At 38.4% G+C, this 69908-nt stretch overlaps 7 protein-coding genes across 14 annotated transcripts in view; 4 read left to right on the forward strand and 3 right to left on the reverse strand.

Annotated features, from left to right (window-relative positions):
• LOC103722695 (probable serine/threonine-protein kinase PBL3) overlaps nt 1–5820 on the forward strand; it is a 7135-nt gene extending 1315 nt beyond the window's left edge. Inside the window, exons 2-8 of one of the 3 annotated variants that reach the window (XM_026810611.2) lie at nt 1866–2018; nt 2174–2279; nt 2402–2769; nt 2869–3004; nt 3539–3675; nt 3766–3889; nt 5052–5820. In XM_026810611.2, coding sequence (XP_026666412.1) covers nt 2710–2769; nt 2869–3004; nt 3539–3675; nt 3766–3889; nt 5052–5509 — 915 coding nt within the window. In that variant the 5' untranslated portion in view covers nt 1866–2018; nt 2174–2279; nt 2402–2709 and the 3' untranslated portion in view covers nt 5510–5820. Of the gene's footprint in view, nt 1–1865; nt 2280–2401; nt 2770–2868; nt 3005–3538; nt 3676–3765; nt 3890–5051 lie in introns of all 3 variants that reach the window. The other 2 variants (XM_026810610.2, XM_008813341.4) reach the window with 2 other exon arrangements.
• A 3363-nt stretch (nt 5821–9183) lies between these two features.
• LOC103722710 (pentatricopeptide repeat-containing protein At1g08070, chloroplastic-like) lies at nt 9184–11387 on the forward strand. The gene has a single exon (XM_008813363.4). The coding sequence runs from the start codon at nt 9645–9647 to the stop codon at nt 11199–11201; it is 1557 nt and encodes a 518-aa protein (XP_008811585.1). The 5' UTR covers nt 9184–9644; the 3' UTR covers nt 11202–11387.
• Nucleotides 11265–16339, reverse strand: LOC103722696 (3-dehydroquinate synthase homolog). 4 transcript variants are annotated; one of them, XM_008813342.4, is made up of 10 exons: nt 16224–16339; nt 15684–15872; nt 14901–15070; nt 14124–14222; nt 13915–13983; nt 13042–13182; nt 12843–12932; nt 12172–12339; nt 11651–11726; nt 11265–11560 (listed from the first exon to the last, which is right to left on the reverse strand). In XM_008813342.4, the coding sequence occupies exons 1-10, from the start codon at nt 16291–16293 to the stop codon at nt 11433–11435; spliced, it is 1200 nt and encodes a 399-aa protein (XP_008811564.1). In that variant the 5' UTR covers nt 16294–16339; the 3' UTR covers nt 11265–11432. The 4 variants fall into 4 exon arrangements, with proteins under 4 accessions (XP_008811564.1, XP_008811567.2, XP_008811566.1 ...); XM_008813345.3 differs by having other exon boundaries at nt 15684–15911; nt 16224–16319; XM_008813344.3 differs by having other exon boundaries at nt 15684–15877; nt 16224–16300.
• A 1489-nt stretch (nt 16340–17828) lies between these two features.
• On the reverse strand, nt 17829–20275 carry LOC103722698 (galactose mutarotase-like). Its single transcript, XM_008813347.4, has 5 exons — nt 20013–20275; nt 19878–19927; nt 19211–19334; nt 19016–19120; nt 17829–18661 (listed from the first exon to the last, which is right to left on the reverse strand). The coding sequence occupies exons 1-5, from the start codon at nt 20185–20187 to the stop codon at nt 18039–18041; spliced, it is 1077 nt and encodes a 358-aa protein (XP_008811569.3). The 5' UTR covers nt 20188–20275; the 3' UTR covers nt 17829–18038.
• A 5135-nt stretch (nt 20276–25410) lies between these two features.
• On the forward strand, nt 25411–49492 carry LOC103722699 (tRNA pseudouridine(38/39) synthase). Of its 3 annotated transcripts, none has more exons than XM_026810616.2 (17): nt 25411–25796; nt 25924–25983; nt 26709–26864; nt 26944–27025; nt 28408–28480; nt 28793–28838; nt 28943–29053; nt 29142–29226; nt 29486–29576; nt 30147–30207; nt 30307–30437; nt 32601–32718; nt 33853–33976; nt 36067–36168; nt 36304–36372; nt 36928–37057; nt 49044–49492. In XM_026810616.2, the coding sequence occupies exons 1-16, from the start codon at nt 25677–25679 to the stop codon at nt 37020–37022; spliced, it is 1524 nt and encodes a 507-aa protein (XP_026666417.1). In that variant the 5' UTR covers nt 25411–25676; the 3' UTR covers nt 37023–37057; nt 49044–49492. The 3 variants fall into 3 exon arrangements, with proteins under 3 accessions (XP_026666417.1, XP_026666419.1, XP_026666418.1); XM_026810618.2 differs by having other exon boundaries at nt 26947–27025; XM_026810617.2 differs by lacking the exon at nt 49044–49492 and adding an exon at nt 37219–37523.
• A 1136-nt stretch (nt 49493–50628) lies between these two features.
• LOC103722700 (probable F-actin-capping protein subunit beta) lies at nt 50629–55584 on the forward strand. The gene is made up of 8 exons (XM_008813349.4): nt 50629–51650; nt 52453–52523; nt 52725–52838; nt 53071–53153; nt 53282–53355; nt 53466–53585; nt 54847–54942; nt 55154–55584. The coding sequence occupies exons 1-8, from the start codon at nt 51522–51524 to the stop codon at nt 55235–55237; spliced, it is 771 nt and encodes a 256-aa protein (XP_008811571.1). The 5' UTR covers nt 50629–51521; the 3' UTR covers nt 55238–55584.
• A 1570-nt stretch (nt 55585–57154) lies between these two features.
• LOC103722701 (co-chaperone protein p23-1-like) lies at nt 57155–60109 on the reverse strand. Its single transcript, XM_008813350.2, has 6 exons — nt 59921–60109; nt 58428–58614; nt 58175–58340; nt 58012–58046; nt 57859–57934; nt 57155–57469 (listed from the first exon to the last, which is right to left on the reverse strand). The coding sequence occupies exons 1-6, from the start codon at nt 59923–59925 to the stop codon at nt 57378–57380; spliced, it is 561 nt and encodes a 186-aa protein (XP_008811572.1). The 5' UTR covers nt 59926–60109; the 3' UTR covers nt 57155–57377.
• Nucleotides 60110–69908: the final 9799 nt, after the last annotated feature.

Consider the following 69908-nt stretch of genomic DNA (forward strand, 5'->3'; position numbering starts at 1 on the left):
TTTAACTTATTATGTAGACTCCACTAGCTCAGAAGAGTCTTTGATGGTAAGGGGGATGGTTATAATTGTGCTTATTTAGAGGCTTTAGGTTGCAGAGAATGGATATTCTGTAAGTTTTCCAGGATTTAGATTTTCAAGATGGTTAAACTTACTATGATGGCGTGCTTGTGTATTGCAATGATGGCATAGGTTTCCAATTAGAAGGCATATATGAAAGAAGAACATCGAAGACAACATTTCTTTTAAGGTTTGTTTCACTGCTGGAATGTGAGACTGGGATTCTGAACTGTAATTTTGGTTCTTGACAAAGTGATTAGTCTTATATGTCCTAACTGTTATGGGATAGGAGTGAGAAAATGTATCCGTTTCTGACGAGTGAGTCCTGCCCTGTCGTCGAGCAGTATAGTTAGAAGAAGGTGTGAAGATTTTGATAGGCAAAAAGAAAAGGATCCTCTGATTGATAAATCTTGGTGAATGTTAGAAGGACCATGTTAAGAAAAAAGCAATATGTCATCCCCTTCATGTGCATGGTTTTGGACAGAACTGCTCCCTTGGATGTAGCTAGCCAAAAGAATCTTCTTTATGCACTTCACTAAGATCCTAAACTTAGAAATGTAGAAGCTGAGAAGCAATAACTTTTGTGGGCTTTCAATTTAATGAATTAATAAAGCACACCAAAAACTGTGCATCCATAATGGCCTAGAGAATGCTCTTAAAGGTACCAAAAAAGCTGGGCACTGATCTTTCTCCTTTTTTGAGCACTATATGGAGAGAATGGGTTCTTAGTGTAACCATCTTATGGGATTCCAGGAGGCTTCTTAGTCTCCGGTGACTGTTCGTTTCCCAAGACTAAGTAAACCTACAAAAGTGCTGCTTAAGTGCCAAAAAAATAACTTAAGATTTCCAGGGTAAAGCGAGTCTAATTATTTGTTGACTAGGTCTCTGTAAGCAGGCTTTTATGTAATCTAGATTCAATTTATTTGTCATAAGTTTGTTTATGGCCTTTAATATTCTGAATTTAAATGTTCAGTCTATAATCTATTTGAATAGACCCTAACTGTTGTATTCAAACACAGCTTTAGAGAACCTAGTTTCAATGAATATAAGCAAGTGTTCTTCAAAGTCAAATAACATAAGCCTATGTCCATATATTCTTCAATTAGTTTCTGGTATTGCTTTCAAGTATGAACTTGAGCTTGAGTTCAGAATTATAATGCTTGAACCCTTCCATACTGTGTGAATCAGCCCCTTGTGTTATTTTTATTTGAAGAAAACAAGTTGATCAAGTATTTTTTCATGTTGTGAACCATCTTGAGGTTTTCATGAATTGCCCAGTTTCTTATTTCATCTTGATTTTGAGCTGGACTGGGATATGAAAATATCATGAATTCTGGTTGTCTTTCATTCAGAATCTGGACATGTAACATTGAACTTTGCCAGGATATGATGTAAAATTTGGCTTATTTCTCCTGTGAAATTTTATTTTGGAAAAAGTGGCAATAATGATGCATCGATTTTATCATGCACTAGATCTATATTCCTGCTAAAACTGGCTATTATCAGTTATATTTATTCCAAAAGAATAGACAGGTCCACCATAAGAAGAAACCTTCACCTATGGTTTTCAATGTCTGTCAACACTCCTTCTGAAATTGTCACGTGGATGTCAGTCATGCCAAACTCGAAGACTCTTAGGGTGATTTGGCATCTAATTCCTATGATAAAACTCTGGACCAGACAAAATGACTGAATATCGCAAATGCAATGCCATTTAATTAATGATTTAATCAGTTGCTATATAACTTGTCTTTGATTATCATACTAGACTGATGCTTGCATGTTCTGTTCTCTCCCTTTTCTCCAAGTTGATCTTGAAATCTTTTAAGTAAGGACTGTCCACGAAGATTTGACTAGAGGCTGTCCCATAAGGTGTTGGAAGTCAAGAGCCCTCAAGATTTCATGAGGGGAAGCTAAGTGCTGACAGCACAAAATTCCCTTCAGGAGTTAAAACTTGTAAGGTATTTGAAGATCTCTCTGAAGCAAAGTTTTCGAGGAACAGATTGCATTGCACTCTTGGCTCCAATTCTTTTGAAAATTCAGCAGATTGATAACTTACATTGTAAGCTAGAGCCTCAAATAAGCTCGATGATTGCACTGTAAACTTGTTTTGCAGATGTCCAAGGTCTATTCACAATATTCTGCATCAGGGAGAATTTGTTTTGTAGTGGTATATATTAATCACATTGTGATTGTTCTCATTCTTGTGACAAGATAGTTTGGTATGTTTTTTCCTATGAATATACCTAAATGATTGCTTGAATTCTGACTTTAATCACAGAATGATTCGAGATACTTTCTCACGAGTTCTTTTTCTATTTTGTTTATTTTTTTGGAAAAACAGATCCCTCGAAAGTCACCAGCAAAACAAGTTTATCTTCAGTTCCTTCAACACTGACAACATACTCAACTCGTTCAACCCTGACCGTGCCTTCTTATACTGAGAGGAGTGCTAATGAGAATCTTCTTACACCACGAACTGAAGGTGAGATATTGTCCTCCTCAAATTTGAAGGACTTCACATTCAATGATCTGAGGAATGCCACTAGAAACTTCCGGCCGGATAGTCTTCTTGGGGAAGGAGGATTTGGTTGTGTCTATAAAGGTTGGATCGATGAACAAAGTTTAACTGCTTCAAGGCCTGGTACCGGCATGGTTGTTGCTGTCAAGAAGCTTAAACCGGAGGGTTACCAGGGCCATAAGGAATGGCTGGTGGGTATTTCCAAATATTTTGTTCCTCACTTCCTTTTTTTCTTTTATCTCTTTAATTACTTCTCCGGATGTTTGAGCGTTGTTTGTTAATGGTTGCAGACAGAGGTGGACTATCTTGGTCAGCTTCACCATCGAAATTTAGTTAAGCTCATTGGTTACTGTTCAGAGGGTGACAACCGACTTCTAGTTTATGAATTCATGCCAAGAGGCAGTTTGGAGAATCATCTTTTCAGAAGTACGTCATAACATATATTAAGATATATTATTGTATTACATTTTGATTTTTTGGTCGGTGCAAGGAACTGTAGTGTCATGTTAGGTAGATGATTCCAGTTGCAAGGTTCATAAATGAAACTATGACAATCACCTTCTCAACTCTATTTTGCCTACACCCCTCCCCCCTTCCCCTCCTCTCTCATTCTAAACTCTTGAAGAGAGTTGAACCTGAAAAGCATGGTAGAGATAATATGTATCTGTATTAGTGATGCCATCATTTGCACGTCCAGTATCAGAAGCAGATACATTAGGCCTTTTCATTGGTTTATACTCCCAATCATCGTTCTAGTAATTGTCCTTGAATGCACTAATGGGTAGTAGATCTTCCATCCATCGCTATGTTGTGCTATTTGCTGATGTTCACTCGAGAATTGGATGCCAAAAGGTGGAGTTTGTAGCCATGTTGTTTCGGCATTCTTTGATAGAACTGCCTGCATTTTTCTGTTTGCGGGTGTCTTGTGTTGATATAAGTTTTCTTGGTTGCTCCTTTCAGGAGGTTCACAACCACTGCCTTGGGCAATAAGGATCAAAGTTGCTATTGGAGCTGCTAGGGGGCTCTCTTTTTTGCATGATGCTGAATCACAAGTCATATATCGAGATTTTAAGGCCTCAAACATCCTTCTTGACTCGGTATGCTGTGGAAAGAGAGAACAGCTAGTGACTAAATAAACTACATAAATTGGGTTAAAAAAACTTACAGCCTATTTTGTTCAAATGCAGGAATTCAATGCAAAGCTTTCAGACTTTGGGTTGGCAAAAGCTGGACCAACTGGGGACAGAACTCATGTCTCCACGCAAGTCATGGGCACTCATGGATATGCTGCTCCTGAATATATTGCAACAGGTTTGTAAATTTTGCTTCTCTAATACTGATGGTTGGTTTCTCATTTCCAGATATTGGTAAAGCACATTAAAATAATAATAATCATCAATTATTTCTGTTTGTGATTATTTAAATGATAACAAGATAATTTCTAGAATTTTATAGTATTTGTTCTCGCAAATTATATGGGGACCTTTTATTTTTCTCAGTGACACCCACATGACCATATGCAGCACAGGAAAAACAAGAACGGGAAAGGAAGAACTGTAAAGCCTACGAGAGACCATACTTTCTTACGGTCACCTGGATGCATTAACCTTTAAATAAACGCCCATTTTTTATCATACTATTTCTGCTCACCTTTGCAACTGGAAATCTTCCAGTTCGAAAGATGGCAGGCATTTCTAGCAATGTCACATGAGATGCCATATTTTTGGTGGAAGTCAGCTGCTATTTCCTTTGAGGAATGTGTTTCACAATTTAGTCATAGTGTAAGGCTTCAATCCCCATGCCCAAGATAAAGTTTTTATCTAAAGAGATTTTGCAGAAGGATGATCAAACAATAATTGCTTCGTGGACTCGCAACTATTACTACTTGTCACACAACTCTTACAGTTCTGTAGTCTCTTCACACGCAACAACATCAAGGGGCCTTTACTGTAATAATTAATTATTCTATAATCAAGGTTTCATCTAAAAATATTACTGCATGATATGTCCTAGTGACTTTGAGAAATCTGCAGTTCCTCTGTCAGTAGCTTCTACACTTCTTGGCTTTCTTTATGTTTAAAATTTAGTACTTCTCCATATAAACAGCTAGGCTACCACTAGTACTGTTACCTATAGCCATGGTACACCATGCCAGTCCGTACTAGTGGATGCCGAGCATGCAGTACCATACCAGTACCGAACAGGCATGAGGTATGGGAAGCTTACCAGGTACACTGAACTGACCCCATACTAGGTGTACGGACATTGTACCAGGATGGTACCGGTATGAGATTCGATGTCGAGATTGTGAAGCATGCCTATAACTTTAGTTATAGAAACTATGTTCCGTTTTTCTTGTCTCTTCTTTCTTTCCCTCTTTGTGTCTCTACTTAATAGCAAGGATAAAATTATGAACCGGTCTTATTGGGACCACCACTTCATGAAATAGATCTAACATTTCCATCAATTACAGGCCGGCTCTCTGCAAAGGCCGATGTATACAGCTTTGGGGTTGTGTTGTTGGAGCTGCTGTCTGGACGTCGGGCTGTCGACAAAACAAGAGTAGGCTTAGAGCAGAATCTTGTCGACTGGGCAAAGCCCCATTTGGGTGATAAGCGCAAATTATACCGGATCATGGACACAAGACTAGAGGGCCAATATCCAAAGAAAGGAGCCCATGCGGTTGCCAACCTTGCTCTGCAGTGCATTGGCAGCGAGGCCAAACTCCGGCCTCGTATGTCTGAGGTGTTGGCCACACTGGAGCAACTGCAAGACCCAAAGAACACAGCGGTGACGCAACCCCAAACAGATCGATGGCAAGCCTCTAGCACCATCCCAAGGTCACCTATGAGGCAGTATAAGTCACCACGACGCCGGACACCTGCTGGCTCCCCGTTGCCATCGTATCTACGGTCGCCGCGTGTACATTGAACAAGAGAAGCACATTCAAATGGTACTTTCAGTGTATATTTGATACTATTCGCCTAATTTATTTTTTGTTTGCTTCATGTTTCGTAATTCACATGCTGCAATTTACATCTTCAAGAGAGTAGGGTCCTTGGGAAAATGCACTTTGCATTGCACATTTACAATACAGTGTTAATTTTGTCCATGGAAGAACCTGTATTTTTCAGCGCATTGATGTTTATCGAGCTTTATTTGATGATAGAAATGTTCTTGTCGACCTACAATGGTTGTGTTTCTAGATTTATATAGCAGAGAGAGCTCAAGTTTCTTATTTATCATTTGTTTCTGTTATGTAAGCTCACCTCGTATCTTCTTCAAAGATGGTTCTTGTTCATGCATTGCTTGGATTAGAGATGAGGTTTTTAGAACCTGATAGAAGTTCAAAACCTTGTTTGAATAATGAAATGAGCCTCACTCCACGTCAGCACGAGGAGCCTTTGTGCTATATGTTATGAATTGCTGGTTGGTTACAAGAGCAGTAAATTTGTTACAATAAACAAAATACAAAGTCGAGTCCTGAACAACAGGAGGATTTTGATCTTTATCATGAGGTTTTGTTGGGTGTTGAGATGAGGGAAATATGGTCAAAGAAGTAGCCAAAAAGTTCGACATTCAGAAACAATTCAGCCGGATGTAATGATTCAGAATTCAAAAAAAAAAAATCAGAAAATTCATCAAAAAAAGATTTTCCTAAAATATTTATGAATTTATTTATTTAAACATAAATATAGGAGAGGCAAAAGTAACAAATGTCAGCAAAAACATCACTGCTAGCGATAAATTTGTAACAGAATTCTTTGAAAACTATTAATGGAATTATACATCAATAAATCATAAAATTCATGCGTAATTTGAGAATAATTGAATCATTCTGGATCGAGTTGTTTTTGGAGAATAATTCGGAGATCATTTGATCGAGAGAAAAATCGATTGCAGGAATTTCTCAATAGCGCAGAAAACTTGCAACTGTGGTCAAATGAGGCTGCTGAGATGGCAAGCCTCATGTACCCCTGCAAGTGAAACTTGGTGTAGGTGTCAGCGAAGTTGAGCTCGTCACAGAGAAATTTGAAGAAGACCAAGTGTTATGTGCTTTTTTCGGGCATAGAAGATGGAATTGGCAGAAAGATAAGTCACACCGTTGCATAGGAGAGGGTGGGAGGATAAAAATCAAATTCAAGGAGCAAGCTATGAATTCACATTAATTTAGCTGCAGGATTAGTGAGTGCCTTATACTCGGCTTCAATACTTGATTAAGCAACAGTTAGCTGCTTACGAGAACTCGAAGAGATTAAATTGGGAACTAGAGAAATTGCATAACTACTAATTCAGGAATGCCCAGCTGGGCAGCCGGCCCAATCAACATCGGAAAAGATACTTAGGATATGTTTAGTTGGAGGAGTTTCCTTCCTATTTTCATTCCAAGGGAGAATAGAAATATTGCCTCAATCTTACAAAATCTAATTCGCTCTCCTCCTAATATTTAAATCTTGATCCACCATATTTATTAAAAAAATAATTTTTCAAATATATTTATCTATTTAATTGATTTTTCAAAAATACTTTTCTATTTAATTGATTTCTCCAATTTTGATAATGATATGGTCATTTCGATTCCTATTCTAATCCATTCTGATTTTAGTTGCAAACCAAATGTAGAAGAGTTGACCGGAAACATAGTCGAGCATATATCGACAGGCATGAATGATGGCAAAAAATTGATAACAAGCCATATCAATCTTGAAATATTGGAAAGCTCCAATGATGCTGCTATATTCTGTGAGACTCGTAAGAGGATCACCATAATGCTGTAGAGGTCGTCGTAGGTGTGTAGCTCTAGGTTTGGCTTCAAGCATATGAGTGTGAGACAAAACTACAATATATATGCATTGCGAAAGAGGAAGAATTCCCTTATAGGTCTACGGGCTGTTGGTCTTCAAAAAGAAAAAAAAAATTATAGTGTATGTGAGGCCCAATAGTCCCATATCGGAAAGACTCGTGCCATAAAGAGGCTCGCATAGATTGTTGCAGACATGATGAGGATATTCTGAATGTACATCTTCGAGAGTCTGATGCATATAGACTTTCTCATCCAAAAAATCGTGCAAAAAGGCATTCTAAATATGAATTTGGCCAGCAGTTGTTGGTGTGAGAACGGGGCTGCAGATATCCCCGTACTCGACACCAGATTTTTGGTGAAATACTGAGGCAATTACCTTATATCGATCTATGATCCCATCAGGGATTCGTTTGAGTTTAAAATCCCACTTGCAACCTGCAACATTCATACGCCGGCAAGAAGACACTAAGTTCCAATACCATTACGGAGGAGTGCATCAAATTCCTCATTCATGGCCTGACGCCAAGATGGATTGAGTAACAGCTACATTTTGGCTCTTTTCATCAAGAGAAACATCGAGAGCATGTCGAGCTCGGACATGAAATTCTGCGAATAATCTCTAGTTTAGAGAGAAATTGCTCGATATTCTCCACCCCAATCTGACTGCAAGGAGTCTTCGTGGGTTTCTCAAACAAGTTTTCGACATGGGACTTGAAACGCAGAAAAGAAGAAAATGCGGCATCTTTGCTTGGTTATAAATAAATCCACGTAAATATACTGAAGTCATCCATGAATGAAATATAATATCAAAAATCAGCAGATGATAAAAGAGGTGAAGGACCCCATAAGTCTGCATGTACCAATGCTGAAGGAGATGAATAAATTGGTGTGCTGCAATAAGCGAGATGACCCAAAGGCCGATGCAAGCCACTCTTCCATAGGTGCTCGTCCTCCAATAAACGCAACCTTAGCATGTGAGTCGGCATCAATGAGTGGTATAGCTCACTTACCAACATATCTTGGTATATTATGCTTCTATTTACCTATCTATCTATCTATTTATCTATTTATTTTTATAATTTAGTTATATTTTAGCTCCTACTTATTTTAAGTTATGCTAAAAAATGCATCTTAAAAGTTGGGTGGTTTTTGAGAAAATAAGCTTAGATGAACCTAATCTCTAGATTCGGTGGCATTGCCAGAGCTGAATCTGTTATTTCTGGAGCTCTAAAATGATTTATTTTTCTTCCGAACCACCACCCCCTGATTTTCTGAAAGTTAACTTTGATAGTACTATTTTAAACAACTGTCGGTTGTCAGGTGGAGCAAGTTTTATTACTAAGAGTGCGAATAGTGCAACAATGGCGACAGAAAATGTCAGATTATCTTTGATAGTAGTGTTTTAAACAACAAACGGATAGAGCAAGTTTTGTTACTAGGAGTGCAAGTGGTGCGGCAATAGCGACAGAAAGTGTCGGATTATTTGATACTACGATTCTTACACCTGAACATGCTGAATGAAAAGGCATAGTATATGTAACTAAAATTTCAAGAGCGTCTCGTATTATTCTGAACTGCAAATTGGATGGTGGCATATGTTGATGATCATACAGGATCTACTTTGGAGACGATGGTAAGAGATATATATTTCTTATGATCTGTCAGACATTTTATTTTCAAATGCTTACAAATATATTTACTCTAGATTATTTTAATAATTCCAGTTTATTCCAAAAAAAAAAGTGCAAAATAACTATTATGCTTTTTAATGTTATACAAAAAATTAATGATATATATTATAATCAACAAGCAAGTCGTGTGTCTAAAACATATATCTTTTTCCAACAAAAAATAACTTTATCTGAATAACAAGTAATAAAAACTTGAGGAAAGGCTTGAATTTTTGACTTCATAGGTCTTGAAAATGGGATAATAGGAACAATTATTTACTAAAGTTTGCATTATATATTAGAATAGACTTACAATGTATAGCTTTAGAAATAACAAAATCAACTCAGGCGATATCACCAACCTTGCGAGGCGCCGCGGCACAAATTTTGCCGGCTTTGGCTCAGGTTTTGACGATATCGCCGCAGGCCGGTCTTCGTCCGGCCATGGACAGATGGAACCCGACCCAAACCCAGCAAAATTCCTACCCTACCTGTACCTCCCGGCAAGCTCTAAACCTTGAGGGTAGGAATCAAATGAGGAGATCATTTCTAGCTCTGCCTCTACAAGCAGAGATACGACTCCACTGCTGAAATGGCCAAAAGTCCACTCTCCCACAAGTGTGATCAGCCTGGAAACACAAATTCTTTCAGCCATTTCACCAGAGAGGACGGTGCCTACAAGTGGAACACCATTCTGAGAGGCTTCCTGGAGAGAAATGACCCAAAGAAAGCCATCCTTGGGTTTGCCCATATGAGGAGGAGAGGGATCAAAGCGGACAGCTATGCCCTTCTGTTTGTGATCAAGGCCTGTGGCCTCATCATGCCAGGAGTTTTTGAGGGGAAACAGATGCATGCCCAGGCTCTAAAATTGGGTTTTGGATCAGAGGTTGTGACACAGACTGCTCTTCTCAGGATGTACTGTCTGTTTGGAGATCTCCTGGCTGCGCAGAAAGTCTTCGATGAAACTCCTCAGAGGGACATCATTCAATGGAATGCTCTCATTTCTATATTTGCTCAGAGAGATCACCCCAACATAGCAATTCGAGCAGCCCGTGCTATGGTAAATGAGAATGTGAGACCTGATGAAGTGACGGTAGTCAGCATCGTCTCTGCCTGCACTCGGCTGAAAGCTTTAGAACATGGAAAACAAGTGCATGGCTATGCGACGAAAAACCTTTCGGGATTCGACGCCTTTGTTCGCAATGCTTTGATCAATATGTATGCGCAATGCGGATGCTTATCGAATGCACATCATGTTTTTGAGAAGATGAGCTGCAGAAATGTAGTTTCATGGACTTCGATAATCAATGGTTATGGTGAAAATGGCCGCCCGAGCGAAGCGCTGGCTCTGTTTAAAGAAATGGAGACTGCAGGGGTTAGACCTGATGAAGTAACTGTGTTAGCAGTGGTTTCTATGTGCACAAAATTGGGAAGCTCAGAGATCGGCGAATGGATCGATGAATATGTCAAGAAGAATGGGTTTCAGGAGAACATAAACATTATGAATGCACTCATTGACATGCATAGCAAATGTGGGAACATAGAGAAGGCGTGTCAGATATTTGATCAGATGACAGAGAGGACTCTGATATCATGGACCGCAATAATACAAGGACTGGCGATGCATGGTTATGGTGTGGCTGCCCTTGTTCGGTTCTCTCAGATGCAGAGGGAAGGATTCAAGCCGGATGATATTGTTTTTCTAAGTGTTATGAATGCATGTAGTCATGCTGGTCTAGTGGTGGAGGGGAAGCAGTGTTTTGAGTCCATGGCAGAGGAGCATGGTATGACACCTAGCATAGAACACTGGGGAAGTATGGTGGACTTGCTATGCAGAGCAGGGTTACTAGGTGAGGCGTTTCAGTTTTTAGTAAGCATGCCTGTGAAACCAGATGCTGTGATATGGCGCACATTGATAGGAGCATGTAGAGATCAAGGAAACATAAGTTTAGCAAGACAAGTGATGGATTATGTACTTGATTTGGAACCAGAACATAGTGGAAATTATATATTGAAATCAAATTTGCATGCAGTGGTTGGGGATTGGGACGGCGTCCATGAAGTAAGAAATGACATGGGATTCAGAGAAGTTACTACTAAGAGAGATCCTGCTCATAGTTATATTGAAGCCCAACACAATGTAATATAGTTTGAGTTACTTCATTCCTTCATTCTGTATCAGTGATAATGTTATATGAATCAGTGCAAGTACAAATTAGCACCAATTTTTCCATTTGATAATAGTGACACTAAAACATATTGTATGAAGTATACATATCATTACCTGAATTTATTTGTTCGAAGTATGGTACAACAAAAATTTTCCTTCTTCCCATGCAATACACTCATTCATGGCAGGAACAACCCTGACCCATGTAATTCATTTTTCAAGAATGAATTCTTGGATTTCTATTCCAGTATGACGGGCACCACCTTGTATTCTTAACATGACATTGTCTCCAACTTTTAGCGAGGTTACTGGAATTGCTGTCTTTGTAGTCTTGTCTACTGAAAAAGCAAGGTTCACAGAATGGATTGAAGAAAGGAAAGCAAAAGGAAGTTTGCTATAGGAAAAACCAGAAAGAGAGAGGAAAGAACCTTCATATGGGCACACTAAGCCAACAGTTTCTGCATTCTGTAGAAAGATGCTGTAGGTCTCATGACCTGAGTTCTCCTGCAAATCAATATCAACAGGACTTTAAAAACTAATCTAGCATACGTTCGATTAGCTTTTCTTTAATCTTTCACAGTTTGTACATCACCACCTTCTTGTCGAGATGAACAAGTTATTAATGGTCTGAGGAAGACCCATTTTGTCATATGAACTACTTGCATGTTTTTGGTAACTAACAGAACTTTGGGATTTCTTTTCCTAAAATAACTCATGTTGCAGTTGACAGCAATTCTATATTTTATATGAAAATAACAACATATAGACCAATCTTGTTTTTTCTCCCTTTATATATGATAAAATATAAGCACACTATGAAGTTCATAGATCATAAACTTGCAACATTGGCATGTAATACAAATCCTCAGGATCTCTAATGAACCAAGCATGCTTTCATTTCCAAAGACTAGATATATTCACTTAAAAAATTGGGGGAAGCAGTACAAACCTTTGCCTCTACAAGGATAAGTGGTCTTGATTCTATTTTCACACGCCCCACAATTGCTGTCCGTTGCAAACCACTTTGGTCAACCACTATTACCTCTTTCCCTGCCTGCAACTCTGATAGGTAGCAAGTCTTTCCCCCTGGAACTGCAACATAGGCATGCACTGGCCCCTACAGAAACAGGAAAAAAATTAACATGTGCATGCCAAGAGGACCTAAATATTCAATCTCAAATTCTCAGTAAAGTCTTAAAAAAATTATTATTTAATTTTTCATTTAATTCAGCATTTGCATCACTGGTTTTGTTGATGGTTATGCTGCTCTTCTTTTGCCTTCAGCATGGTGAATTTGCAAATAGTCTTTAGTTCAGGGACATGCAAAAAAAACAAGCTTTTAATAACCTGTAAAGATTTCTAAAATCCAAGATGGCCAGAGCAATTAGTAGTCTAAAAGTGGGGGAAAAGTTGGTTCCATACAATCTTGAAGTGAGTGAACTTTCTTTAGAGAACATTTCACAGAGAGATGAATGGAAGGGAGAAAAATCTCCAAGACAGCTGTTTCTTTTTCTTTCTTTTTTTTTGATGACGAGGGTAGGCAGCCGTTTCCATCTTCACGATACCAGAATTTCCATGAGAGGTTCTAATTGTAACCACCGCCACAATGAAAATACTTACCGCATTCACCCGGAAGGGCCTGCTAGCAATGTAATTTGACTCTAAGCATTCTGAGTGGACCAAGAAAAGTCCTCTAGCAAAAGAACCAACCTACAAAGGGAATCAATGCTACACCAATGAACATTGTAAGGAAATTCAATACGATTTTGTGTCACTTAGCAGGAAGAATTAGTCAAATATGTCAAAATATAACACAGACCAGAAGGCCTTCACCCGGTTGCATAAGACTGCAAAGATCAACACACACCCGATCGCCCATTCCAACTACTTCTACCCGTGTAACAGTGGCTTTGGTCAATGCCAACAGATTCCTTACTTCATTTCTTCTGTCAAAATAATCCTGATATCAACCAAAATATGGGAAAAAAACTAATATCAAATAATTGTGATTAAATTAAAAAGCATGAAGGAAAATGATGGTAGTTTGTAAGCTAGAACATGGTTGAAAGCATATGCTACATGTTTACAGACGGTAGATTATAGAATATCATGTGCTACATAGGAGGAAAAGAGAGAATAATTAAAATGCGTAATCTCTGGGAACAGGCCACAGACACATGGAGAGCTAGAAGCAGTGGATAAACTCGATCACTTCTTGAGGCCAAAATAAATTACTCCATAAATGCAACTTATGTAATCAAATGCTGCAAATTGTCCAAGGAAGCCTTTCATGACATGGCTGCACAAGGGAATCCTGATATGCACTACAAAATCAACTATTTATGATAAACAAAGTAATAGCAAAAGCTTTAAAAGCAAAACCCAGAAATGCATCTGAATGAACAGCAAAAGAAAGGGTTTTTCGGCACCGGGGGTGGGGGGGTGATCATGATATCTGCCAAGTTCAATTTGGCTTTCTCTTGTGTTAGGGTTTTTCATAAGAAAAAAAGAAATAGCAGTAGAAGGTACGGATTATGACATCCAAAATGCTCCTAATTGCAATTCATAATAGAGAAAATAGTTAAGGACAAGAACATTTGAAATTTTCTGCCAATAAGGAAAACAGATTATATAATTACAGCTGTATCTATCACATTAGCAATGGTATAATTAGTAAAATCTAAGAGCATACCTTTAGTTTGAGAATTTCCCCAATTTCTTCAACTTTCAAGACAACACCATCAAGACCTTGCTCTAAGGCCTACAAATAAGTACAATTTAAATGGTTTTAGGAAGATATCTCAAATAACAAAGCCACAAATTTCGCCAAAAAAATAACCGTTTACATTTTGTATGTTATTAAGTTTCCTCTATAGTTTTAAGCAAAATGTTTAGAGTCACCTCAAGAAATACTTGGGCTTCAGATGAAGCCATTGAAACTGCAAGTACAGCCCTCTTACAGCCTTGGAACGCTGCAACCATATTCTCTGCAGGTATAACCTATGAAATGCACAATCATCATTGACTAAAGATAGAAAAGGAAAGCAAATAATTTATATAAAAAACAAAGTATTATTCCTCAAATACCACTTAAAACAGCTTCTTTTAATTCATAAGCTTACATTAATCACGGTGGAAAGAGAGAAACAAACAGAACATGGTTCTGTTTACATACTTAAGGAAATTAAGAATCACAACTGAAATTAGTGGAATGATCTGAAAAACCAATATGGCAAGGACATTTAACCATTGTGGCTAATTCCTACTTTAGAAAATAACGAAGCAAATGAACTAGGGAAAAGAATAATAGATGCAGTATTTTGTTGGCCTGAATTAAGAATAGGTATCACAAAAGATAATATAATGAATATACGGGTGGAAGATGTACCAGCAGTAATATTTTCACCACTAAAGACATTAAGGGATGAGCGACAACTGATATAGAAAATTATTGTCGGGCTGACTGTTTCCAGCTGAGTTGGCTCCTACCCCAATGCCAAGTATCAATTCATTTTCCTTTCTCACTACACACTTCTTGGATGATTCAACAATTCATAACTAAAATGAGATCCAGCCACTCCCAAATGGGGTGCACCAAAAATCGAGGTGAATACCAATTTGTCTAATATGACATTTTATATTATGAGATAGTTAGAAACATGGAGGACGAACTCAAACCTGCCATTCTCCCGGGAAAGTTATAACTGCATTATCTGCCTGCTTGTCATCTGATTGGAGTAGTGCTAGTTCTTGTGGAGAAGAAACATCATAGAATGTGGCAACTCTTCTACCATGCGCATCAGACAGCTCTGAGCCTTCAATAAAGAGAGGATGTATCAACGCAATAGCTGCACAAATACCAATGCCCAAGCATTACAATCAAATATCAAAAATAGAGAGGTATATTAAGCCCAATAAGCTCTATAACATCTGGTTAAGCTACAATTTTTTACACTGCTTTATTATAATTTATTTAACTCTGCAGAGCACACAGACTAAATATTGCATTTTTAAGCACAGAGTTACCACGTCTCCTCAAGCAATCATTAGTAATATCAGACTAAGTAAGAATGGTTTTGAATCATCAAGCTAGTTCTACTTAGAAGAAGAAGAAGGAAGGGAAGGAAAAAAAAAACAACCATGTTCACTCATCTAACAATCAAATAGAATTATTGGGTACATCATAATGAAACTGATGCAACAAAATTTAGAAATTATAATTGAAACGAATGAAATGAAACATAAAACTAGTTTTTTTGAGCTTACAAGACCACTCATTTCCAATCGATCAAGGAATCATAATATAATAAGATGAAAGCACTGCAAGTATGCTTAACAGAAAATTTACTAAATGCAGCTATTTAGCCATGGAGCCATCAACAAGCGCAACATGAAGGCAAATTACATGACAAATTAAAACAAAGGCGAAAAGCCAATCTTCTAACTTCCTTATTAGCTTACATGACCACTCATTTGCGAGTTCTTTGGATCGGGGTTCCGAGCCAAAGATGAAAGTGCTCCATCCTCTCTCGACTGCTGCCGTCATCACCTGCCTGCTCTCAGTCCACACCCACACAAGCTTCGATCGCTCATGTCGATCCAAAACGACGGAAGATGACATCGAGACGCGAGAATTCACGGGAAGCACGGCTGAACTAGTGCCAACATGGATTAAAGAACAGAAACACCCTAAAATTATAATAAATGCTCGTGCAATGGATTAGATTATCAAACTTAAAATGCAACCAAAAATCCGAACTTTAATGGAATCCGTACTCAAAAAACAATTTTTACGGGTTCTCCGGGAAAATCAATGAGGAAAAATTACATTGCTAGCCTTTATATCAAAAAAAAATGGAGAACGAAAGGGAGATTGATTTATAAATAAAAAAGAAAGAGCCGTAAGCGTATGAACAAATTTGCAATCCAGACAGAGGGGGGGGGGGGGAGAGAGAGAGAGAGAGAGAGAGAGAGAGAGAGAGAGAGAGGAGGGAGGAGAACCTCGTCGGAGAGAAGGGAGCGGCGCCGGTGGGCTGGGGATTTTGGCCGGGACGAAGGATAGGAGGGCCATGGAATTCTTTATCAAGGAGGATTGTTAAGGAGACCCAGGGTCGTATTAGCCCACAGAGAAACCTCGGCTGTCCGAGTTCCATTAAGGTGGGCCCAAAGTGGCGGTGGGGCCCTAATCTCTGGGTGTGGACACTGGAGAGATACCTCACGCGCTAGATTGTTTGTTTTTTAAGGCTCTTTTTCTTATTTCAATTTATAGCTAAACTTATTCTGTGTATACAAAATAATCTTTTGGACTCCAAATTTGATAGCTTTGTTTTTCCCCCTTATTTCTTCTTCTTCTTCTTCCTTTTTTCTTTTTTCTTTTTTCTTTTTTTTTCTTTCTTTTTTTTTTTTTTTTTTTTTTTTTTTTACCGGCCCCTCACACCAACGTAGACGAGTACAATCAAAAAAAATCATAAAACAAGAGTTGGCTAAGCGAGTAGGGCACGTCCGCCTGGTTCAACCAAAAGAAATTCTTTTGAATGTTGCGCTACGTAAGAGGCTACCTAATCAGCAGCTGTGTTAGCCTTCCGATATACATGCGTGGTCCTGAAGGAGCCACAGTCCCATGCCATCTTCTATGTCATGCAGCAAGGAGTGCCCATCCAACTCAGAGAGTCGTCCGTAGATTTTCTCGGCCTCGTGAAGAAGAGTCCCTCCCATGCCGCCTGTAGCTCCACTCCAATAATAGAGGTGTCGAAGATCTGTCGATTGCTAGCTACCACAAATCTGAAGTGGTGATCATAGCTGTGTCCCCTTCTTTTCCCCCTAATATAAGCAATTTCAGCGGTTGGTTTTAATTCAAAAAAGAAAAGGCCGTTGGTCACTGAAATCAAGGAACTTTTGTGGGCTTAAGACCATCTGGCTATGCTTTTTGTTGGTTCAAAACCATGTTGTAAACGTCGCAAGCTTCACCATGTTGCATAAGTAATGTCACACCACCTTATAAATATCAGGGGCCACCCTTGTCAAATGGCCCACTACTAACTTCTGTAAATACTTTTAAATCACCAAAAAAAGAAGAAGAAGAAAGAACATCTTGTAAGCCTTCATAGTCAACTTTAATCATATTAGATGCTAATCTATTGTAGTATTAAGCTTAAAACAACTCTTGCTGTTGGTGAAGCTCCACTTAGGATATCATCCGTCTCCACAATGCATGTAAACTTGGTGTTCCATTTAATATTCTTTGTACTATCAACACCTTCCATAGTTCCATCAATGTTTCTATGGCTCCAGACCAACTTTACCCGCAATACTTTGGCTGCAACCCCAATCAACAAACCTTCAGTAAGTGGTTGATATAAACATAGAGAAATTCTGGCTGACTTGTAATGGTGTTAAAGAAATGGTTGATCGATTCTGGAGCTCTAGTGGTTACAAACAGAGTTGTCGAACTGTTGTTGAAGGCTACTAAATGGGCTCTTCTTAATTGGAATAAGTAAAAAATTGGGAACCTTTCTTCTTCCTGACCGTGCACTGGCGATAACATTATGAGATTAGCATCTAATTCAAAGATTTATCAACACAACCATTCCAACGAATGATGCAAAAGAACCAAAACAATCCACAATCACCATATGTTTGTTAACTTGCTTCCCTAAAAGCAGGGGCCTAAGGAAATGGTAGTTCGCAGCTGAAACAAATTAAAAACCACACTCCTGATTTCACACAGAACCATCCATGAAACTCAACACCAAAACCTTATTAGATAACTTTGAAAAAGCAAGCAAAATATAGCTTACCTTCCCCTCAACCTCACTTCTATTTGACCGAAAATTTATACAACATATAGTGCTTATAAACCTCCCCAGGGCTATAAATCTCACGAGGGAACTGAGGGTGATTTACTGCATCAGGGAAGTTCTGAGTCTCCAAGCATAGTCCATCATGCTGCTTGTAGTAATGGCCACCCTTCCCCTTCTCATCCTTTAAGAAATTTCCAGTGTAGAACTGCACCCCAGGCTGGTTGGTCCACAGCTCAAGCACCCTTCCTGACTCGCAGTCCTCCACAATTGCCACCTTCCTCACCCCCTGCACGTCTGTAGGTGCATCCAATACATAGTTTATGTCATACCCTCCCGGGACGTGATCGATCCGGCTAGCAACTGTCATGGGCTCTCTGAAGTCATATGGAGTCCCTGCAACTGGTTCAATTTCACCAGTTGGAATGAGATTCTTGTCCACTGGGGTGATGTGGGAGGCAAAGATTTGAACAGAATGCTTCAGGATTGTGCCACTGTCATGACCTCCAAGATTCCAGTACGAGTGTTGGGCCAAATTCACCGGCGTCGGCTTGTTTCTCGGCACTGCACGCATCGATACGCTGAGCACGTAGTCGTAGTCGATTTTGTAGGTCACAAATACATCAAGATCACCAGGAAAGCCTGTTTCAGTGCTTCAAAGGAGACAATTATGTTAAGAGAGAACATTTAAAACTCATGCATTATAGTTTATTACTTGAGCTCTAGCTAAGAATCTAACTTAAAAGTAATGATGATGATTATTTTCATCAACTTACATTCAGTAAAGAAGAATATCATTCTCTGAAGACTGGAGAATAGTTATGACACAGAGAACAACATCATATATCTGACTTATTCGAGCTATGAAGAGAACCTTCCGATTTTATAGACCATATGTAATTCAACTCTATCATATGTACTATACATCAAATGGAATTATAGTAGAGACCAAAAGGAAGCGATTTAAATTTATATTGAGTCAGAAGAAGGGCATACCTTGTTCTCCATCAAAGCTGTGATAGTAGAACGTGATGTAAGGGAATTCACCATCTACTCTTTCTCTAACTGTCCAAATGACCTGATTGAATCCTCTATGTCCACCTTGTGGAGGAGTGAGAAGTAATAAATTAATATATGGGACGACGAAGTATACGTTGATTTGTGTTGAAATAGATGCAAGAATTGTACTACCATGAAGAGTGTTATTCCCATCATTGGGGAATAGCTTGTAGACGGTTCCATTTATAGAGAATCGTGCATCTGCAATCCTATTAGCAACTCGCCCGACCAAAGCTCCAAAATAAGTTGTTTCATTCTGATGGAAATAAGGGGGGGAAATGAAAAGGAGAATTAAGGCTTCAGAAGTGATCAAAATGATCGGAAGCACTTTGAAATACCAGTGACTTCAAACCACATAGTTTTAATTTCCTAGTTAAGCACTGCTATCAAATAGAAGGACATAAAAGAGAATGAAACCATGCTAAAGATTCAATGGTGGAATTTAAATAATAATGAATTTAATAGGGCGTATATTTGTATATAATAGTCTCTGAAGGAGTCGAGAAGAAATAACTTCTGCTTCCTAAGACTTATGGCTAATAATACAAGAACATTACATATAGAGAACATATAACTTTTTAATATATCATGTTCATGGAGAGAAACTATATAATTTGACATAACAATCTTCTTAGTTGAATATTGGAATTATAGCCATCTAGATAATGCAGGCATCATCTGTTCAATATTATACAAGAACAACCCCACCCAACGCAACCAAAAAAACACTCAATGAATAAAAAGAGGCATACCAAAAGCTTTTACCACAAGGATGAAGAAAGGAGAAAGAAAGACTCACAACGTAAGAACCGATCTTGTCATAGCCAAGAACAACATCATTCAATTTTCCTGCAAAGGAGAAGAAAGGGATTTACAACAACCATAAAAAAAAATTAAAAAAAAAAAGCACATCTTTTAACCTAAAATTTTCAACCTTTGGAATCGGGTAGAATGACTGAGATGATAGTTGCACCCCAGTTGGTGACCTTCACGGAGAAGTCTCCTCTCTTGAGCTCATATATCCCCACCGTCTTCCTTGAAGCTCCAACGGAGACTCCCATCAAAGCCAAGAGCAAAAAAAAGGCGCACAAAAGTGTGTTCCTCGCCATGGCTGTGGGGGCGGCACAAAGAGGCCGGCTTATCTTCTCGTATATATAAGAACCGTGGAATTCTTTTATTGAAGAGAAGCTATATATAGAGAGAAATAATGGTATGGTTGTTCCGAAAAAAATTGCGATAAGAACAAATCTCTAACTATTCGGCCGGTAATCTTGTTTTTATTGTGTTTATCCAAACGAATCGACTCTCGTAATTAGTTACCTTTCTTCTTCTTTTTTTCAAAATTTACCCAAAATAAAAAAGCCATGAAGGTCCAGCATTTGCGCGACGGCTTTGATCGAACTCCCCGAAGACCGCACGGTTTAAGTCGGAGACGATGGGTTTTGGTGACGGGATTAGATCCTAGGAACGTAAATAAGCCGAGATGGAACGGGCTGGGACCAAGCTCGGCTAGTTTTTTTTTTTCCTCTAAAACGGATTATTCATATAATATGTATACGGATATATTTATCCAATAATATCGAAAAACAAAATATCTCGGAGCCCTAAAGGGAGCGCTTCATCCTCCGCCGATACAAAGAAATTCAATAATGGAGACGTACTCGATTTAGATTATTTATATATTTATAGCTATTATGCTTAAAATACCAGCCCTGAAATCTGAAAATATTTCTCCCAAATTTATTTATCATTTTTCAATATTGAAAATACCCTTATACACTTCATATAATGCATAAATCATCACCCACACCTAATCTCGCTAATATTTTGAAAATATTCTAAATCCGTAGCAGTCGAATTTAGGAAAGGAATAGGAATCTTAATATGGATGAGTAAAATAAATTCAAGAAGGATTTTTGAAGATTGAGTATAGGCAAGTAGGAATCAAATTTAGCAGATATTTGAAAAGAAATAGTGTCGTAATCAAATAATTGGAGAAATTTGAAAAAATATTGGAGACTGTTAGTATAATTTTAGAGATTGCGTAATAACATGCCCATAATATCAATCAGTAATATTTTTCATCATTAGTATGATTCTATATCAGTCTATATTATTTTGTACCGAATATTATTTTGTATCATTGACCCAAGTCTCAATTTCCTTACCCCTTCTACTATTAAGCCATATTCATATTTCTTTTTTATTATGTTTATTTATTTTAGTAGATATATTTTTATTACACATTTTATTTTATTTTATCTAAATTATTTTTATTTGGTTCGTAGGTCATAGTATTATATTTTGTATATATATTCCTATTTTATATTTATTTTTTATATTTTTAGTTTCATTTTGATTAGCTATTAATCCTATGTTTTTATTGTTTATCATGTAATTTGCATTTTCATTCTATTTTTATATTTTTTATATTAATATACTTTTTATTTTGTTTTCTATTTAATGAACATTGATGATCAGCATTCATAACCTTTCATCTGTATTTTTTATTTATATTTATTCAGTTATTTTTTATTTTTTATCTTTTTAAATTGTATCTGACAAAAAAGAAAAAAATCCTTAATCCAAGACTTCATTTAAGCTTTGTCGCTTATAGCCCCCAAAAATGGCTGACCAAGCGAACTCGATCCAGCAACTTTATAGCCCACTGCCTCGATCTTGCATCCCATTTACAATGGTGTCCTGCACACTTGGAGCACTTTGCTCGCCACTTGGCCTTATTTCATGTTTGCAACGGCCCAGCTGATTCATTTACTACTTGATTACTCTCACTTGCAAGTCAAATGGCTCCGAGATTGGTTGGACAGTTTATGAATAGGCCCATGGGAGATCCTTCTTGTTGCTGCCGATCCGGATCGAGATGGGAGTACAACTCAATCGATCTTAAAGTCGGTTGGAGAGGAGCTAAGCAAGCCGGTTGGGGTATCAGATACTGGTCTCCTCTGCTTGTTGGAGAGTGTCCAGTATGAGACGCTTCGATACTTAAGTCAGAAGAGAGAGACAACATATGAATGAAGAGATTTCAGCAGAGTGTGACTCTATGAGTAATATTGCATGCGTTATATCTTGCATACCTGATGTCTCTTTCTTTATATAGAGAGTTCATTTTGTCATTATCTAACCTGACGTGACGTACAATGTGTTGGGAATTATGTCCTGAATCCAATCAATTGTTGATTGTAAATGTATTTGAATCAATTAAAAATAACATGGTATTTATTCATCACCAAAACATCTTCACAAACTTCGATGTGATGAAGTCCTTAGGACTACTTTGTGTAATGAAATATGATTTTGTCACACAGGTCCTTAAATATTCATGACAGTATGATATACTATTAATAGAACGATAGTATTATCGGGCGTAAGTCATTGTGTATCATATTTGTTGATTGTCTTCCAAATCAAAGAGTATAGAGATACTAGTATGGTATACAAGTGAATGGTAGTGTACGTTCAAGAGTTGTTCCGAGTGGATATGGGTATATGTATCTTTTAGACCTGAGATTGCAACCGGTGGCTTGCAAACAACTCACTGTACTTTGGTGCCGGACTACCTGGATTTCTAATCCAGCAACGGAAGGTTTCTGGGTCCCGTCAAGTACTTGTGGTCGTCAGTTGCAGATCAAGATGGGATTGACCTTCCTTAGAAATAAGGGTGAATGCCTTATGTTTTCAATTAAGTAGTACCCTGGCCAAGAAAAATCAAACCACTATCACTTGACTTATTGAATTGAAACATATTTCCGGATGGATCGTTTCAGGGTAGACAGACTCTGAACCCACCCTGGGCATTTTCTGGTCAAGAGGATGAATTATGCGGTAACCATAGTCCATAGGTTCTAGAATGTTGCTTTGCATCTATTCGGCCTATCCGGTCGTCGGATCCCATTGCTAGATGGTTACTTCGATTAGTGCAGGAAGTGTTATTGTACTACCGGCTTAGGTTCGAACCTATGAGGTCACACGCTTAGAAGTTTCTGGATTGTTCAAATGGCTGATTGACGATTGAGAATCGTCTAGAGGTAAAATAGTCAATGTGATTGACTGATTGCCCTAAGCAATTGTTGCTTGGAGAAGTTAATTGATGATTGGATCACTGATTAGACTTAATTTGATTGAGTAATAGAGATTGGGCTTGACCAAATTCAAATATGATTTGAAATTGGTAAAACCGTAATTGACACCAAAATTGGTTTGGTAAAAATGTCTAAATTGCCCCCAACCAAATCATATTTAGCTTGAGTCAAATTATGATCCTAGTATGACTAGGACTCCCTTCCCTTTGTGGGACCTACATACTGTATGTGGGACCCACGTCCTGCCTAGGTGGGACCCACATACTGTATGTGGGACCCATGTCCTGCATTTATGGGACCCACATACTGTATGTGGGACCCACATCCCGGCCACCTCACCCCTTTGCATGTGTGACACGTGGCGGAGCAGGACACCTCTTTTGTATGCATGTGTGACATGTGGCGGGCCTGGACACCTCACACTCCTCCTGATGTCATCCATGACCTCATCTGCCTCATGAGGTCATCCATGACATCGCCCTCCAGGCCACCTCACCCCTTTGCATGCGTGACATGTGGCAAAGCAGGACACCTCTTTTCCTTGCATGTGTGACATGTGTCCTGGCAGGACACCTCATCAGACACCTCATAAGGACACCTCACCCTCTTCTTGGCCTATAAATAGGCCACCTCTCTTCCTTCTTCTTGACATCAAGAACACCAGAGAAAGAGAGTGAGAGGAGAGAGAAGCTCTAAAGGTGAAAGTCCAAGAAGGAGTTCTTGTGCTATGAAGGTCCATCTTCTTCCTTCTTCTTCCTTTTAGCCAACCTTCTGCCTCCCTGCGAGCTAGCACTCCCTGAGAAGTTGATCATTCCGGAGCTTCGCGTGGACAAGTCATCGAGGCCGGACGCTTGTGCGGCTGCAAAGCATCCTTGAAGGAACCTCCTTCTAAAGGTAAGAGATCTGATCTCTTTAACGGTTGAGATATGATCTCAATCTTCAAATCACAAGAAGTTGTGATTTATGCATATTTATTTGAATCACACAATCCTCAGGATCTGAGGGCATTGTGATATTTGGTATTAAAGCAAAGGATTAGTGGAGACAATCCGATTCCCGGGAACTCTCATGCGTGATCGTGTGACGAAGCGTGGCTCTCCACCCGGGGGCTCATGTGATGAATGCTTTGATAGGCACGCGCGGGGGTCACCCTATGTATTGGGACTGAGCCCGCACCACATGTGATGTGCAGTTGAAGACTGTCTTCGACTGGTACCAAAGTCAAAATATCTAAAATATCAAGCATATTTTGGGTTAAAATGTTTAACCCGTTCTTTCCGCATAAAATTTTCTGAAATTCATGCTTAGCCCTCTGCACGCACACCATCACAATGATGGTCAGATAACAGCCGGTAGTATAGCTGCAACGTGGAAGAAAGTCCGTGTGGGTGGTAGGCAGTGCTAGTGGGGTGCCGGTTGTGGTACTACCACGATTGCAGGATGCCAGAATTGTCAGTTGTTAGAACTATCAGTCCTTATCGATAATTGTTGATTGTTTTTCTTAGCTGATGGCTCCTTCTCAATCGAGATCAAAGTTGCTTATCTTGATTGGTTGGCTGCTCGGCTGGGGCCAAAGTTGTTCATCTCGGTTTATGTCCGAGGTCAAGATCTATCTGGCCCGAGGTCGAGGTGTCCACTATTTTTTCCATCACTTCTTATGTAGACACCATATTAGAGATAAAACAGAGTTCATGGGCCATATCACCTGCGCTAAAATGTGGCATATGTGATGCCTATATTTTAAAAAACCAAAAAACAAATGTTGGAAGAAGATTGTAAATATTTGATAATATAAAAAATATAAAATAAGAAATATTAGAGGAAGGGTTTAAACCTTCCATCTATAAAGCAAAGCTAGCAAACTTGCTAAGATGGAAAATATGAGAAGCATGGTTGGGAAGCAAGAAGAGGAAGAAGAAAAAGAAAGTGTGTATGCTTGTTATGACAAAAACAAAAAAGCTCAAAATAAAATCATTTCATCTTATTCCAAAAGATATGTAAGCAACTCAACTGCTAGCTTTCTCTACATGATAGCATAAGCCCAAGCATGGAGTAGAAAGTAGGCGATCGCCATTAGACTCCTTTCAAGATGCTCACCGGAATTCCACTTGAGTTGCCCTTTTCCATAATAATTTTCGAACGAATACATGTATTCAGCATTGATTTCAACTCTGGCCTTATCACCAACTTTGCAAACTCGAGCTTATTAGATGTAACATTGATATTTACACGAGGTATCAAAAATAGTAATGTTCCTGGCGGCTGGATCGAGTGATCTATAGAATGTCTCCTTCGGAGGCTCAGGTGAACAATATCTTGCATAGATATGGGAGTACGTCCGGCACGTGCCGCTGACGTCCATCGTGTCCTGAGCTAATCGGACCCATTGTTAGTCCGAATGGACCGGGGATTTGGATGGGCGGTTCACGAATAGGCTCGGGGCCGGTCGCGCTCCATCGAAGAGAGGCGCTTCTCGCAGTTGGAAGCGGACGGCGGCCATGGCGACGGAGGGTGGCCTCCGATACGGCGTTCAGGACCACCCGATGGAGGTATCGAAAGGCCATGATCTCGTCGCAGTTCTCCAATCCCAGCTGGCCTCTATCGGCAACCGGGTGGAGGTACAACCCTAAACCCTTCGGCTCGCTTCGTTTCTCCATTCCCGCATTCTTTATGCTCGATAGAAGTCCAGATGCGGAGATTTTCTCTTCCGCGCCCTAATCTTTGTTCCTTTCCGAATAAACTCAGGAATTGGAGAAGGAGAATGAGAGATTGTTATCACGGATATCTCGCTGCCGGTGCTCGAAGGTTCGCTGCTATCGAGCAATCAATTTACTTCTTAGAAATCATTCTTGTGTTCCTTGTTTAGCGTGCTGATTTTACCTTTTTGAATGCGAAAGAGTTTAAAAGATTCGAACTTTTCCATTGTTTATGGCGGAATTGAGAGAAATGGTTGGTCAGTTGACTGTTTACAAGGTGCTCAGCATTGTGTGTTCTGCCTGGATTAGTCAAGAGGCATTTTGTGCCATGATACGACAGGACTTGGACATGCTGATATGTGAAGAGACACAAATTTGCAATCTTGGAGATATTTAACGATTTACAGAAAGAATTATATCTAATTTTTAGTATGTTTTATTTTGCATAACGAGAAATATGTTTTGAACTTTTGAAATTTACAATAGATTTATAAACGGAGAAATTACTATAAGTTCTTGGGTGCAGATTGTTGAATATTTGCTTCACTACATGCTGATAAATTCTGAACCGGTAACTAGCATCTTGAAGCTTGAGAATAGCAACTAGTGACTAATTGATACATCTTGTAATCTGCCATTGTGTCTGTAAGCTATATTACAGTGTGAGGTCCTTTAAAACGAAGTCATTTATGTAACCTTAAGATACAGAATATGTGCAATTCTTTGATGACAATTTGACATGGGATATTTTGTATGGTATAGTGTGGTGCACACCAGTATTCGACACGTGGATATTATTTTATGCAACTTCTATTCTGTTGATTTTTTCTTTAGGAAGAAGATGCAACATTTCCATCTAACGCTGCTACTAGCTTGGAAGGAGCTCTTCAAGAGGACCAACAGAATGAACTTCATGCAGCTGAGAATTCAGAACTTGCCAAGATCTCTTCTTCTAACCATTTATTCATGTCCTCTAGTAATTCAGTCAAGGTAGAAGATGACCTTTTTTCATGATATCATGAACCATTTTATTTCTTTATGTAGATTCTAAGATAAATATTATTCCCAGCAGGATGAAATTACACAGGCCAATGGTTTTCATGTGGAGAACACTGCCAAATTTATTAAGCATGAGTCAAGAGAGGAACCAGGTTTACATCTTAATCAGTTTTTGTTGCCGAAAGATCTACTATTTTCCAACTAAATAGATGAATTGGTGTTTATGTACCACATTTGTCACGATTTTTTTTTTCTTTCAAAGTCTGCACGTAAAAGGTGCTCAATGCTTTTATTTTCTTTTTAAACAAAAAAAACAACTTGGCATATTTTGAAACAATAATTACTGAAGATCTTTGTGGAAAATAACTAAATTACATATAATCTTTAGGATGACAATTGAAAAAGTTGTTTTTTCTCTTTACTCAAGAAAGGATGCAGCCACCTAATGAAGACAATACCCAACATAGGGAGAAAAAAACGAAGAAGAAGAAAAATAGCTAATCTGCAGTAAAGTGTCAAAAATCAAAAGGCGGTTAAAGCAAAGCAGTCATGAATCAAGCTAACTTCAATCAAGCAAATAGGGAAAGGAAATCCTTACAAAAGATGTTCAATGTTGCTCCCCATGTTCTTTTGGTAGTTTAACTTCAGTAATCCAGACTTCCCGTCGAATCACTCTGACATCAACTATGATCTGTGGAGAGTTGTATGCTCAAATATCATTAGTACAAAGCAACAAAAACTATCATTTCACATTAGGTTCTTATCCAATTTTTTTTGGCTAACTCAACTTTCACTCCTCTCCTTAGGAATAGCAAAATATGGATGTGATTAGTTGGAGTGATTGGAAAGCTTTTACTATGACAGAGGGGTAGGAGATTAAATAAGCCAAACTTGTAAAAATAGTAGGTTAGGAGTTGTAAGTCTGCCTACGGATGTCTGAATAAGATTAGTTTTTTGTTAATATTTTTCTTTGTCTATATTTATGGCCCATTTAACAAAACATTGTTTTAGATTTTGGCTTCTTTATGTGCTGTCTAGCCCTGTGTAAGGCACACAAAAAGAAAAAGTCCACTTTTTCAAACATTGTATTGCAAGTGTTCACAACATACTGGTACAGTTTGCCTCATTTTATCCACAAGTATATCGATATGCATTTTCAACTTCCAACTGTACATGGTTAACACAGTCATGAGTTATGTAGAAGAAAAATGACTTGTTGATGGTTCCAATAAGAGTTTGCATATTATTGTATCCGTCATCATCACCCAAGCTATTTTCTATCAAAAATGGATCTGGCATAGAGCAAACCCTAACATGGAAGAGTCAAGGAGATTTTACAACAGTTAACTTGACATTAGCCCTTAATAAATTGATGCCGATTTTTGGCCAAAGAAAAATTAGGGAGAAAATGCTTTGATGTTTGAAACATCTGCCAATAATTTTTGACCTTTGTGGATGTAAAATGCTAAGCATTTTCTAATAATTGAGAATATGATAAGCTCCAAAAATGTGACCAGGTTATTTCCTCATGCAGGTCACCATCCAAGGACTGTACATCACTTTGCAAAGAGATATATTGCTCTGAAAATCATGTATTTTGGTCAGAGGTCTTTATCTTCCTTCTTCATTTAAATCAGATACACTTTGCTCTACTATACTTGATACAGCCCACATGCCTATGAAGAACTGGCATCTTCAGTTATAATCGTACCTTTAATGTAGCATTTCCACTTGATGGGAATCTGATCAAGATTTAGATTCCCGTGACATGGCTGATTACCCATGACACACACAACATGATTAAATTGTGGATTATTTTTTGCATTAACAATTTCACTCTTATACTAACTCTTGACCCAAAAATTATTTTGCAAAGAACATGGTGAAGGCATCCTATGATTTGTAGTTCTTTTTAACAGGTTCTATGGTTTTGCTTCAGAGGCTCAAATGACTCCAACTGTTGAGGTTTTTTTCTGTAATATTCTCTATTTTCCTTTTCTGTAATTTGAAAATATATATATTGGGTTGCCAATCACTTTTTATAGGCTTGATTTCTGTGGTTCCTCCAGTCTGAGATATTCAAAGCACTTGAGAGGACGAAGCTTTTGGTTGGCAAAAAAGAGGACTCACATTACTCAAGGTGTGGTAGGACTGACAAGGGAGTTTCATCAACTGGCCAAGTATTGCTAATTTCATGCTTTTGTGTTTTTTATGTTCACAGTGTTGTCATTCTTTTTTGTTGTTGTTGATGCTGAATAGTTGGTGCAGGTGATTTCTCTATATTTACGGTCATGCCTGAAGGGTGTTGGAGCAAACAGCAAAAGTGAGGAGTCCACATCAGAAGAAAAATGTGGTACATAAATTCATATCGACAATATGGAGTGATCTAATCACATTATCCCATCAATGAAACACTTTAAGATAATTTGTTGCCGTAATTTGATGCCAATATTGGGTGAATGTTGGAAGTCTGAGCCCATGTAGAAAAAGAAAGATGCACTATCTTTTTTTGTGTTGATTTTGTTAGAAATAGTAAAGCTTTTTACAATAAAGATGCATCCTATGATATGAGACTTTAAATATGTTAATGATTTTCTCTGTCTTATATTCAGAGATTGATTATGTAAAGGTGCTGAATAAAGTCCTCCCAAAAGATATCCGAGTGCTAGGATGGTGTCCTGTGTCCACAGATTTCCATGCAAGGTTTCTGTAATCTTTTGTTATTTATTTTTTATTCCTTTGTATATTTCTCAGCAAATAACTAATTTGCCTTTGTCTTCATTTATTTTATCTCTGAAAAACTGTGTTTATAGAAGTCTTCTTCTTGACCATTGCTATAGCCCTTTTTAGGAATTGTTTGATAGGGAAAGTGTGACATGTTTATGACAAATAACGTCTCAACAAGGACTATTTTAGTAAATGCCATTGCATTTGTATTCTTCTCCCATGCATGGCAGTTTCAAATGAAGGATTATACTTGTATATGACTTAAGTACCTGCATGCTTAATGGCTGTGTAGGCCAGAATTGAGATGCTGTTGATCCTCTTTCATTACTGACATCATATCCGGTCCCCATTGCCCATGTGTAAAGCAGTTATTATGTGGTGGGGTCCAGTTTATTGCCAGTAGTTGAGCAGTTTAAAATACATTTTTTCCATTTATCTCAAGGCTTTTTTTTTGTTTTTAAGAAAATAAGCAATTATATGTATTCATAGTAGCACAACCTTGCCAGAAGGGTACTTACACATGCATTATAATTCTAATTTTTGCAGGTTTAGCTGTTTAAGCAGAGAATATAGGTACCTTTTCTGGAAGGGGAATTTGGACATAGTGGTATATATTTATCACTTCTAAAATTTACTTAGTAATGTAGTTTTATGTTGTCTACTTCAAGTAATAATCATCAGCCCTTCTGTTTCATTTGACAATCAGGCAATGCAGGAAGCTGCTAAGAAGTTCATCGGGGAGCACGACTTCAGAAATTTCTGTAAGATGGATGCAGCGAATGTGAATAACTATAAGCGTCATATCACAATCTTTGATATCTCTTCTTCCAATAAAAGGTCAATTTTTTATTTGTTGATAGAATAAAAAAATTATCAAGCAACTAGTAAGTATATCCAGGGGTTGCAATAAGAATATGATAGTAGGTACTGATGCTTCTCTTTCACGAAAAAAATGGGACATTCAATTTCCAGCTATGAAGCTTGGGTGTGGAGGTTGTGGTTGCAAAACGGTACAGATATGCCAATAAAGCAGATTTCAAAAAAATATTATACAACATGGTAGAGTACAGCCATAAATAGATATACACCCATAGAGGCGTAATGGATTATCATAATGACATATTCCATGCCAAACTCTGTATTTTGTACAATACCATCAACACCACAAAACTAAAATTTAGCCATCGATCAGTAAAAGGTCAATTTAAAAGGTTAACATCCAAGGGGAAAAGGAAAAAACTTCTCCCCTCTCATTGTCAGAGGTATTAAGGGCAAGGTACGCCGTACCTGCCCAAACCGGACGGTACGGAGTGTACGGTACCATACTGGTTCGGTACCAGTATCCTGTACGGGTGGCGTACTAACACTCGGTATGCCAAAAAAATTATGTACCGTATCGTACCAACATTATGCTAGTGTGGCACCGGTGCAGAGTCCGGTACCAAGACGACGAACCTTGATTTCAGGCATATCCAGAAAGTATCTGGAACCTTTAATATTTACAAAAAATAGGATACATACATAGAATAAGCATCTGAAACATATCTTAGAAGTATTTGTTGACCATTGGTATTTGATATGCATCGGATATGCAGATAGCATGCAATTTGAAGTAACCATGCTTCCTAGGCCTCTAATTTTCCAATGTTTTTCTTTTCAATATCAAATCTTCAGGTTAAGGCTCTCTTTAGTTAATCAATCGATGTAAGTTATTGATCTAATGTTGATGAAATTACTCAAGATATAGAGATCAAAATAATATCTCATTTTTGGTCATTTGTTCTAGCATCATTAATTTGTATGAATCAGAGTTAATTGGCTTTTGCTTCCACCTTCAACTAATCCTCATAGTAGGCAACACTTGTGAATGAGATTTTTATGATGTCTGATTTCATGCTTATGCCACAAGTTGCATGTTTTATGTGATGATTGAGCTTCCCCAGTCTATATATGTTTTTCTCTCGTTTCCTTTACTTATGATAGCCAAATAACTTCTACAGCACATTCTTGTTCCTTGTTATAGCAAATACTGATTGTTATGCCTCGACATATTGATTTATTTGATATCAGGCACACCTGATGTTATTCAAGAATGGAGAAATCACAGTGTTACTCATTCTGTTAAGATGTCTACCAACACCTTCATCTTAAGCTTTTCCATATATGCATTTGTTGTCCTTCAGATTGCGCTGAAACCGTGCTGTCAAAAACACTCCAGGTACTCACCTAGGTGCTCAGGCAAGGTGAGGAAGCCCCTGAGCACCTCAACAGTCACCAAGTGAGGCGAGACTGCTAACACGATGCCTAGACGAGTGCCTAGGGAAAAGCAAGAGGCATTCAGAGTTCAGACAAATGCCTCTCCAGTGTCCAGCAGTCTCTTTATATGTCTTTTTTGCCCATTCTTTTAGAGCTTTATTGGCTTTACTTTGGGGGACATTTTGGTTTATATGAATCCTTATAAATAGAGAACTGCTCTAGGATGTTCAATGGTTTGCTTTTTTGTGTTATGCTTTATTTAGAAACATCAGACATGTTTTTGGAAGTGGTATTTTTCTATCATGTTTAAATTTTGAAGCTACTAAAGGATGTCTAATGGTTTATTTTTGCCGATTTTTGTTTAAGTGGAATTTTCATATGATGTTTTAAAAGATGTGAAACATGATATCTAATGCACAAGACAAATACAATTTTTGATGTTGAAACTTGAATAACTAATCTTATAATGCTTCTATTATCTTCATATATAGTATTTATTTCTAATATATTAGTGCCTTGCTTTCTCTAGTCAAGTGCCTTTTTGGCATCTAGCGCCTCAGGCGTTTTAGGGACCATGTTGCCTCAAGAGTGCCTTTTGCTTTTGACAACCTTGCAGTGAAATGCTTTTGTTTTTGTTGATACTTGATAGGCTTTGGAGTTTCATTTGAGCTTGTAAGTCCCATTGATTGAAGATGATGCAGTCCATATACTTCAGACTAAATTTTTATGATCTTCTGTCTACAGGTTCAGTGATAATGAACTATGGGCAATGACGATCAGGGGGAGTGCTTTTCTGTGGCATCAAGTTCGGTGCATGGTTGCTGTGTTATTTATGATTGGTCAAGGTCTTGAATCCCCTAATGTGAGTACATGAAATCTTATCAGATTGATTTCTTATGGAAGTCAGCATGGTGCATTTCCACAAGCTGATAACTCCAGTCATGCAATATTTTGGCTATTTTTGCTGATTGACTGAAGGAAAGTTTAATGTTGTTTTTTTTTTCTTTTTAATATTTCATTAAGATAGATGCTATGTGGTAAGGTGGTGCTTTTTGATAAAATATTGCATTCTTTTATTCAACATAAAAATTATCTACTCTATTTCACTTGATCAGAAGACAGTTACTAGGTTAAGGGTTATGGTTAAGTTCTTGAGATGAGTTAGAAATGTGTCAATTGGTGGATTTGACCGTATCTTTTTCAATGAGGCAGAATAATGTAAGAATATTGGCTAGATTAAAAGGCAAAGATTAGCATTCTTGGCTTTAAAAGCATTATAAAAGACTGTTATAGGAAAAGTCATTAAAATGACATCACGATTAGCAAAATTCTGAAACTGTTTATTCTATAATCATCCAAGAATTTACTCACACATAATGTTTGTTGCTGTATCAACAAATAATAGGGAACTTGAGATTTGATTACAAAATGAAAAGGTGGCAGCTTGAAAACAAAAATATCTTCTCAAGGGAAAAACTTTTAACAATTTGAACCACGTAACCCCAATCAATGCCTTTACTTGAAGTAATAGAGTTAATTATAGATAAATTTGCTAGACATTTCATTTTGAATTCTATATTCAAAAATGCATTTTCTGGTTCATTGGGAAAAGTTTGCTCTTTTCAAAAAAAAAAGAACCTAATTTCTCTGAAATTATGTTGTACAAAAATTTGTTATTGTTACATTAGCTTTCTTTGTGTTCCATTGGCTTTGTGATAGGAACCTGTCAATTGAGACTGTAACTCTGTGATATGAGAATAAAGGCTTACCCTAGGTAATAAATTTTCTTGATCAATCTTAGACAATGGTCACTTTGTTTCTTTGTTGGGTAAGTGAATTTTCTACATAAACTGTCTGGGGTAAACTTTTGTCTACAACTGGCTTTGTGTTAGTACTGTTCTGGTGATGCTTTGGCTTTTTATATGGTTTCTTTTTGATTCTCAGTGCGTGCTTTTTGTGTTGACTAACCTCATGTGGAGAGTTGATTTTGAAGCAGATAGTTGATGTGCTACTGGACACCGACAACACTTGGAGAAAACCTCAGTACAACATGGCACCAGAGCTCCCACTGATTCTACATTTTTGCAAATTCGAAAGTGTCAACTTTATTTGTTCATCAGGTTTCTAATCTGCATCTTTATCTTAATTATTAGAGGATATTTTACTTATGAGCAATCTTTGACACATAAATATGAGTACTTTTCTCAGCAAGCATATATTTTGTCACTTTAGATGGTTATTGAATTAGCTGATATCCCATGTTTTGTCAGCTGAAATCGATCATGATTCTCTTAGTTGAAATGCTTTCCTAAGTTATTGTCGCAATTGATAACTGTTTAGAATCTATGTTAGCATGATTTAAGAGAATGAGTGATTCATTTGTAAGATTAATACTTGAGTAAAAATTAGCAATACTTACCAAATTCAACATTTAGAGGGGCATTGTACACAGCGTATTTGGTGGCTAGTAATTTAGAACAGCAAAATTGAAGAGTTATTTAATGGTGATGAGTTCATGCGAATGAGAATAGTATATGAAATGATGCAAGGATATTGGTCAATAAGACTAGTTTTTGAGGGGTAAAGAATGTGATGAAAATGATGGAGGAAAGAGTTGTCAACAATTTTGGAAGACTTGATGAATCATATAAGGTGATCTGAATGGCTGCATGAGGAAGTAAAGAGTTAGGAATTCGGAGATAAATGGTACACAGAGGCTAAGCTGTAGGATGTGATCAGAGATTGAACTTTCAGTCTTAAGGCTTTACAATCTGATTCTTGCAAATATGTATTTTAAGTAGTGTGCTGAGCATTCGGCAACTTTTATTAGTTCGTGAAATGTGTTGCATAGATAATTCTTTTCTGAAGAATAAGATAGAACAAGAACAGTATTGGAAGATTCTAAAATTACATGAGGGAACTTACCATATAAATTAGATTGCTTGATTTGCTGTACCTATTTATTTTTCTGAGTCATTGATATTTTTTCTGAATATTTTTTACATTTTAAATATTGTTATGGTAACCTGTACTTAAAATGAACACATTTGGAGGAAGAAAAGAAACTTTACAGCAGAAAATGTATGGGGGGGCAATGAAAAACAACCTACAATATATGACACGAAATCAGCTGGCAAGGTGTACAGAACTGCACCTAAAAAAGTTTTTGGAAAAATTATGGGCAAGTGTCATACTTGTCAAGTAACTTGGCATTGCAATGTGATGGTCAAAAATTGAAGTAGGATATAAAAAAGTCGCTGTTTAAGAAATGCTGAAGAAAAAATAGCATAACTGAAGTATAAAACCTACTAAGTTGAAACGGTTATGTGATAATTTATGCATCTTCTGATGATTTGCACATTTTGTTGCACTTAAATGAGGTGAGTAGGAATTATATAAATTTGCTAGCATCCTAAAAACCAGATATATAGATCATATTACAAATTATGATTTTGAGGAGAGAGGGTAAGATCAAGAGGAATTGGTGATTGTAGTTCAGAGTATGCAAATAAGAACTCCATTAGAGGAATAATGAAGGATCGCATTTAGGAGGATGCATGTGTACCACCTTTAGTTGCTAAAATTAGGAGTGGGTGTGAGTGCAGGCAATTGGATACTTCGAAACATTTTTAGTGAGGTAGCATTTAGGAAGTCAATGATCCAGCCAGTCACATCTACATACACATGCTGGTGTGGTGGTTTTGGGGCGGGGGTGGGAAACTATATCCTACCACTTAATTTGTGCATTATTATCAGAATCATGTAATTACGTGCTGTCAGTTGTAGTTCTGCTGTGACTTATTTTTAGCTCTTTGTACTTGAGAAAGTTCAGTCTCTTTCATCAAATATCATCACATGCTTCTGTTGCTAAGCTGTCTCCCATTATTACCAGTGACTAAAGTTGCACTTATGATGATAGGTTCCAGTGTTAGGAAAAAAAAATATTCAATTAGAGATGCTTCTTAGTTGATAATTTCAGTTACTGGTTTTGTAGCTTCTCTTAAAGTAGCATACAAGTAACATTGGCTTTACTTGTTATCATGGTTCCATTTTTATTATACATATGTCTTCCTCTATTTCATCATTTTGGAGTAACTTCTATAAGTTTGAGTGAATGGGTTATGGTTCATGAATCTCACATTCATGATGTTGGTTATCTGAAAAATTTTCTAATTGATAGTATGTATGGTTTATGACTGGATTACTCTAGATGCCAGCCGAGTTTTGCATGAACACTTGAAGAATGAATTCCGGAGTTACATGATGCAAGCAGCCATATTTCATGAGGCCCTGGGTTGTTTACCCATTCCAGGTGTGTATGATTTTCATAGCTCCCCCCCCCCCCCCCCTTCTTCTCCCGGGGTTCCCCTTTCTTGGTTTGTCATTTATTAGTCTTATGAATTCAATGAAACTGCATATTAGTCTTATGAATTCAATGAAACTGCAGATGGGAGCTCAGCAGAAGCTGGTAGGAAGAAAAAAGGTCATATTCCTCTCATGCTGAGTCCAACAGAGCGTAAGTCCAACTGATTATTTTAATTCAAACTTGGGACACAATGCTATCTGAATACTATTAATGAATTTACTCTTGCTTTGTGGGACATGATTATTGCTTATTATTGCTTTGGTCATAGTCTAACGAGCTTCTTTAAGATGCATTATAACTGTATAATCAATACGTCGCTCTGTTAAGGTTCCTTGTTATTTTGATCATGTCTTTCTGTCTGAGACTATAAATTGGATGGTCAAGCCAAAGAATCTATCACAGTTAATCTTTTAGCTGAGTTAAGGTGTGCCCTATTGTTAGAAGGAAGGCCAGGAGCCATCATTTTGTCCAGTGTTTGTGGGAAGGTTGGAATTGGGAACATATCGACTAAAGGAACTCAATAGATCAGTATAACAATGTGCATCTAAGATTATATATTGCTGGATTGGTTCTCCATGTGACTGGTCAAACGTGGAGATCAGCAGCAATTTCACTTATCTTTTTGCAGCTGATTCATCTCCTGATCTTAGTTGTTTCCCTTTTCATGTGCTCTACACATTTGAAATACGACTGGTATTCATCCAGCATCATATGATGAACGGCGGGCCAAATTGAATGCAAAGGCTACTCATAAGAGCTTACCAAATTACCTTGACAAACGAAATCATGAAGCAAACTAATTTATGCAGCTCTAGTCAATTCGATTTCATTTCCTGTAAGTTGGCTTACTTAATAAGTTATTTACATGCTATCGTTTACTTGTTTAAATTATTTACATGCTATTGTTTACTTGCATATATTTTTGGATTTTGTGTGGCTTGTTTGTATTCAACACATGATTTTTATGGGTTGTCTAAATGCCTGCTGATATCACAGAAGTCATCTACATGCAGTTCTGCAAGTTTTATTTTCACAGCAAGTGGAACATGCATACATTCACTATCGGTTTTAGTCAGTTGCTGACCTTCTTGGTATAGTCTCTTGGTGGATGTACCAATGACTTGGGTTCAACTCCTGCCTTCACTAGGGCTTTGGGGTTTCACAGAAGGGCTATCCCTGTTTTGTAACCAATCACCTACTGTTGATACGGATTAACTGAAAGGAATAGAATGTTTTGATGCGTGATTGCTACATGCATATATCATCAGAAGAGTTTAATTACTAAAAAAATTTCCATTCTATATCTCATGTAGTGAATCAGCAATGCACTATTATATTAAGTGACATTAAAAAACACAACAATTTGCTGAAAGCATGCTGCGCAAACTATCAACAAAAATTGTTGGGAATTGTGTCCCAAAGCCAATTTTTAATTGTAAGAAATTGGATTATGTATATATATTTTATTAAAATGAATAAAAATTTATTCTGGTAATTTTCTATTCATCACAAGTGTTGCATCTTCAAATTGAACTCCTGTGTATTGTGATGAAGTCCTTAGGACTAATTTAGTGGATAAAAGAGGTTTTATCATTTAGTCCTTAAACCAGTTCGCGACCAAATGACAAGCTGTCAATTGGACGATAGCTATGTCAAGTATAGGTCGTTGTGTGCCATTTAGTTGGTTGTCCTCTTAAACCAAGGAGTGTGGAGACACTGTATGGCATACAGGTGAGATGTAGGAGTACATCGTCACTGAATAGTGACTCACCTGCGTAGCACTCCACTGTCGGAAGTTAGCTCGTAAAATGTATGGGCATAAGTACCCCTTAGACCTGAGACTGTCACGGTGACTTGCAAGCAACTCACTGTACTTAGGCACTGGATGACCTGAATTTCTAATTCAGGGATCAGAAGGATGCTGGGTGCAGTCAAGTACTCGCGAAGTCTGTGTACGAGTCAAGATGGGATTGACCGCTCCAGATTAGAGGAGTTGATGTCTTGCTGTATTTCAATTCAGTAAAACCTTGGCCAGGGTAAACCAAGTGATGGTCACTTGATTTGATTAATTGAAATATACTATGGATGACCGGATTCAGAGTTTGACAGTCCACTCTGAGGTCATCTTGAGCATCGAAGGTCATAGGGATGAATTATGCAACAACCATACGTCTAGGTTCTTGAATGTTGCTTTGCATATTTGACCTATCCGGACGTCGGGTATCATTGCTAGATGGTCACCTCGATTAGTGCATGGAGTAGTCCATGTACTACCGGCTTAGTGTTCGAACCTATCGGAGTCACGCACATTAGTCAAGCTGAGTAGGAAGGTCCTGACCCAATTTAATTAAGAATTAAATTATGGGTCATTTGGAATTTGGCTCTGTCTATGTTCAGCTAGCACTGAACATGAGGTACATGCTAAATTTCATGGATGAACAACTAATTAAGTCTGTATTTCGGGTCAATCAAGTTTTAATTAATATAATTGAACTTGATCAGGACTCAATTGTTGAGATTGGATTTGATTGGGTCTAAATTAGTGTAATTGGGCTCGATCATGATTTAATTGGGATTTAATTTCGTATTTGTTCTGATCTAAGTCGGACTTGGATCGAGCCGAAACTAGACCCAATTGAATCTCCTATGAGTCAGACTCATGTGGAATTTTTTCGGGTCAAAAATTCATTCAAATGGGCTGCAAATTTGGTTTAGAACCAAATAGACTAACTTATGATCAAATGGGCTAACCCATTTGTATCAAGTTGACTTTTCCCATTTTGTGTGGTCGCTGACCGTGAATAAATGCCATGGACCCGTGGACCACTCCCTTCACATGGACCCTTAGCATTTGTTTTGTGAGCCGCGACTCACCTGGGACGCATGAAACAGAGCTTCTCTGTTTCATGCGTCCGCAAGCTTTCCGACCGGCGATTGCGCGGCCAACCGGCCTCCGGCCAGACGGCCGACTGGACCGGAATGTGCGGTTTTGAACCGCCAACATTCCAGTCCAGTTTGATTTTTGAAATCCGGCAATAATAGGCATTAATCGCTGGTTTATTCCATCGTTGTTTTTGAAACAACCGTTATCAAATTCATTCATATTTCATAATGAATGAATTCAATAACGCTGGACCATTACACCTCTTAACTCCTCTCAGCGTTGGCCTATTTGTAGGCCACCGTTTCCTCTCGAATAGAGAGAGAGAGAAAAAAAATTTCTTGGGAAGAAAACGTCAGACAGAGAAGGAGATTTGATTCTGTGGAGAAGAAGAAGAAGAGAAAGGAAGGAGTCCTTTCTCTCTGGTGGTTTGGAGTTCGGCCCAGATCCGGTGTCCTCTCCTCCCTTCCATTCCCTCTGTGATCGGGATCAAGAGACGGGCATCTGTGGCTTGTGCGTGCTGTGAAGAAACGGGAGAAAAGAAACTGAAGAAAGAAAGAAAGAGAAGAAAGAAAGAAAGAGAAAAGGGAACGTCCTTTTTCTGGATTTCTTTTCTTCCAAGGGTCCTTTTGCAAAAGATTGTTTTGCACGAGTAAAAACATCATCCAACCTTCTTGCGAAGTTTGACGTGCGTGCGAAGTAGAGGGCTTGTAGATCCAGGCCTCGCAGAGCTACCTTCAGGGATCTAGATCCAGATCCAGATTCAAATTACCTCGACCAACTTCCGCTACGGCCTTGAGGTAATTTTACACAAAAGTTAAATTTAATATTTATAATTGTTATAAATAAAATAAAAAAAATTAAAACTGATTTTTCATGCCTGGCGTTCGATTTTATCGGACAACTCGGGAAATTTTTCCTTCAACTGGTATCAGAGCCAGGTTGGCCGATGGAATTGGCCTATAATATCTAGAATTATGCATGATTTAATTTTTAAATTTAGATTAGATCTAGATTTATTGATAAAATATCAATCTTGTGCTGAATTATAAGGTTGTCCTGCTATAAGGTTAACCCCTTATAGTGAAAAGGTTGTCCTAGCACAAAATTGAGATTAATTTGTATCATAAAATAAATAGTTTATTTTTGTGAAATTATGCATAATTGATGTTTATGAAATTTCAGTTTTAAATTTATTATGACCACAAAATTTAAATATAAATTGTTTATATTTGGAATAAATTGACACCTTGAATCCATGATCATAATGCATTTAATAAAGAATTAAATGTTGAATTTAAAATTTAAAATTTGAATTTCAAATAAAGATTTAAAATTTAAAATTTGAAATTCGAATTAAAATTTAAATTTGAACATGGGATTTGGGGATGGGTTAGCACAATCAGATTAGTTGACTAGGTTAGACCTAATCATGAAATCAAATTGAAATGGACTAACTTAAGAAACATGATTTAATCTAATCAATAGTTGAACTAGACTAAATCAAGGTTTATAAAATGATCAAACTCAATAGTTGTAGTTTATCATATCCAAACATTTCAATTGGATCTGATTGTGGCTTAGTGGTCGAGCCCGAGTTCCCAAGGATAACCTAAATCAACTTGATAAACCAATTGGTGTCTAAGGTAAGTCGGCATTTGATCATGGTTTTTAATTGGGGCTACCTCTTACCTGGCCAACATAGTTGGTGTCTAGGAAAGAGGTTAATGGCGTAACCCTCCCATGATCTCTCTTACCTGGCCAATTTGGTCGATCAAGTTTTGATTAAGGTACCTTGATACTTGGCACTCACCCATGCCATTAAGAAAAATCAGTGTGTCTGATTTAGGTGTCTAATAGACCAATAAGAGCTAGTCCTCTATATGATTTGGTGAAGTCAGTGGGAGGATTTAGAATTATCGGTCAGTGTTACATATCATTTAAAATCCTCTAAATTATTAGGTCCTTAAAATGATAAAGTTATATAGATAACTAAATCATAGCCTCCCATTAAGGTGAATGATAATAGGTCCAATATTACAGTTGAACATGCAGGACGCTTCCGTCTGGTGTTCCTCTAAATACTGGAATTATCCTTCATTATATGATAGCTTTTTGAGCTATCTAATTGTGATTAGGTTGGCCGAGCCTTCCTCGGGCCTGATCATACATTAGGTAGTATCATCGAGTTAGTTCATTAATGGTTGGACCTAACCAGGATTTTCAGTGGAGGCCTCCGCCTACTGATTACCACTTGGGGCAAAATTGATTGCTAGAAATTGTTTAGAGAAATAATTGGTAATGTACCTACCCTTAGATGCACATGGGTTGGCCGAGCCTTCCTCGGGCCCGTATGCAGTCTATGCGGATTCTAGTACCCACTAGGGAATTAAAGTAATTCCTCGAATTAAAGGTAGAGGCTATTAATTCGATTAAAATAGTGGGAGAAAACTTTAGACTAAAGTCCAAGTCTTTAGGATTAAATAAATCATATACTGATTAGTTGGATTTTTTCTTTATTTTTCAGATATGGCTAACTCATTGTCCCTCCGAACACTATTAGACAATGATAAGCTTAATGGACCTAACTTCGTTAGCTGGTATCGAAAGATGAAAATAGTATTAGAGCATGAGCGGATCCTGTATGTGATATCGGATCCTGCACCTGAGGAACCTGCAGCCAATGCACCACGTGCAATCAGAGACGCTTATCAGAAGTGGCTCAACGATCGCACTACAGTGCGTTGCATCATGAGGGCCTCGATGAATGATGAGTTTAGTCGTAAATTCGAGGAAGCGCGGCCAGTGGAAATCCTTCAAATGTTGAAGGAGTCTTTCGGCACACCTGATGATGTTGAACGACATAAGACCTCCTGCGCTATATTCAATGCCCGCATGAGGGAAGGGGCATCGGTCACCGATCATGTATTGTATATGGTCGAACAAATCGATCGCTTAAGTAAACTTGGCTTTTCTTTGCACGAGCAATTGGGCAAGGACGCCATTTTGAACTCACTTCCCAAGTCCTACCTGACCTTCCTTAGTCATTATAGAATGACTAAACCTGAAGTATCCTATCATGGTTTGCTAGGTTTACTGCAGACCTATGAGAAGGATCACCAACTCAAAAAGGAAACGGTGAATGTGGTAGGTGGGACTTCTGCAGGACTTTCTTCCTTTAAGAAAGGAAAGAAGAAGAAGGTGCAAAAAGCTCGTGCTGGGGTCTCTAAGCCCAGCCAGACTAAGAAGCGTAAAGCCGATAAGAGCAAGGCAGAGTGCTTCTTCTGTAAGAAGATGGGTCATTGGAAGCGGAACTGTCCGGCTTACATAGCGTCCCTTGATCCAAACAGGCCTAAGAAGAAAAAGCAGCAAACAGTTGCTGCACAAGGTAATTATATGATAACACCTTGTAATTTTTCAATTTATGATTCTACCACTTGGGTATTGGATACCGGAAGTCCAATTAATATTTGCAATTCGTTGCAGGGACTTCAAGTTAGTAGAAGATTCAAGAATGACGAGAGATTCCTGAACGTTAGAGATGGAAGATCAGTTCCAGTCCTAGCTTTAGGAGTCATTCAGCTTGTTTTTGAATCTAGAGTAGTCATATTAGATGATTGTCATTATTGTCCAACATTTTTAATGAATGTCATCTCTGTAGGCCTTTTGGCCAAAAATGGTTATTGTTTATCAATAAAAGAAAATTTTTGTGATATCATTTTGAATGGTATTAAAATTTTTCGTGGACAATTGAAATATGGCATTTATACTCTATCACTGCCTGTGAATGTAATGTACACCTCTAATAAACGCCCTAAGTTAGATAATGTCAATGAAGCCTATTTGTGGCATTGCCGGTTAGGTCACATAAATAAAAACAGGATAAACAGGTTAGCCCAACAGGGCATTTTAGAAATCAATGATTGTGAATCATTGCCAACTTGTGAATCCTGTCTTCTGGGTAAGATGACCAAGTCACCTTTTTCTGGAAAGGGTGAACGAGCTAGCGATGTTCTTGGCCTCATACATACTGATGTATGTGGACCTATGAACGTAAGTGCCAAAGGTGGTTATGCCTACTTCATAACCTTCACAGATGACCTATCCAGGTATGGGTATGTCTATCTGATGAAGCATAAGTCGGAATCATTTGAAATGTTCAAACGATTTCGTAATGAAGTAGAAAAACAGACTGGAAAGAGTATTAAGATCCTTCGGTCAGACCGAGGAGGAGAATACCTTTCCGGTGATTTCTTGACTTATCTAGAGGAGAATGGGATTCTCTCACAATGGACCCCTCCAGGAACACACCTCAGCACAATGGTGTATCCGAAAGGAGGAATCGAACTCTGTTAGACATGGTTCGATCCATGATGGGGTTTACTAGTCTGCCTGTATCTTTTTGGGGTTATGCTTTAGAGTCTGCGTGTATAATACTAAATAAGGTTCCAAGTAAGTCTGTTGAGAAGACTCCATATGAGATATGGACTGGGCGTAAGCCGACACTTTCATACCTTAGGGTTTGGGATGTCCGGCTTATGTTAAACGTTCTCAAACTGACAAACTTGGTCCTAGGTCCGATAAGTGTTATTTTGTAGGGTACCCCAAGGAAACTAGGGGTTATTACTTCTACCTTCCTAATGAACAAAAGGTGTTCGTAGGACTTAAGGCAACCTTTTTGGAAAGGGAATTCCTTAGTGAAGGAATTGTTGCCTCTAAGGTTGAACTTAGTGAAGTTCAACAGGTAAAAGATTTAACACAATCTACTGAACCCACAGAACCGGATTCAATTAGATCAAACCCGGAGCCCAATGTAGAAGCACCATTAAGGCGATCAGGTAGAGTACTGCGTCAAGTGGATAGATACTATGGTTTCTTGGTCCAAGACGCAGATCCCATTGAGCTCGATGAGAACAATGAGGATCCGATCACCTATATGGATGCTATGCAGAGGTCCGACTCTGAGTTGTGGCTTAACGCCATGAGATCCGAAATGGAATCCATGGAAATCAATAGTGTATGGACACTAGTTGATTCACCCGAAGGGATAAAACCCATAGGGTGCAAATGGATCTTCAAAAGAAAGAGAGGCGCAGACGGAAAGGTGGAAACCTATAAAGCCCGTCTGGTTGCCAAGGGGTATCGTCAACGTTATGGTATCGATTATGACGAGACTTTTTTCCCTGTGGCAATGCTAAAATCTATTCGGATCATGCTAGCTATAGCAGCATATATGGATTATGAAATCTGGCAAATGGATGTGAAAACAGCTTTTCTAAATGGAGAGCTGGAAGAAGAGGTGTATATGATACAACCTGAGGGTTTCACATCCATAGACGAGTCCAAAGTATGCAAGCTACAAAAGTCCATTTATGGACTTAAGCAAGCTTCTCGAAGTTGGAACATACGTTTCGATAAAACTATCAAAACATATGGCTTCGTTAAGAACGAAGAAGAACCTTGTGTCTACAAGTGGGTTAACGGTTCAGTGATCACATTTCTTGTGTTGTATGTGGATGACATTCTCTTAATTGGGAATGACATTCCTGCATTACAAAATGTGAAACTTTGGCTGTCATCACAGTTCTCCATGAAGGATCTGGGAGAAGCATCCTACATCCTAGGGATGAAAATCTATAGAGATAGATCTAAGAGGTTGCTTGGATTGTCCCAATCCACGTACATCGACACTATGTTGAAGCGGTTCAACATGGAGAATTCCAAAAAGGGCTATCTTCCGATAGGCCAAGGAATTTCTCTCTCTAAGAAAGATTGTCCGACAACTTTCGAAGAGAGAGAGCGTATGAGTAGAATCCCATATGCTTCTGCAGTAGGTTCTATTATGTACGCCATGACATGTACAAGACCGGATGTTGCTTACTCACTAGCAGTAGCGAGTAGGTATCAGTCTGATCCGGGTGAGAACCATTGGAAGGTGGTGAAAACCATCCTTAAGTATTTAAGAAATACTAAGGACCAATGGTTAATCTATGGAGAATCTGACTTAAAACTTGTGGGGTTTACAGACTCTAGTTTTCAGTCAGACCATGATGACAGTAAGAGTATGTCAGGATTTGTGTTTACCCTGAATGGAGGAGCAGTCTGCTGGAAAAGTTCCAAGCAGCATTCAGTAGCCGATTCCGTATGCGAAGCAGAGTATGTTGCTGCATCAGATGCGGCAAAGGAAGCTGTTTGGATCAAGAAATTTGTAAATCAACTTGGTGTTGCTCCCTCAATCAACGGTCCAGTTCTTTTGTATTGTGACAATACTGGAGCCATTGCACAAGCAAAGGAGCCAAAGTCTCACCACAGGACCAAGCACATTCTGCGTCGCTACCACCTTGTATGAGAGATCGTGGAACGAGGTGACGTCAATCTTCAGAAGATCGATGGAAAGGAGAACCTAGCTGACCCATTCACTAAAGCCCTTTCTGTAAAGGAGTTCGATTATCACAAATCGAAGATGGGTATAAGATACTGTACAAATTGGCTTTAGTCCAAGTGGGAGTTGTTGGGAATTGTGTCCCAAAGCCAATTTTTAATTGTAAGAAATTGGATTATGTATATATATTTTATTAAAATGAATAAAAATTTATTCTGGTAATTTTCTATTCATCACAAGTGTTGCATCTTCAAATTGAACTCCTGTGTATTGTGATGAAGTCCTTAGGACTAATTTAGTGGATAAAAGAGGTTTTATCATTTAGTCCTTAAACCAGTTCGCGACCAAATGACAAGCTGTCAATTGGACGATAGCTATGTCAAGTATAGGTCGTTGTGTGCCATTTAGTTGGTTGTCCTCTTAAACCAAGGAGTGTGGAGACACTGTATGGCATACAGGTGAGATGTAGGAGTACATCGTCACTGAATAGTGACTCACCTGCGTAGCACTCCACTGTCGGGAGTTAGCTCGTAAAACGTATGGGCATAAGTACCCCTTAGACCTGAGACTGTCACGGTGACTTGCAAGCAACTCACTGTACTTAGGCACTGGATGACCTGAATTTCTAATTCAAGGATCGGAAGGATGCTGGGTGCAGTCAAGTACTCGCGAAGTCTGTGTACGAGTCAAGATGGGATTGACCGCTCCAGATTAGAGGAGTTGATGTCTTGCTGTATTTCAATTCAGTAAAACCTTGGCCAGGGTAAACCAAGTGATGGTCACTTGATTTGATTAATTGAAATATACTATGGATGACCGGATCCAGAGTTCGACAGTCCACTCTGAGGTCATCTTGAGCATCGAAGGTCATAGGGATGAATTATGCAACAACCATACGTCTAGGTTCTTGAATGTTGCTTTGCATATTTGACCTATCCGGACGTCGGGTATCATTGCTAGATGGTCACCTCGATTAGTGCATGGAGTAGTCCATGTACTACCGGCTTAGTGTTCGAACCTATCGGAGTCACGCACATTAGTCAAGCTGAGTAGGAAGGTCTTGACCCAATTTAATTAAGAATTAAATTATGGGTCATTTGGAATTTGGCTCTGTCTATGTTCAGGTAGCACTGAACATGAGGTACATGCTAAATTTCATGGATGAACAACTAATTAAGTCTGTATTTCGGGTCAATCAAGTTTTAATTAATATAATTGAACTTGATCAGGACTCAATTGTTGAGATTGGATTTGATTGGGTCTAAATTAGTGTAATTGGGCTCGATCATGATTTAATTGGGATTTAATTTCGTATTTGTTCTGATCTAAGTCGGACTTGGATCGAGCCGAAACTAGACCCAATTGAATCTCCTATGAGTCAGACTCATGTGGAATTTTTTCGGGTCAAAAATTCATTCAAATGGGCTGCAAATTTGGTTTAGAACCAAATAGACTAACTTATGATCAAATGGGCTAACCCATTTGTATCAAGTTGACTTTTTCCATTTTGTGTGGTTGCTGACCGTGAATAAATGCCATGGACCCGTGGACCACTCCCTTCACATGGACCCTTAGCATTTGTTTTGTGAGCCGCGACTCACCTGGGATGCATGAAACAGAGCTTCTCTGTTTCACGCGTCCGCAAGCTTTCCGACCGGCGATTGCGCGGCCAACCGGCCTCCGGCCAGACGGCCGACTGGACCGGAATGTGCGGTTTTGAACCGCCAACATTCCAGTCCAGTTTGATTTTTGAAATCCGGCAATAATAGGCATTAATCGCTGGTTTATTCCATGGTTGTTTTTGAAACAACCGTTATCAAATTCATTCATATTTGATAATGAATGAATTCAATAACGCTGGACCATTACGCCTCTTAACTCCTCTCAGCGTTGGCCTATTTGTAGGCCACCGTTTCCTCTCGAATAGAGAGAGAGAAAAAAAAAATTTCTTGGGAAGAAAACGTCAGACAGAGAAGGAGATTTGATTCTGTGGAGAAGAAGAAGAAGAGAAAGGAAGGAGTCCTTTCTCTCTGGTGGTTTGGAGTTCGGCCCAGATCCGGTGTCCTCTCCTCCCTTCCATTCCCTCTGTGATCGGGATCAAGAGACGGGCATCTGTGGCTTGTGCGTGCTGTGAAGAAACGGGAGAAAAGAAACTGAAGAAAGAAAGAAAGAGAAGAAAGAAAGAAAGAGAAAAGGGAACGTCCTTTTTCTGGATTTCTTTTCTTCCAAGGGTCCTTTTGCAAAAGATTGTTTTGCACGAGTAAAAACATCATCCAACCTTCTTGCGAAGTTTGACGTGCGTGCAAAGTAGAGGGCTTGTAGATCCAGGCCTCGCAGAGCTACCTTCAGGGATCTAGATCCAGATCCAGATTCAAATTACCTCGACCAACTTCCGCTACGGCCTTGAGGTAATTTTACACAAAAGTTAAATTTAATATTTATAATTGTTATAAATAAAATAAAAAAAATTAAAACTGATTTTTCATGCCTGGCGTTCGATTTTATCGGACAACTCGGGAAATTTTTCCTTCAAAAAGTTGGTAAAATGAGGCGGGAAATGCTAGACTCAATCTGTCTGTGTAGCAGCAAGGTAAAGAGAGGGCTAGCCCACTACTACATTGCTAAGTTGGGCTAACATAGGATTAATCAGTGATGCCCCTTTTCTGGTAGTTGGAATATAGTAGGTAAGACTGTATACAAAAGGATAGTCTTCAGCTCGGCTGCAGTCATTCCCACCTTATCAATATTTCAGTCACATCTTGCAAGAAATAGTTTGCAAGGGAAATAAGACTCGATCTTTTTATAGTCCTGTGTTCATTGATATAATTTAATCTTGGATGGTTAAACCTTAGCACTTACACATCCAGTCAATTTATTTGAGTATTCCTAAAAGTGCATCATTCCTCCTCCTCCTCATCATCATCACCACCCAAGCTCTATCCCATCAAAATGGGATCTATTTGAAGCAGGACTCAAAGTTGAAAAGGCTCATTAAATTGAACAGATTTTCCAATTAGTTGTCTACCTGATTTCTACCATCTTTAGGAATTGGTGCTAAATTTCAATTCATGGTAAATCCAGTCAAGAAAGAGGCTTGCAACGAAACCTATGTAGCTAGTTGGCAGCAGGGAATTCTACCTTACCAGTTGCAGTTTAAACTCATGCAACCAAGGAGCACACCTCAAAAATTTTCCTAAACTTGAAAAGAGTCTAGACAGATTTGAGGATAAGTTTTGGTGGAGAAAGTCATTTCATCTCAAAGACACAGGTAAGGTAAAGGACCAATAAATACCATTGCTCATTATCTGAATTAGTCAAATAGTAGGCATGTCATTCTTCTTCACACTCAATGAAACCAGTGATCTAATTAGATAATTAGATGCTAAGATGTATCTGCTGATATAACTGTAACTCTCACGTACTGACCGCTGTTTTTGATTTCCTTGTATTGGTTAAGCCAAGGACTTATTAGATTGTATTCTTCCTGGTTATTTTTTTTGTTACTGAAGTATCCTCGCTGTGTAACTTCTTGGATTGCTGAGTGGCTTTCTTGTACAGATGATGATGGAAACCCCTATCATTTCCCAGCCTGGGGCAAGGACCAGCAGTTTCAGCACCATCTGAAGTGCAAGTGAAGTCATTGTGATGATTAACTGGCCTAAAAAACAATATGGATCCAAGGGAGGTCCATTATGGTGCTTGTATCATTACCAAAACCATCTTCCCTTCATCTGAAAGTTTGTTTCAAGCTAAGCGAGATGAAACAACCATAGTTATAATTATTCTGAAGCTAAGTAGTCCACTAAAATTCATTGTCCATATGAGTTACTTTAGTTGTGTTCAAGCACATGCCAAGCTTGCAAATTATGTCATTAAAGCAGGCAGGTGGCTGCTATTTTCTTTAAGATTGTGCCCTTGCAAACATGTTGTCCATTGCATCTCTCCTCCATATTTTCTAGAACCAGAACAATATTAAGAATTATTTTTACAAGGTCGAACTTTCTGATCGTTGCGTCTGGAAAAGAGGTTGATTAACCATATCTACTTGAATTTCTTTCGAAAAATATGTTTAGATGAATATATATGTAATACAAGTGTTTTGAGTCAAGTGAAGTGGATTTAGCCCTGTATATGTTATTTGTTCTCACGTGGTAGACATTGTGGTCTTGGCATGACAATAGAGAAATAGAATTAAAAAGGGAAATGAAGGGAAGGAAAAATGTGAATAAAGAGTGAATATATAGTAATAATGAAGTAAATATTGTGTAATCATGATATATTCAGATTTTAATTTATTGGTTCATGCCAATCGTAAACCTGAATCAACGTTCCCAACGGTTAAATAAAAAAAAAGAAGATAGGCTATCGTAAAACAAAATGAAACAAGATAAAATAATTAATATTTTCCAGACATAAATAACTAATGTTTGAGATAATTATGAGTGATCCAAAAAAATCTCATGATTTTTGTTTAAGAAATAGTAGGATCAAACTGCCTAATGAAATTTTTTATCTTGATATTTTCATGAATTTTCTGAATCATATAATAATGTAGAAATAATATAGCAATCATGAAATGAACTTAGGATGCCAGTGTTGTTATAATTTGATACTTAGGATGCCAGTGTTGTTATAATTTGATGTGCTCGATCCGTTTGTTCTAGTCTTTCACTGACAAAGACTAGAATAGGTGATGTACCTTCCACTGCATGACCCATCCATTTCTATGCTTCTTTCAATAATTAAAGAACTGTAAGTTCTGAGAGCTTTCCGGCCTCAACGTTTCTTTCCAGGACCGTTTGTTTTGGGGCCTTTTGATGCGTGTCTTGGAATGGTTCCTTTGGCGCTTTTCCCAAGCACCGAAACGCGGATCTTTCAAATAACGAGTGCAAAGGGGAATGACCAGACTACCCTCCACCCTTAAGCTTACCGTTCCTCTATCCATTTTCCAAAATAAATTAAAGATGGGAATTGAGAGAACAAATGTTTGTTGGATTGTGCTCCATATATAGGTTGATCTGAAAACCAATAACTCATGTAAGTTGATTCTAAAACCATGTTTTGGTTTTGGCCATGGAAACACATTTGGATAAAAGCTTTAATAATAGCCCAAAATAACCTATTAACATGTATTGAAAGTTGAAGTTTTGGCTATGATTGGTACCTATTTAGCCTTATAAATTTGACACTGAATTAGTGCTATAATCCTAAAAAGTATAATTTAGATTTTAGTTTAAAAGAGAAGAGTAGGAGAAAGCAAATTTGTAATCTACTATATCCAACAACTGCTAGTGTCACACAAACAATTGCGGCCAATTCAGTAGCACTCTAAACTTAGTTTAAATAAAGATGTATCGATCAACAATGCAAACATCATGGGAAGTATATTTTGCATTTTATGTGACAAGAAAGTAAAGAATGGATAGAAAAATTTGAGAGCTACAAAGCTACAAAATATTTGTGCGATTTTTTTTAAAAAATTTAACTAAATAATAGTTATTTATAAGATAATTGAAATATAGATGGCATGAGCCAAAAAAAAATGAAGAAAGGGCGAATAAAAGTAAACTTTGGATGTCTGAATTAAATCATTTGAGTATATCTATTAACAAGTTGTTAAAAATGCCTAAGAATTTGTTTATGCATATTTAAGTTTTAGTTTATGAATAAGGTGCAAATAATTGTGCACCACCCACACCATTTTTGTTTTTCCTGAAATATCATTGTCATTGCCTTTTATTTAATTTCCTTTTTTTTAATCTAATTAATTAAAACATAAAGCTTGGGTAAAATTCTCAGAATCCAAAAGCCATTGCCATAAGCTCTTAGTGGGACTGTCAACAGGGCGGCTCCCGCGAGGGAAACTCGGATCAAACAACGGCTCCCTTTCCTCTCTCTCTCTCTCTTCTCTTGCGTTCTCTTTCCCCAAAAAGAGAAGAAGACAACCCCTCCTCCCCTCTTTGTTCTCTCTTCCCCAGATCCTTCGCCAGAAACAGAGAGTTCGTGAGAGAGAGAGATCTGCGCATAGAGATCGAGATGGAGGCGGCGATGGATCTGATGCGGAGAATCTCGCCGAACCAGAGCGAGATGGCGCTGTCGGCACTGCTGTCCCTCCTCCCCCACCACTCCACCGACCTCCTCTCCCAAGTTGACCAGCCCCTCCAGGTCCTCCTCTTTTCTTTTCTTAATTCTTACTGCTTTTCTCCGATCTGATTCCAATCGGGGGTTTTCTTGATCCGAGTCCAGTCCGTGCTTGATAGCTATCTATCTCTCGATCTATACGAAGTTCGATCTTGTCTGAGTGGCTTCTTTGTTTTGTCTCTCTGTGTTATAATTCAATCAAAGTTTTCGTTTCTTTTTTGTTTTGGGAAGATTTTATGAGCTCTGACTTAGTTTCAAGTAGAAAAATGAATCCTTTTATCCGATTTTTTTGGACGAATTTGAAGGATTTTTTTTTTTTGTATAGAAATATGTTTTCTCAGAGGGCCCTGTCGGTAGTTTGGGGATCTCTCGTCTCTTTTGAAAAAGGGTTTGTGACTATTTTCTTCTCTTCTTTGTGTTTTGAGTATAATACATGGGGAACAAATTATCTGGAATTGTGTATTTCGTGCTGTTTTTTCTTTTTTGAAGCTGGGTTTGAAAAATTTTAGATTTTTTGGATTATCCCGTGCTTCCCAAATATTTTGTTACTTCTAAATTTCTGATGCAACCATTGAATTCAAACACGAACACCAGTGCAAACATTGCTTAGACAGCAGGAAGACACCTTTGAGCTATTAGTAGATGTTCTTCTTGATGCCCACTAGCTCAATCATGGAAATTTTATGCATGATTCGATTGCACTTGAGCTATATGTAAAATGCTCTATTTGAGCCATCAGTTCAGTTGCTTTCCTTTTTTAAATTTTTCTTTCTAGTTATATGTTTACTTGCTGTAGGAATTTTTTTGTTTTTGATCAAAAGAGCAGGTTTGTATGGATACGGAGTCGATGAAGGAGTTCATACTGTGTGAATACAACAGGGATGCGGATTCATATAGGTAAACAGTTGAAGTTGAAGAACCATTCTCATAATCTCTGATTATGGTTTCTGATGTACTGAATTCTTTTAGGGAAATTTAAGCATTTGATGTTGGTTGTACTAGTCCTTTTGTTGTTGTTCTTGTTTTGTATGAAAAACTGTGCTTTATATGGTGGATTTTCCATGTTTACAATTTGTTGATTATCATTTCCGCGTGCAGATCGCCTTGGTCAAACAAATATTTTCCACCTCTGGAAGATGGGCCGCTACCATCAGACGAACTGAGGAAACTTGAAATTGAAGCAAATGAGGTTTTTGCTGTTTATCGTGACCAGTGAGGTCCTTTACTTTCCAGATCTTTTTTTCTTTTTTTCTTTTTTTTTTTTTTTGCTGTCATGATTTTGTATGATGCTTATGAGCTGGATTTTTTTTTCCCTTTAAAGATATAAAGAGATATTTGTCTATCATCTGTTCAATTTATTTCTCTATTCAGCCCGAGAAATTATAATGTTGCCTTTGTTTCTAAGGAAGTAATAGTAATTCTTCTGTTCAAACTGCATTGTTAGGTATTATGAAGGAGGTGTCTCATCAGTGTACATCTGGGAAAATGACAGCCAGGGCTTTGTGGCATGTTTCTTAATAAAGAAAGGTAAGGCTTCTATTGCAAAACAGTTTCTTTTTCTTTTTCTTTTTCCTTTTCTCTCTTCTTTTTTTCTTTCCTGCTGGCACAATAGTAACATTGGTTGTAACAACATGTAATTGTTTTTGGGAATGAAGATGGATCGAAGACAGGGCATGGGAGGAGAGGACATTTGCAGGAGGGTTCATGGGATGCTATTCATGTTATTGAGGTGAGCGTGATTTTGATGGAAGATTGACTCCTGCCGAATGACTTAAGTTGCACAGTATATTTCATATGGTCTGAATACTTTAATCATTAAATCTTCATTTGCCCATGTAGGTTGGACCAGAAGAAGAGGGAAATGCTCATTACTGCCTAACCAGTACTGTTATGTTATCATTGACCACAGAAGAGAAGCCATCAGGAACTTTCAATCTGTCAGGATCAATCAGAAGACAGGTACTTGGTGTGATAATTTCTTGCCGTTTTTGTTTTCTAACTTTCTGATATTTGGCTGTGCTATAATGCTTTGGACTTAGGGGACGACCTTGATGCATATCCTTCTGCCCAAATATAACCACCTTTTTGTAGGCTTTAGTATATTAAACATGTTAGGGCTTGTTCCATACAATAAGTACCTAGAATTTGATAAGTTGGGCCTAAGGCTGAATGCTTTAAGTTTTGTAATTTTATAAGTTGGTACCACATTGTTTGTCATCATGGTGGTTTGGTACATCCATGTACTCATAATAGATATATTTAATGAGCAACTCAGCTGTCAGGTATCATGTTTCCTGGTAAAAGCCACAGTAGTTTCAGTGATTAGACAAAGTTGCTACGAGTGCAAACATAGCGGACTAAACATGTGCATACTCTCTTGCATGTGCATCTGGTTGCAGAATAAATTTCGAGGGAATAAGAAGAAATTATCTGGGTACTGTAGAAAGGACGGGCATATTCCATTGGATAAGTGTCTTTTGGCATTTGGTTGGAAGAATAAGTAGGAAGGAATATAGTGTATTAAATACGCTTGGGATTTTGCAGTGATTCGTCTTTCATCACAGAAACAAAATTACCCTCCCACTTTTGTGTGCACTTAATAGTGGATGGGAGGGAATAAGCCTATTCCAACCCTCCCCAAGTAAGAGGGACGGGGTTTATCTTGCTGGCCAAAAAGACCGTTTGGCATAGGGAAGAGGGATATCCCTCACATGGTATGGGGAACAAATTGGGTTATCCTGCTGGCCAAGAAGACCGTTTGGCAGGTTGGGACATGGGAATTATCCTCCCACTTTTTTCCCATCCAAATGCAGCCTAAGCCCAACTCACTTACCTATAGGGTGCTTTAGGTAGATTCCTTCTTGAATTTTAGGCTATTATTCAGCATTTTTGAACTACTTCATTTTTGGTTAAGTCGGGTCCAACTTTATACTAGTTGAATTGGACCAATCAAGATTAGGGTTCAAGATGCATAGGGGAAACATCCCGGGTCCTCCTGACTGACCCACTTTTACCCCAAATAGTCAGCAAGCTTCTTGTGAATTAGCTAGGTTTATGAGCTTTAATAGCTGGTAAAGTTACAATCAGCTAGTTCAAAAAATTTTATTCGTATTTTCTCTTCTCTTAATTTTAGTTTGGAAACTACAGTTTTGGGTTATACATTTTGAATCATATATTCACTATAACCTTTATCAACACCGATATGCTTTTGATTCTACAGATGAGTTCAGACCTTTCGGTAGCAGAGGGCCACATGTGTAACATGGGAAAGATGATAGAAGAAATGGAGGGCAAGCTCAGGAACTCACTGGATCAGGTAACTTCGTTTTTGTCTAATTAAACCATTTGATGGTTTTCCATGATCATATGAGCCAACCTGCTGCTATCTGATGGACCGTATTTTGCCTACATGGAATTGCCTATAAACTAGTGTGTCCTGCAGCCATTATATCGAATCAGTCTATAAGATTGGTTTTATCTTGGACCTTTGAATTCTTTTCTTAGTTCATTACCTCATGCCCTTGCAGGTCTATTTTGGGAAGACAAGAGAGATGGTCTGCACATTGAGACCACCACCTGAGGGCATACAATTTAGATTGCCTGAAAGCTGACCCAAAAGGTGAAAGGTGCAGCAATCATTTGCATCCAATGAATTAGAACTTTGGTATTAAAGAAAATTTGGACACATGGAGTGACACTCATGGCCCTGTGAAATTTAGGTTGCAGTCCTGAGGATGATAAAAAAGTACTTACTTGTCTGGTGGAAACGTTCATATTTCAGTATGTTGAGTTTGTATCATACAGTTAAAAACTCGTAGGAATTTGGTGCTGAGTTCTATAGAACACTGCAGTATACTTGAGTAGAAGAACATTTACTGTTGCAGTATTTGTGATTTTACCTTCTGGACATGGTATCCTAAGTATCATCAAATCAAGTGAGGGGTTTTAATGCCGTGGAGCAAAACCTTTTATATGATCAGGTGGTATAGAAACACCAAGCATACATGAAATTGCATTGGATGTTTTTGGTCTTCCAGCCGAGACCTTCTTAAGTTGTCCTGGCTGGCTTTCACAAAAACTGCACAAATTCTTCAGGGGATAAAATTCAGGGAACATTTAGTGGTATGAAGAATTGGTTGGAACACTAATTTCAACAATATATTTTCTATTTATTTGTTTCATTAGAAAAATTATGATTATTCCCTGAAGATTTTTTCTTTTTTTTCATAAAAAAATGCTATTTTTCCCTTTTCTTTTCTATGAATTTTCTTTCAACCACACATATCATTAACAAAATAAAATAAAATCCAGAGTAGTTTAATATGGTTTTCATCTTTCGACTGTGTATAAAATGTCAACAAAGTTACAAAACTATACGCCACTATTATATCTTCGTTTGTCAAAGAACTAAAGCCATATCTGATATTATTAAGAAAAATCCCAGTGTTTCACATATACCATTTTTATATACGTTATATATATATATATATATATATATATATATATATATATATATATATATATATATATATATATATATATATATATATATATATATATATATATATATATATATATATATATATATATATATATATATATTACAATATGATGTCCACTTTGCGCCTTTCGTATCCTGACACGAGATATTTTTGTGTCCAAGGTATTTCAACGTTTCTATCTTCTTAATGCGAGACTACTTTTTGGTGTCTAGCGAGAAGAGTAAAAGTTATTAATCTTTCTTTCACTATTTTTATTAATATATCAGTTTATGGCTGCTCCATCTGTACATCTCAATCCTGAAATTGAGATTTTGGACTCATCTTGGCCCATTCGTTACTATATCTTAATCAGCAAGCGTTCATTGCACCGCTTCTCCAGATTTCATCTTCATGGAAAAATACCAGAAGCTGAGTTCCTCTAATATCATGCATCAGCAGAGCCAAGACCGCCCCAGATAACAGCTTCTAAACCGATCTGAATCTGCCAAAATTCTATCATAAACTAGCGATCTGTTTAATCCTACTTATTCTTTTTCTTCCACGTCTATGGATCTGTGCACCAATATCTCCCATTCTCCCGTTAACCTATATTTTCGCTATCCATTATAATCCATTTACTCAAAAAAAACACATTAAGAACTTAAATTAATCCATCCATAAACCCGGCTTTCTCCAATTGCCACTTAAATGGACCCTAAGTACGTTCCTAAGAAGGCATGTCAATTCTAGGTTCGTGCGATATTTCTCCAAAATAACCACATAATGAGGCATGAAGGACAGGACAGATTTCAATTCCACGAATTATGGAGACAGTGATTCCATGCCTCAAAGCATGTCTTCTGAAATTCTGCAATCAGGGATACAACCATGACGAGTTCCAAAAATTTGGCTGAGCTGCTTCCATCATAACTTGGTCGTCCTACCCAGACCCAGACTTGCATTCCCCCTCGAAAAGCCCATGAACTGGGAGCAAAAATTGATCGAGAACCGAGGCATACTCAATAACCACAGACTGAGAACATGACATAAGTCCCAGCTATCCGTGACTAAATGATTTTGCCATAAAAGCAGTATATCCAAATATTGCAACTCTTTTTAAGTCTCAAATTGCCTTTACTAACATCTCAAAATTAAAGCAAAAATGAAACAGGACATCCGGCATTCCCCAAAACGAGGGCATCGCCTTTAACATATGTCAAAGTTCCTCACAGGAGTTAATAAGAGGGAAATCTCAGCCGGCTGGAAAGCCTCATGCTTTTGGCTCGGATTCATTAGTAGCTGCAGCTTGGGCTACCTCCTCCACATTACTACCTTCTGCCTTGTTCTCTTCCGTTTCATTATCTGCTTTAGCGACAACACAGTCCAATCAATAACAGAAATCTATTAATTACCATAAACCAACCACATAAAATATAAAAGAGAAACAATATTATTCTGAAAACAAATTAGAACCTAAGAACAATTTTAAGCCATGTATTTAAGTTAGCTCACTGCACTCCTGAATCACAACTAGGTGGCTCAAAATGGAAAATATCTGAAGTAACGGCTAAAAGAAGGTATAATATTTACCTCCACGAACTAAAGATTTGGACTTCCTAGAAATAAACATGATAAAGTCTACCATCTACGTGCCAATAGAAGAACAACTATATACTACACTATACAAGCTACCGTTCAACCAAATGTGTATATCAAGCTATTAATCTTGATAGAATGAAAGCATTGCTAACCTCCATCCTTGTCAATGTCAATGGCATCAGCAGCATCGTCTTCAAGCTCATCATCAGCACCACCCATGTCCAACTTCTGCACAAGTAAAAAGAGGGTGAGAAACTCAAGAAGAGAACGCACAACAACAGACGGATCTTGAAGAAAATACATACCGAGAAGTCCATACCGCCGAAGTCCATATCTCCAACTGCACAGAGAACAATATTTCATAATTAAAAGTAAGTTAAAGAGAACAATCAGAAAATAAAAGAAAGAAGATACAATCAACAATTTAGAATAATATGCACTAGAAGATGCCTGAAACAGCAGACTCACATCTACTATGTTCATTGTCATCATCTTCATCAATCCATTTGTCCCAATCAACCTTCAAGAACACAGGAGGCTTCCCCTCCTTCTTCAGCAGCCTGCTCCACCATTTCTTCTCAGCTTTCTTCACTAGGTAGCATATGTTCCTCAATCCAATAGCAGCTTTGCTCTCCTGCAATGTTCTCATGGATGCCAGTTACAACATTTTCATTCCTAACAGGGACTATTACAAGAATTCTTGTCCTATTTGTGCACCTACCTCCACGCTGACCTTGTCCAATAATTCAAAGTCGATCTCATACGGCGTATTATCTGCTCCACTAGTTGCGGAGAAATAAAAGTGCCCATCTGGTTGCAGGTTCAATTTCACATCCTTTGCATCCGGTAGCTCAATGGTGAGATACACCTTATCAGATCTTTGAGCCCACTTTGTAGTTGGATGTCGACTGCGAACCAAAGATACAAGAATAAGTTAGCTCTGAAATTTTAGGCATTAGAAATCAAATTCTTGCCTGCCAGAGAACTTTCATTCTTATCAGGATAAAAGAATCATAGCTGCTCGCAGCAAGCAACCAAAAAACTTGCATGCGGTCACACATCTCGACCAAAAAAGTTCACTGTTTGCTTGGTGATCAAGTTGAAAATTATTAAACAGGAAGAAGAGCGCAGTTTCATCATGAAACTCTAAAGTTCATAGCAGACGATAAGCAGAACATACCCTAAAGTAATAATTCGCTGATATATGTACGTGGATGTGTGTGTATGTGTGTGTATGGATGTACGCGCACACACACATACACATACAAGCACGCACACACGCATATATTCATTAGCTGTGATTTCTTTTCAAGTTCCAGCTTTTGTAAACAGCTAAATGATGAGTTTTTTTAAAAAGTATAAATACATATATCAGATGAAATCCTACACAAGCAAATCAGCACCTGAAGAAATTCTACGCAATTAATAGATCGCCAGTGAGTGAATAGCTAGATTTCTAAACAACCAAATCCTCCCATGCATGCTTATACAACATATGACCCAAACAAATTAGAATCAAAGAGAACAAAACCAGGGAAATCCTTGAAAAAACAGCAGTTTCCACAGGACACAGTGGATTTCCTTCCCAAACTTAATCCCACTAAAACTAGTAAACATAAAGGCATACCAATCTGAATTAAATGAACAAAAATTGGCCGATGTCTTCGAGCTCAATAACTTCGAAGCACCCATAAGTCTCCAGTTCCTATCTATCCATTACATAATCTTCTTTCTTGCAGTGAAGAAGTTGCGGTCCTCCTAATCTTAGCTTCTTCTTCTTTCTTTTTTTTCTTTTTTTTTTTTTTTTTTTTTTTTTGTGGGGGGGGGGGGGGGGGGGGGGGGTACCATCCTACTATTCTACTATTCTGTTGAATGATAAAATCATCGCATACACATAGAACAATTACTTAAACTCGTTTTCATTAAAAGCCAATTTATTTATGCTAATTAGCAGATGTTAAAAAAACCCGCCCAAAACCCTAAAACCTAAACCACTTTGTATCAAGAGAAGAGGATAAGGAAATGCTAATAGAGACGCAAAAATTTGAATAAATTCATATGAGAACAAAAAGAATCAAATTTCTCCCATGAAAAACCAAAAAGAATCATTCAATCATCAAACAAGTAGCAAAATAAAGACAAAAAATTCTTTAAAAACTGAAAAATAGTGTTTTGACTATCGGAAATAGAGGAAACAAGAAACAAGAAGATTACCTCATCGTTGCGATGGCTTTAGGTTCCGACGGAGAGCAGAAAGGAAGACAAGAAATGGCCGGCAATGGGATTCTTTTTGGGTACAAATCTCTCTCTTTTGGAGCAAAGAAGTGGGTGAGCGCCCACGCGAATATATAATGAGAGACGGAGGGGGAGGGAGGCAAAAGGCCCTTCCATACGAGTCTAGAGGATTCTATTCCTCCACCGCCTCTCTTGGAGGATCACCGTGCCATTGGATGATCTGGACCGTCCACACGATGAGCCCATCGATAAACTATCATTTGTCATCCGGATATTGGCCCATCCGTGTGACCTATCAGGGTTGCATGCTGTGGGCCCTATAGAAATTTTAAATGTGGATCGACCTTTCTCGAAATAATAAATATTTTTTTTTTAGCGTAGAGAATTTTGAATATACACCCCTGAGATCTAGGTACTTATATGTAAAATTTTTGCTTTTGCATATTAAGCCTTGTAATTTCATGTGATTGGTATTGATCCATCAATGCGGTTGAAAAACTTTTGTTATGAAGATGTACGCAATGAATACCATGTGGGAAACAAATTAAAGATGTTAAGACTAAAATTATTATAAATTGTGCATTACTCTGGCCATCTCTTGAGGCTACATTTGGATGCCAAATAGTTAACTAAGAGGTAGATGGATTTAACCATTTATAGCTGGCTCCAAATCAAATAACCACTAGTTAACATTCCTAGATTTAGCAGGATAAGTTTCGGTAGTTAATTTTGTATCAACCTCCCTAATAAATAAAGTCAATCAAGTTAGCTTATATTTCTGGAGAGATGGATTAAAGTTATGGCAACATTTACTGGTGCATATGCAAACATCCTTTTATAATTATTCATTTGAAATTACTTTATGAAAAATGCGAAGTTTTTATCTCAATCGAGGTATCAAATTGTAGATGCATTAACCACTAACGTATATGATATAGCCAATATACAATCTTTATTATGTCCATCATTAAAAATAAAGATGTATTGAGATATTTATGGATGCAATAATAATATATCAATTGAATTGCTTTGATCAATCGCATACATAAGGTAATTCTTATATTATTAAATATTCAAATCGACTTGTATATGCTATATCGGTTGATAATTTCATCTCTAGGATCCTATAATAGTAGCTGGTGTTGCGCAACCTGTCATTTCTCTTCTATTTTTCTTACAATATATCTCGGTTGAAACAAATTGAAATCTCGATTCACCTCATTATCAACCACATACTAAGATCTTCTAAATATATGGTTTTAAATATAGTGGATAGTCCTTTCCTAAAGCCAATTAAACTTACAAAAACATTATATTAACTATGTCAGCCTTACACCTATCATGCTTTTCTACTTTAGTGTTTTCTCTAATTTCTATGTTGTGGCACATTGAGCAAATTAGCTTGTATCTTGATGATTGCTTTGTATTAAAAAGACTGGGTAGAGAATAATTAAGAGTTAAAAGTTGTATTCAATGTAATTATGCAAATATTTCTTTACAAAAATTGACATTATGTTTTGCTTCCTAGGTATAGCTTTCTACATTTTTTGTTTGTTTGTTTTTTTTTTTGCTAAAACGGATATTTCATACATCACGGATACAAATACACCCAATAGAGTCAGAAAATAAAAATTCCCGAAGCGCTCCAGGCAACTCTCTCTCCGTAGACCATAAGGTACCTCCTGAGTGGCTCGCAACATATGCCGCTACCCAGTCAGCCGCTCCGTTGGCTTCACAATATATATGCATGGCCTGGAATGTGACCTCCCTCGCCATCTCCCAAATATCACAGAGCAGGGGGTGAACACCCCCACAGCTGCTCGAGCCCTTTCTACGTTTTTCAAAAGAATGAAATTAACTAGGGTTTGGGAGATTAGGGCTAGTTTGGAGCTCATTGCCTAGGCCCTTTTGTAAAAAAAGAAAAAAATATCATAGTCATTAACTATTTAACTTATATAATAAAAAAATAAGGAATATTATTTAGAGTTAGGCTAGGATGCTTTGGAGAGTATTTGGGCTTCAAAATCTTTTTAGTCAAAAATTATGAAAGACCTCTTGGCATGAAAATCAACACCATTGGCAATGATGTAACATAAATATATATATATATATATATATATATATATATAGTAGCTAAAATTTTATATTTTTTAGATCTCCAATATAAGCATCAAGTTAAGAAAAAAAATGAATGGTAAAAATAAATAATATAATTTGTAATTTCAGACTGTCGATCTTAATCTAAATATTTCAAAACATACATAGATCAAATTTTAGTTAATTTGGATGTTTCTCAACTGTATATCAAAATGAAACATGGTATCATATTGTCGAGATGATCAAATTTGTTTTCATTTGATGAATGCGCAAAAGGCATAAAATACATTTTACTTTATGGCAGATTTTAATATTATAAAATGTAATAAATGATGCTAATTTTTATTTTGAAAGATCCTTCATTATTTTTGACTAGAAAGCATCAAGAGCCAAATATTCTCTAAAGTATTATCAACCTAACTTATATTGCATGATAGTAGTTATAAAAATATTCAGTAATTCAAACTATGACAATCTGTTATGGAAAATTATAATTGCATTCATATTGTTAAAACATAAATGCCTTTAACAATTGAGCTTCCATTCTAGAAATTATGCATGGCTTTGTACATCTCATTATATTATGTTTTCTTAAGAAAAACTAGTGAATAAGCCTCCCTCTCTTTTCAATAATTACTAAGAATTTAGGAGTTCACATATCTAAAATTTATTATATCTATTATCACTGTTGCTGGAAATTGGACCCGGGGGCGGTCGTCGGTTGAGGAGGGGGAGCGGTCGGTGGACACAGGAGAGTGGCGGTCCGTCGGCGAGCGGCGTCCTCCATCGGAGTGCCTGCAGAAAAGCCGGTGGCCGGGTTTTCCGGCGCCGGCCCTCCGATGCTTAAGTCAGAGGGGGGAAACTGTGTTTAAAGGAGAAAGAAGAGAAGTTTTTCAGAGTTTCCTGTGTTCAACCCCCCTTGAGAAGCAAGGGTCCCCTTTTTATAGGGGGGTCGGATTACCTGTGATGTGATTGGGCGAGACCGTCGTACGGCTCGGCACGTTGCTTGGACTGGCACACGATCAGGTGAATCATTGCATTGATGTCGGAGGTGAGGCCGGGGTCAGAGACTTATCACGGCTGACAGGACCCTGCTGAGCTGATTTGCCATGGAGAGCTGAGGATCCGTAGATAATAGGAGCCATGCGCATTAATTGTTGAGTAAGCCGGAGATGCGCATTAATTGTTGAGTAAGCCGGAGATGCGCATTAATTGTTGAGTAAGTCGGAGACGTGCATTAATTGTTGAGTGAACCATGGGTTTGCGGAGATCATACGTAATAAATGCTGGGGCAGTGGCAGGATATGGCCCTCGGCCGGACCTCGGAAGGGTACGGCTGTGGTAGGTGGGCGACAAGGACGGACCTCCGAGGTCGGAAACTCTCTAGGTCGGACGTTCTGAGGTCGGACGTTCCGAGGTCGGGCGCCGACCTTGGTCGTCCAAGGTCGGCAGACATGCAGTCTTCTAGTGGCGAGGTTACTATGTTCTGGGGAAAACCGCATTCCCCTAACACTACCCCCGACTTCCGAGTTCGAGCTGCTTGCGAGCTCGGACGCGGGAAGTAGAAGTTGTTATTGCGGTTATTGAGGCCGAGGGGGATCACGTCTGCATCCTTACTTGTCTTGAAGTTTTTATAACGGAGATTGCGCCCTTTGGCCCTTCGAGGTCGCTTTACATGGCGAACTTATGACGGGGTCCGCGTCTTTACGCATCCCGAAGCAGCTACAACGGAGATTGCGCCCTTTGGATCTCCGAGATCACTTCGTACGGCGAACTCATGATGGGGTCCCTGGGCCCGATGGGGCGGCGCCTCGATCTCGTGGTTGAGGCCCCCTTCTTAAATAGGTACGCCGTTTCGCGCTTCAAAGTGGACACGTGGCATGATCCGAGGTCGGACGTTTCTGATCTCGTATTGGCGGAATAGCGGTCTGGGGAGGCTGAGGTTATATCGGCACTCCACGCGTCCCTGAGGCTTATTAAATGAAGGGAGCGGGGGTGACGTTCGCTCGTCTTTTAAGGCGGTTCGGTTTTGCGGACCCATGATGAGGCCGTAAGATCCGATGGGACGGCGCTTCAATTTTGTACCCGACATATTGATCTGGAATGAATGCGGTGCTTCGGCTTACGAGGCTGACACGTGGCGCGATCTAGACGAGGGGTGGAAACCGAACCCGCCGATCTGGGCCGTCAGGGGGGTCTATATAAACCCCACGAATCTGCCCTAAGAGGAGTTTTATTGGGTTGCCTTTCATTTTCGCCGCTTCCACCTTCATTCTACCTCTCGACAAAATCTTGCCGACGGTACCCGGAGCGATTTCCGGCGACTCCTCCGTAGGTTTCCATCCTGTGTTAGCTAGGGTTCCTCTTCCTCCTTCTTCTTACTCCTTTTATCTTTGGTTTGTTTCATTTTTCTGCAAAATGGGTCTTGGTCCAGATGAAGTGGGGTCGAGTTTGTCGGGGGAGGAGTTGGAGTTAATCCGCTCCCGGTTCTTCTTCCAGCCCGGGTTTCGTCTCGAAACTGCGGGGCCGGAAGATAGGGCGACGCGGCCGCCCCCAGGTCGGATCGCGATTCACCGCGAGACGCTCTGGGCCGGTCTGCGGTTCCCCCTACACGAGTTCGTGAACAACTTGCTGGTGGAGTATCAACTCATCCCAGCACAGCTTGCTCCGAACTCGTGGAGGACTATAGTCGGGTTCTTATCCTTGTGTCTCGCACATGGGATCCCGACTTCGGTGAGTGTTTTCCGCCGGTGTTTTTTGTTAAAGAAAAATCCGGCGGATGCGAGGTGGCTATACTTCGCCTTTCGGGGCGGTATGTCACTCTTTCAGGGTGCCCCTTCCTCTATTCATGAGTGGAAGGAAAAATTTTTCTTTCTTGCGTCCGAGGTGCCGTGGGGGTTTAACCCGAGGTGGGGGCACCCTCGGTTGAAAGCTCTCAACAGACTCTCCGAGCCTTCGGGGAGGGAACTGAGGGTCTTGGACGCCCTGCGGGGCCTCGGGAAGGGATTCAACCTGACCGAGCTCCTAAGGGAGGACGCCTTGGCGAGCGTGGGCTTGAGTTCGGCGCGCCCCGAGGGTAAGAGTAGTCGCATCGTTTTGTTTTGACTTTACCTGTTTTCTTTTCTTACTAATGTTGGTCTGACACTTAAGAAAATTTTTGGTTTCAGACATTCCTCACATGCCGACCAGCAACACGTCCCTCTTCTCCCGGTTAAAGAGGCGGGAGGCCGAGGCCGGAGGGGCTATTCCCCAGCCTCGGAAGAAGTCGAGGTCGGCCGGCGCTTCCACGTCGGCCGGGACGGGAGGCCTGGAGGCGGGGGCCTCCGCAGCTGACCAGGGGCGGACACGGGCTGCCGGTGACGCGGGCTCGGTGGCCCCTCTCTGTCCTGCCCCCGTCGCCCAGGGGGGGGGGACCGTGATCCGCTTGCGGCGCCCGGGGCCTGAGCCGAGTAGAGGCCCCGAAGTCAGAGGCCCCGAGGTCCCTAGCTCGGACGAGCCGAGCTCTTCAAGGGTCTAGAGGGAGGAGTCAGCCGAGCCAGAATCCCCACTCCTCGAGGGGAGCTTGTGAAAGAGTAGATGCCCTACAAGCCAATCGCAATATGTATTGCGAAAGGTTTTTTCTTTTGATTTGTCCAAATCATGTACATGATATTTAAATATGAATAAAGGCGTTATGTTTTATCATATGCTGTTGATTATATTTATGATAAACTCCTTAGTTTAGGGCAATGGTTTTAAGACTATGATGAGATCATACTAGTGAGACTTAAAATCCTAAAATCCTAATCTTAAATATTCCCAGTCATTGGTACATTGAGTCGGGGATCAATGATTACCGGAAAGACTGGCATGTCTTATGTATGCTCGATGCAGAGGATGATTGATCTCACAATCATTTGTGTGGAGACACTAATACAAAGATGTGGGTGCTCATTAGAGGAATGAGTTCACTGAATTGACCTACAAAGAGAAATCTTATGAAATCTTACTTACATGTCAAAAGATGATTCTCTTAGTGGGAGTTGTGCAACTGATCCTATGACCTGAGATCACCATGGTATCTTGTGCACATGAACCCATATTTTGGTTTACACTCATTCATGACAATAAGTTATGTACGAGGTCTTCTGGATATGGTGAATTGTGTACGAAGATTATGAGTAGGTCAACAAGGAATTAATCACTTCTAGTAAGAGAAGATAGCATCCTATTTATTCTAATCATATGATAATTCAGGAAACCTTTGATCAAAGTAGAATGAAAATTAGAAAGAGTTTCTAATGTTTCATTATTTGAATTATCATTAAAAGATTGAGAAAAATATGAATATGAAATTGAGTTTGACATATATTCATACTCATATGCATATTTGGGATGCAGTTTGATTAAAGGATTGAATTGCATGGTAACTTGCCACTGAAGGGTATTTTTGGTATTTCCACCAAATTCCATATTTTCCGGGTAGACATGACACGTTGCTAGACGTCAATCTTGTTTTATAGGTTTGATCAAATTAAAGAGTTAATTCGATCACCAATTAGAAAGGATTCTAATTGTTAAGTTCGGGTTCGCGCAGTTTGGACTTAAATCGATTAGAAGAGTTCTAATCAAGTTGGGTCAACTCGCACTCACACCTATTGCTGGCTAAGTATGGAACCCAATGGGTCACACACAAGAAAACTTATCAAGGGTCTAATTGGATTAGATCATGTTTGCAAGATAAACATCCTAGCAGGTGTTGCAAACCTTAGCTCCTAATTCGAATTGGATTCGAATCTGATTCGAATTGGATTCGAATCGGATTCTTAATTGATCTAATTTGATTAGATCATATTCTAATACGGGTTAGCCAAGAGTTGGCACCTAATTGGCTTGGTTTGAGTCTAATTGGATTAGATTTAATAAATCATTCAATCTAGACCGTTAGATCTTGATCTACCGTTGGATGAAGACATAATGGAGAGTTGGTTTAACCCAATTGGATTGGGTTAGAGGATGGCTACCATAATTGACCATTGGATCTTAATCCCACCATTGGATGAAGACATAATGGGTCAAGTGAATGGCGCCTTGCATTGGAGCCCTTGGATCATCATCATGAAAGATCAAGAGGTGAGGCGTGATGGACATGTGATTAGCATGTGATGTTGACTTGGTCAAAATATGGCACCACATGAAAGGACATATCATTTGATACACCTCTTCACTTGATCTGCACCTCCTCTTATTTGATATGGCCCTTAGATGATGTCCTTTCATGAAAGGATGTGTGGATGGGATGCATCCCTTGGAGATGCATCCCTACACCTATTATAAATAGGCTAGCACTCCATGGGTTTCATCATTCCAACTCCACCCCACTCCTCTCTTCTTTCTTTCTTACATTAGTTTCTTTCTTTCTAGCATTGCTTCTAGTGTGTCCTAAGCCAAGACAAGGTAGTCTTCTTTAGGACAAAAGGATTAGAAGTGATTTTAGAAGGTTAAAGAAAAATAGAAAGAAAGGAAAGCAAGCCATTAGAGTTCTTTAAGAATTCTGCATTAAGGATCAAAGTCTTTGGAGCTTAAGACTTAAATCAAGTTTTCGTGTGGATCAACGTTGGAGGGTGAACACTTGGGCACCTAGTGGAAATTCTGCATATTGGATTAGCGTTAGAGGTATTCTTCTATTTCTGCATTTATATTATATTATTTGATTGCTTTCATTAAGGTGATCTTGGCTTATAAGGGTTTTATGTTAAGGAACTTTATCAAGAAATTTTTAAAATTCCTAACTTCCGCTGCGCATTATAACATGCTAAAATCCTTCAAGTGGTATCAGAGCCATCCTTAATTGGTTCAATCAAATAATTATGTATGATGTATGATTATTAATTTACTATGAGATAGTAATGTCATATGCTTAGAGAAATGCTGAAATGTATGATTAATATATGATATGTTATGTAATAAAATATCATGATATGAAATTTTCCATATGAAAATATGTTGAAGCATGTTAATTAATTGCTTATGATTTATACATGCTATGAGATAGCCATGATGCATAATAGTTTATTTTAGACATGTTAAATGTATGTTACAATTAAAGAATGTGCTAGAGACTAGTAAGCCCTCAATAAAAATTATATTAAGTCATAGTGTTGAAAAACTTTGAGCTAACCCATTCTAGAACAATTAATCTAATTGGTGTCTAAGGAAAGCACTAAAGGTGGTTACTTAATTAGGACCTTACTCTCTGAGTAAGGGGAGCCTCCCACCTGCTTACCTGGCCAATTGTTTGATTGCCTATTATGGATAAGCTTAATATTGATATAACACTATTGATAGCCTTCCTTCATGCCTCGATATTATTATGTCAAGATCCATGCTAGTTTGTTGTGCTAACACAAGACTTGCAATGGGGACTGATGTTATACTGTCTTGGTGCATTAAGATGCTTATGGCATATTTTAATATATTGCCTTGTTGTGCAACCACAAGGGCAATATTATTCGAATATGACTATATGAAAATGAAGGGTTTGACTTAACTAAAATATTATTGTTTGTTGTGCTAACACAAGGCAATAAGTATTTTAAGAGGACAAGATAAAGTTGAGAATTGCATGAGATGCAATTGGAAAGAGTTTCCTACCTTTGAACTCATAAGAGTTTGTTGTGTAAACACAAGGCTTTTTATGATGAATTAGGATCTCAACCCTACTAAGAAAAATTATATTTTCACGTTTATCATAGGAGAGGGCTATGATATTCGATAAAAATAGTAGGAGACAAATTAGATTAAAGTCCTTATCTAGTTGCAAACATGTCATCATGATTGGTCTGCTTATATTAGTTTTGTTTTGCATATGTAGAATTATTAAATGGTTTCTTCACTTTCACTAAGAGGCATCTTAGATGCCAACAAGTTGACCGGACCAAACTATGTGGACTGGTTGAGGAATTTAAAGATAGTACTCACTCAGGAGAAAATTTCCTATATACTTGAAACCCCTGATCTTGGAGATCTAGGGGATGATGCTACAGAAGAGGAGGTTGCCACACATAAGATGTGGAAAAATGACAGTGTGACTGTCAAATGTATCATACTTGCCTCTATGAACAATGAATTACAGAGGCAACATGAAGGCATGGATACTCAATCCATACTTCTCAATTTAAAAGAGTTGTATGGAGAACAAAGCAGGACTGCTAGGTATGAGATATCTAAGCAGTTGTTCCGTGCTAGAATGAATGAAGGAACTCCAGTGCAAAACCATGTTCTTATGGTTATAGACTTGATCACCAGATTAAGTCAATTAGGTTTTGCTATGGATAGTGAGCTCAGTCAGGATTTGATCCTGCAATCACTGCCTGATTCATTCTCTCAGTTTGTTGTGAACTTTCACATGAACAAGCTGAACACCTCCCTGCCCGAGCTGTTAAATATGCTCAAAACAGCTGAAGGGCATATTAAGAAGGATAAAGGTCCACTCCTTCTTATAAATAGCACCTCTATGAGGAAATCGGGAAATAAGGGTTCTAAGAAACGATTGAACCCCAAGAGTAGCATCAAAAAGAAAAAAGGAAAGAAAAACTCCGGATCAAGTACCTGTTTTCATTGCGGCAAAGCTGGCCACTGGAAAAGGAATTGCAAGAGTTTTCTTGCAAGTATGAAGACCGATGCAAGAGTTGCATCAAAAGGTATGTTTATGTTACATGCCAACTTGTCATTAAGTTCTTCAAATTCAAATTCATGGGTATTGGATACCGGCTGTGGTTTTCACATTTGCAAATCTTTGCATAGACTACAGAAAATTAAAATTTTGAAGAAAGGTGACTTCGAGCTGTATGGCGCTGGAGGAGAGTCCATCCAGGCTGAAGCTGTTGGA

This window comes from Phoenix dactylifera, chromosome 8 (assembly GCF_009389715.1).
Source record: "Phoenix dactylifera cultivar Barhee BC4 chromosome 8, palm_55x_up_171113_PBpolish2nd_filt_p, whole genome shotgun sequence".
NCBI lineage: Eukaryota > Viridiplantae > Streptophyta > Magnoliopsida > Arecales > Arecaceae > Phoenix > Phoenix dactylifera.

Excerpts from the sequence above, each read along its gene's own strand:
- LOC103722710 (XM_008813363.4), top strand. The coding sequence starts at position 9,645 with ATGGCCAAAAGTCCACTCTCCCACAAGTGTGATCAGCCTGGAAACACA.
- LOC103722701 (XM_008813350.2), bottom strand. Across the intron at positions 58,341-58,427 it reads TGGACAAGGTCAGCGTGGAG|GAGAGCAAAGCTGCTATTGG; the intron begins GTAGGTGCACAA and ends AGAACATTGCAG. Across the intron at positions 58,047-58,174 it reads TGACAATGAACATAGTAGAT|TTGGAGATATGGACTTCGGC; the intron begins GTGAGTCTGCTG and ends TTCTCTGTGCAG.
- LOC103722698 (XM_008813347.4), bottom strand. The coding sequence starts at position 20,187 with ATGGCGAGGAACACACTTTTGTGCGCCTTTTTTTTGCTCTTGGCTTTG. Across the intron at positions 19,335-19,877 it reads ACAAGATCGGTTCTTACGTT|AATGAAACAACTTATTTTGG; the intron begins GTGAGTCTTTCT and ends TATTTCCATCAG. Across the intron at positions 18,662-19,015 it reads CAGCTTTGATGGAGAACAAG|GCTTTCCTGGTGATCTTGAT; the intron begins GTATGCCCTTCT and ends GCACTGAAACAG.
- LOC103722700 (XM_008813349.4), top strand. The coding sequence starts at position 51,522 with ATGGAGGCGGCGATGGATCTGATGCGGAGAATCTCGCCGAACCAGAGC. Across the intron at positions 52,524-52,724 it reads AGGGATGCGGATTCATATAG|ATCGCCTTGGTCAAACAAAT; the intron begins GTAAACAGTTGA and ends TTCCGCGTGCAG. Across the intron at positions 54,943-55,153 it reads TCAGGAACTCACTGGATCAG|GTCTATTTTGGGAAGACAAG; the intron begins GTAACTTCGTTT and ends ATGCCCTTGCAG.
- LOC103722699 (XM_026810616.2), top strand. The coding sequence starts at position 25,677 with ATGGCGACGGAGGGTGGCCTCCGATACGGCGTTCAGGACCACCCGATG. Across the intron at positions 27,026-28,407 it reads TGAGTCAAGAGAGGAACCAG|GTCACCATCCAAGGACTGTA; the intron begins GTTTACATCTTA and ends TTCCTCATGCAG. Across the intron at positions 30,208-30,306 it reads AGGGGAATTTGGACATAGTG|GCAATGCAGGAAGCTGCTAA; the intron begins GTATATATTTAT and ends TTTGACAATCAG.
- LOC103722696 (XM_008813345.3), bottom strand. The coding sequence starts at position 16,293 with ATGGCCCTCCTATCCTTCGTCCCGGCCAAAATCCCCAGCCCACCGGCG. Across the intron at positions 13,183-13,914 it reads GGGAAATTCTCAAACTAAAG|GATTATTTTGACAGAAGAAA; the intron begins GTATGCTCTTAG and ends GGTTGATATCAG. Across the intron at positions 12,933-13,041 it reads AACCGGGTGAAGGCCTTCTG|GTTGGTTCTTTTGCTAGAGG; the intron begins GTCTGTGTTATA and ends TTCCCTTTGTAG.